This window comes from Eptesicus fuscus, chromosome 21 (genome assembly GCF_027574615.1).
Source record: "Eptesicus fuscus isolate TK198812 chromosome 21, DD_ASM_mEF_20220401, whole genome shotgun sequence".
Taxonomy (NCBI): domain Eukaryota; kingdom Metazoa; phylum Chordata; class Mammalia; order Chiroptera; family Vespertilionidae; genus Eptesicus; species Eptesicus fuscus.
This window is the reverse complement of record NC_072493.1, coordinates 37,962,534-38,034,622: the sequence shown is the minus strand read 5'-3', so window position 1 is coordinate 38,034,622 and position 72,089 is coordinate 37,962,534. Positions and strand designations below refer to the sequence as shown.

Here is a 72,089-nt window from a genome sequence, read left to right as displayed (position 1 = left end):
AGCAGGTCGTATCTTTGATCTGGAAGAAGATTTTATAGAACTCCAAGGAATAACTGAATTCATGAAAATACAGGCAAATAATCAGGATAAGCAAAATTGGTTAGGGGACTAAATGAATTTTAGTTTTGTTTTCCAAATAGAAGGAAACTAAAAAGCAGACATTTTGCATTATTATAGGAACTGATAGTACTCCTAGGAGATAAAGACTTCAAAGACCACAACTTACAACCAGGAGATTTTTGTCCACCGGAAAAGACATCAACTCAAGACTCTCTCCTGCAGTGTTAAAATGGACCTTACCTTACCAGGAACCTAATCACAAATGGACATCTGCCCCGTCTCTGACACTTGCCTTCACCTCAAGGGTGAGAAGCTGCCGACTGTGGAGGTAGACAGCTATCCTAACACGTCAACAAGGCCTGTATGCTCACAGATTGATGCTGCTCAAACCTTATTCTTACGTCACCTAATTGTTATTGATTGAATGTATATAAAATGATTTTTATATTGTTATTATCCTACTTATGGTTTCCTAGTGGAAATAATAGCTGTCTCCTCAGAATCCCCCTCCCACATTAGATATGAAAGATTTAACTTGGGTACCTGCTAATCTTTCCCACCTCCTAGACAATGATATTCTGATTATCAGCTATGATAATGAAATTGTAGAGAATTTTAATTCATCTGGCCAAACACATCATAAGGTACAAGTGACAGTGGATAAAAAAGAAAACATATAATTAAATTAATAAAAAAATTGTGATAATACATGTAAAGGGTTTTCAGTTGGCTAGGATGCTTGTTTCTCTCAGAACTTTCCTGTATAGTATTAGACATTTTCCAAATCAGTATTACTGATTTAATATTGTTGCTTTTGTTCCTGGTATGTAAATGTTATACTAGATGCAGAAAAGCAAAATGTAAGACAAGCGGCAAAAAGACTCAGATCATGGTGGTTCAAAAATTAGAAATGATCCAGAATTTTTTTTTAACAAGGACTCAATCCAGAGGAGTATCTCACTTACATCCCTTCCTGGTTGCCAGAATATGTAAACTGGACAATCAATGGGTCCAGGCTGCCTGTCACTACTGGAGCCAATTCAGCAGAGACAGGGTTGAATCATATACGAGCATTTATTTTAATAATGCTGACAGTATGGGAGAGCAGCAGGTCATCCACAAAAACCTGCTCTGCCCCCCCACCATAAGCCAGATGCTTCTATTGGGTAGAAGGACAAAGATTATATGAGGAAGTAGGCAAAAGGATATGTTAAATGGCAGTTTACAGGTAATGAGGGCTGGAGATTTGCAAAGGCCTGTGGGTATGCAAAGGGCTGGGGGTCTTCAAAGGGATGGCAATAGGCAAAGGGCTGAGGGTTCTTATTTCTGCAACAAAGGTGTTAATCTTTCCATGATAATAGGCAGCTTTCCAAGGAGGACAGTGGATTACATTTCCAGGTGAGCTCCCAGGTCCCACGTGCAACTCCCAGCCAGATTAGAATGTGCCTTCTTTAATCAGAACAAAACAATCATGGTTAACAGAGCATGGTTAACATTTCTTACAATTATAGCTGGTCCCCAATATTGTATTTCCAACCCCATCAAACTCTCATTTAAAAAGGTCTTAAAGTTTAAACTTTGGGAAGGTTGTCAAATATACTTAACCAAAAGATTATATCATAAACTTTTTGTAAATCTAGGTAAAAGAAACACATATTTTATGGTAATAACTTTAAAAGACAATAATCAAATTTAAACCAGTTTTACTATTAAAAATTCTGTTCAGACCACGGGATCCTGCTTGACCCATATAAGTATTTAATTTCTTTAGGCCAACAAAATATCATACCCTAGAATAGTGCCACCTAGGCAGAAAACATACCACATATAACACAGACAAGCACAAATCACAAAGACTATACACATAATTCAAATTACTAATTTTTGCAGAGAAAATGCAAGATTTTTTTTTCTTCATTTGCCCTTGATAATTCTTAACAAGACTGGAAAAGGGGAGGGAAGGTCCTAATTACCAAGCATGAAGATGAGACTCTCAATAAAAGCTTCAAGGTCTGTGACCGAGTGGTGGAAACAAAGTCTTGGCTCCAATTTACTAGTAAGTGTTGGGTGTGGTTGGAGAGGCACCAGGTATTAGACCAGTGGGGTCAGACCAGATCTGGGTTCAGCAACCTCAGTTCTTGAGTTTAGCTAGGAAAGAATTCAGAGTCAAGACTCAAACTATAAGAGAACATTTATTTATAAAATCAGAGAGGTGGAAAAAGTATTCATAGAAGAAACAGGCTCAGGAAACAAGTTATCGTGGCAAAGGAAGGGTCCTTGGAACTTAGCAGTGAGGAAGGTAAAGGTGATGTGCCTGGGGGGAGTGGGAGAGGAATGAGGAAGGCGGAGGTGTGGGTGTGCTCTCAGGAGGGAGAGCTTGATGGGTCCTCCATCCTAAGGGTTTTAAGGGTGATTTTCAGGGAGGTCCCAGGAGAAGATCTCAATAGAATATTCAGCAGCTTTCCAGAATACTCAGCAGTTTTCCAGACCCTTTCAGGGTCTACGTCTCCACGGATTGATTGGCCCTGCACCAGGGCAGGGGGTCATTATGCAGTGCAGCTGGTCCTGAGGGCAGCCACAGCTGTGCACAGTCTGGTTGTGCTACTTCTTCGGGCCTGGGGCTGGAATACAACTGAGGCCTCTAGGGAAGAGAGATCAGGAGATGCAAACCACATGACCAGCAACATACTAGGGGAAGAAAGGTCACCCTGGGGAGGAGGTCCCACCCTACAATTGTCCTTTGCTAGGCACCCAGGGCTTTCTGCCCTGGTGACCTTCTTGTACCTGGTCCTTGCTTTTCTCATGTCTGTCTAACTGCCTACCACACAAGGAATTAAGCAACAGGAGAGAGCCAGGCTGGGTTCTTTTCTTTATAAACTTAAAACTGTCACAAACTTGTATAACCTTCACAACCTTTTACAAACTTTTCTACAATTTTCACAAAACCTTATCCATTCTGAAATAACTATCCTTAGAACAACTCACTTTCTTCCCTTTCAAAAACGAATCTCCATACCTCATGAGGCCTTCTATTACCAAAACACATATAATTTCTTTCCAACTTAATTAGAATTTCTAATTTTTAGAAACCTCAATTCCCAATGATAACCAAAAAGTAAGAAACCAGTATTCCCTAGATGGACTTTTATGAACAAATTTTATAACCTTTATAAACATAGGTTTCTCTATTGGCAGACACACTTTCAAGACACACGTCTATGACAAAGCACTAGACATTTATTAACAGCTCCAAAATTAGTCCACAGCTTCTCTGCAAAAGCCCAAAGCAAGCGAACTCAAGACTTGTTAAGCAATCAATGTCTTAATATTCCATATTATTTCAAAATATCTAGATATTTAATAACTTGATTAAATTTACTAATTTAGAAAGAAATAGCTGAAGTAAGTTAAAATGATTTCCTTAGATGGCTGTCTTTTTTCTTTTGATAAGAATGCCTTCCCCAAAATTTGCATTTTATTTTATTATTTTAAAAAATTATTTATTATTAAAAGTATTACATATGTCCCCCTTTTTTTCCCTATTGACCTCTTCTAGCCCCTACCCCAGGCCTTCACTACCCTGTTGTCTGTGTCCATGGGTTATGCATATATGCATACAAGTTCTTTGGTTGATCTCTTCCGACCCAACTAGCCTCTCTCACCTTCCCTCTGTGATTCAACAGTCTGTTCCATTCTTCTATGTCTCTGTATCTATTTTGTTCATTAGGTTCCACATATGAGTGAGATCATGTGATACTTGTCTTTCTCTGACTGGCATATTTCACTTAGCTTAATACTCTCCAGGTCTCTCCATGTTGTTGCAAATGGCAAAAGTTCTTTCTTTTTTACAGCTGCGTAGTATTCCATTGTGTAAATGTACCACAAGTTTTTAATCCACTCATCTGCTGATGGGCACTTAGGCTGTTTCCAGATCTTAGCTATTGTAGATTTCACTGCTATGAATATAGGGGTGCATATATTCTTTCTGATTAGTGTTTCAGGATTCTTAGGATACATTCCTAAGAGTAGGATCACTGGGTCAAATGGGAGTTCCATTTTTAATTTTTTGAGTAAACTCCATACTGTTTTCCATAATGGCTGTACAGTCTGCATTCCCACCAGCGCTGTACTAGGTTTCCCTTTTCTCCAAAGACTCACCAACACTTGTCCTTTGTTGATGGTAGCGATTCTAACAAGTGTGAGATGATACCTCATTGTCATTTTAATTTGCATCTCTCTGCTGATCAGTGACTTTGAGCATTTTTTCATATGTCTCTTGGCCTTCTGTATGTCCACTTTGGAGTATTGTCTGTTTAGGTCCTTTGCCCATTTTTGTAATTGGATTGTTTGTCTTCCTTTTGTTAAGTTGTATGAGTTCCCTATATATTTTGGAAATTAACCCCTTATTGGGCAAATCATTGGCAAATATGTTCTCCCATGCAGTGGGCTCCCTTTTCATTTTGTTGATGGTTTCTTTTGCTGTTCAGAAGCATTTTATTTTGATGTAGTTCCATTTGTTTATTTTCTCTTTAGTTTCCTTTGCCCTAGGAGATGTATCTGTAGACATATTGCTAAGAAAGATGTCTGAGATTTTGCTGCCTATGGTTTCTTCTAGGATTTTTATTGTTTCATGGCTTACATTTAAGTCTTTTATACATTTTAAGTTTATTCTTGTGTATGGTGTAAGTTGGTGGTCTAGTTTCATTTTTTTGCATGTATCTCTTCAATTTCCCCAACACCATTTATTAAAGAGACTGTCTCTAATCCAATGTATACCCTTACCTCCTTTGTTAAATATTAATTGAGTGTAACGACTTGGGTCTATTTTGGGGTCTCTATTCTGTTCCATTGATCTATATGCCTGTTCTTGTGCCAGTACCAGGCCGTTTTGAGTATAGTGGCTTTGTAGTATAACTTGATATCTGGTATTGTGATTCTTCCAACTTTATTCTTTTTTCTCAAGATTGCTGAGGCTATTTGGTTTTTTTGTTTTGTTTTGTTTTGTTTTTGATTCTATATAAATTTTTGGAGTGTTTGTTCTAGATCTGTGAAATATACTGTTGGTATTTTAATAGGGATTGCATTGAATCTATAGATTGTTTTGGGTAGTATGGACATTTTAATGATGTTGATTCTACCAATCCATGAACATGGTACATTCGTCCACTTGTTTATATCTTCTTCTATCTCTTTTTTCAACATCCTATAGTGTTCCAAGTATCCCATTTAGTTTCTTGGTTAATTTTATTCCTAAGAGTCTTAATTTTTTTGTTGCAATGGTAAATGTGATTTAAAAAAAATTTTTCTTTCTGAGAATTTATTATTGGTATATAAAAATGTCATGGATTTCTGGATGTTAATTTTGTATCCTACTACATTGCCGAGTTCATTTATTAAATCTAGTAGTTTTTTGATGGAATCTTTAGCGTTTTCTATGTACAATATCATGTCATATGCGAATAATGAGAATTTTACTTCCTCCTTTCCAATTTGGGTGCCTTCTTTTTTTTCTTTTTGTCTGATCACTATGGCTGGGACTTCGAGTACTATGTTGAACAAGAGTGGTGAAAGTGGGCATCCCTATCTTGTTCCTGTTCTTAGGGGAAATGTTTTTAGTTTTTGCCCATTGAGTTTGATGTTGGCTATAGGTTTGTCACATATGACTTTTATTATGTTGAGGTCTGATCCGCTTTGTTGAGAGCTTTTATCAAAAAAGGCTGTTGACCCCTATGTTCATATCAACACAATTTACAATAGCTAAGATCTGGAAACAGCCCAAGTGCCAATCAGTATATGAGTGAATAAAAAGCTGTGGTATATTTATACCATGGAATACTATGTAGCCGTAAAAAAAAAAAAAAAAAAAAAAAAAAAAGAAGGCTCTCGAGCACTGTTTATGCCTGGTTTTCTCTAAAGCTGAGATGGCAGCCAAGCACCTCCTCTGTGTAGAGTGTAGTGTTGCTATTAATCACGTGGCATCTTACGAGCTGCACATAAGTGATGCTCATTTATCTGTGGCCTGTTATTCCATGGAAGGCCCAGGAGAACCTCGTTTTGCTGCATTCTTTGAAGACCAAGCTGAGGTGAAGAGGGAACGTGGAAAACAAATCCTAAGATATCTAAGAGGATATGAGTAAAATCTGCTTTCCAGTGATTAAGAGCCCTGAGATAGATAACTGGGGAACCAGCATTCAAGCTCTAGAGTCTGCCCTGGAGCTGGAGAACAAGTTAAGCAAGCTCCTGCTAGACGGAAGACCATAGTTTCTGCCAAGAATAAATCTGATGTCATATGCTTCCTGGATGAACAGAAGAGTAGCATAAACTGCCTGTAGCGCCAGCTTGTATAGCATAAGGAATTAGAAAAACAGGTCCAGGAGGAGGAAGCCCCATTTAGTAAACTGGCAGAAGTGTTAGATAAATAGACCCAACCTCTGAAGGCAACAAAGCAAGTCTTCCCATTGTAGTACGTCCCAAAATCGGCTACTTAAGAATCTTCTCCATTTGACAGAAGACTGCTTTCCTTCATTGGTGTGTGTGCATTATAAATTAAAAAAAAGAAGAAGAAAAAGGATCTCTTATTCTTTGAGACAGCATGGAGGGACCTGGAGAGCATTAAGCTAAGCAAAATAAGCCAGTCAGAGAAAGACAAGTATCACTTGATCTCACTCATATGTGAAATCTAATAAACAAAATAAACTGATGAACAAAGTAGATCCAGCAACAAAGAAGCACAGCACAGACTGTGGAATCTCCGAGGGAAGGTGGGGGAGGGTGGATGGGTGGGAAGTGATTGTCCAAAGAACTTGTGTGCGTGTATATACATAGTATATATGCATAACCCATGGACCCACATAATAGGGTAGTGAAGGCCTGGGGTGGGGGTTGGGGGGAGGCTGGAAGGGGTCAATAGTGGGGGAAAGGGGACATATGTGATACTGTACCTGGACAATCAATGGGCCCGTGCTGCCTATCACTACTTGAACCAATTAAGCAGAGTCAGGGTTGAATCATATGTGAGTGTTTATTCCAGTACTGCTGGCAGTGTGGGAGAGCAGCAGGTCATCCACAAAAATCTGCTCTGCAGCCTCCCATAATCCAGCTGCTTATATTGGGTAGGACAGGATTACGTGGGGAAGCAGGGATTACAGGCATGGGGAAGTAGGAGGCTGGGGTGGAACTCCATTGTATGGACAACAAGGTTGGTAATCTTTCCATCGTAATAGGCTGTTCTTGAATAAGAATGGTTCCATAGTTGATTCCCAGGTCCAAGGTTGACTCCCAGGTCCTGGGAACGTTCAACTGCCAGCCAGGCCAGAATGTCCTTTCTTTAACCAACACAAGGCAATCATGGTTAACAGAGCATGATTAATATTTCCCATAACCGTAGCTAGTCCCCAATGTTCTATTTTTGCCCCTAACAATACTTTCAACAATAAAGATTTAATTTTTTAAAAAGAGTGTTGGATTTTGTTAGATGCTTTTTCTGCATCAATTGATCTGATCATGTGATTTTTGTCTTGCAATCTGTTAATGTGATGTATCACATTGATTGATTTGCGAATATTGTACTAGCCTTGCATCCCTGGAATAAATCCCACTTGGTCATGGTGTATAATCATTTTAATGTATTGCTGGATCCAATTTGCTAATATTTTGTTGAGGATTTTAGCATCTATGTTCATTAAGGATATTGGCCTGTAATTCTCTTTCTTTGTAGCATCTTTATCTGGTTTTGGAACAAAAAAAATTGCATTTTAAAAAGATGACCCAGATGAGAGTTCTCAATGAAATCCACATATTTGCATTTCAAAGGTCTTAGGATTTTGGTTTCATAAAGCCAATTATCTAGTGTTAGGGTGAACTACCCTTCCTCTCTCTTGCTTGGACATGTTTTCCGAAATATATATTGTTATAAGTCTTTCCCATAGCTTGGAGCAGATAGCTGGCACCTGCAGAAGCAAGGTAAGATGAATCCCACTTGTTTGACCGACCTCTGTACTCTCTTCCCTTGACTCCCTGATCAACTCATGCCCTGCCCTCCGCTTGACTGACTCTGCACCCACACCTTGACCCTATATATATATACTGCATACTTCTACCCTATATACAAGAACCTAACCACCCGCTTGGTGCTGACACCGACACACTGGTCTCAGCTCTCTGTGAGAGAATGAAGTAAAATTTCCTAAACTCTCACAACGTCCTTGGCCTGGCTCCTTTCGGCAGGAACACAACATTTTGGTGCTGAAACCTGGATAGCGGAGGGAGCCCTTGGGGACCCCCACTCCTGGCTGCAGGCTTCTCCAGACCACACCGGCCACTCGAATTTCTGGTAAGAGATCCCCTGATTTGCCGGCTTTTGCCTCACCAAAGTCCTCGCACATGGGGCCGGAGCGTCCACTCTTCGGGGACCAGGTCCCTGGCTACCCGGTGTTAGTGGGGTGCCTAACATAGCGGTCAGCCTTCCTCTTCTCTCTGTTGCTTAGTTCAGACTAAGGTTGGGATGCCTTCCCTTCGGACTTCTCACCGCCAGGATAGACTTCTTACTCCCCTCTCCCCTCTCCAGCACACCAACCCATTATGGGGAACCAGCACCCCTTCGGGTTGCCTCTTATGGGATCTTAACCATCTTCACCTCACAGCTGATGTCAGACCCAAATGACTCATTTTCTACTGCAACTTGGCTTGGCCCCAATATGATAATGAGCTCATCTGGCCGGAGACAGCAATGGTCAGAGATTCTCCACGTTCAGGCCTCCTTCCTTCTCCGCAGTCGCCTTTCTCTCTTCAGGACTGCACAGCTTATCACATTCTTCTTTGTTCTCAGCCTCCCTCACGAACCTCCCTTTGACCCAGCCGACCATTCAGCCCCACTACCAACTGGGGGACAGGAAATTATTCTGGCCTGTCAACAAACCTCTAAATTGTAGCACTGTCTGTCGGGCCTCAGAGGGAGGGTAGGGGAGGGTGGAGAGATAAGGGAGAGATCAACCAAAGGACTTGTGTGCATGCATATGAGCCTAACCAGTGGTTAAGGACAACAGGGGGGTGGGGGCATGCGTGGGGAGGAGTGTGGGATGGGAATGGGGGGGATGAGGACAAATATGTGATACCTTAATCAATAAAGAAATTAAAAAAAAATAATACATGAGTACACCAACATTTTAAATAAAATTATTTAAATATAAAAAATAAAAAAATATATAGTGTTCATTATAGGATTATTAGAAAATACAGATAAATTTTAAAAATAAAATAATATCCTACAATAAATAAATAAATTGTAGCACTGTTTGTTCTCCAATTAAGTTGGTTTTCCTAATACTTATAGTCCTTTACCAAGCAAGGGATTTAGGGAAAACTTGTAGAGAGTGTATTGCCACCATCTCAAATGAATTAAAGGGACCTTGCCTCACAGTCGCGGCAAACGGCCTGCCTCTCACAAGGCAGAGCAGCCGCTTTCCCACCCACCGCCTTCCACAGAGCAGTTGCCCGTTGGACTCTCTTTGCTACAAGACTTCAGGCACTTGTTTGCAAAACTGCAAAAACCTACTTAACAGACCTGCCACTATCAGGATCAGAGCTCATTATCAACCAAACCCTAAAATATTCTCTAAGGAAAGTAATAAGTAAAAAGCCTATTAGAGGAATGGTTCAGGTCTGTTAGGGCCCAGCACTCTGGGGATACATTTTACCCAATAGACAGCCTCAGGCATTAGGAAAAAGTTCGCCAAAACTAGCCTTAGGCCCCCAGGCCCCCACTGAGCAATTGGTAGAAATTACCGGCAGTGTTTTTTTTAATAACTAAGACTGGGCAGGGAAAGAGCAAGAAAGCCATGGCATAGGAACAAACGGCTCAGTTTTTAGCCATGTGCCACCGTATGAGGGCCGTGGCCCCTCTGCCACAAGTCCAGCCACTGGCAGAGGGACTGTCCTGGGGACTGGAGGGTCCCCAGAACCAGAACCTGTTAGGGTCACTGAAGGAGGACCGCACGAGGCCAATAATGGTGAGGCATTTATACGATCTTCCACAAACCAGATGGGCTGAGCCCCCAAATGGCGCCAGCACCCGGAGGCAGGGAGTCAGAGATTTTAAAGGACGCTAGGCGGGCTTTTTCTGGGTGGAGAATTCTCTGGGTGGTCTGGATCCTAGGGAAGTCCGGAGGGGAAGAGATAATGGTCTTAGCAAGTGGAATGTGGCCTAAGCAAGAGGGAATGTCAGTTGTGACGTGGCCTAAAGGTCAGTTCCCAGGGGAGGGGGTAGCAATTAAATTATTTGACCAGACCGAACAAGCCTCCCCACACAAAGGCCAGCGCTCCAGTCGGCCCCCACTAACAGCATCACCACTGAAGGGATGGAGCCAGGGGTGGCCCTCAAAGTGACAGCTAAGACAATTACCTTTTTTGTGGACATGGGGGCTGCTTACTCTCTCACCAAGGCCTCTTTCTTCCAAAACCTGTTTGAAACCTGGGGAATGGGCATCCTCAGTGCTACACTTGCACTCTACCCCTCAACTGCAGCCCGAGAATCTCACTTTTAGCCCTGCCTTTCAGAAGCTGCAGGGAGGAATACGGCCCCTCCCCTCCAAGGAAAGAATGTGGTGCTTTTGACTCCCAAGTGGCAGGAGGCTGCAGTCTTGAGAAAGAGGCTTCGGGGCCTGCTCTCCCCCTGCCCTTCCCCCACCCCACCTTTTCTCCAGTCTCCTAATAAAGTTGTCAAGGTCATACTATTCCTGTTACAAGATTTATGAGGGGAATGGCTTGGATAATAATTGGCTTTAAAACCTCATAGAATTGCTGGGTTAAATAATAAAAGTTATTGAACATCTAAATGTTTTAAAATAACATAAAACGCTAAAACATTAATTGCTAGATAAGTCTTAAGTTTGCCTGCATTTTAGCTTTTTAGTACAGGAGATCTATAAAGTGGACTTGGAACCGTTGATGTAATGTCGTGTGCTTTATTGCAGGTGCATTTTCTTGAAAGTAAGAGCATGTTTAAAGTGTGTCCATAAATATCAATCAAAGGAATACTGGTTATTTACTTTTGGTTATCATTGGAAATTGAGGTTTCTAAGAATTAAAAATTCAAATTAAGTGGAAAAAGACATTGTATAGTCATAAGAATAGAAGGCATAAAGTATAATAAAAACACTTTTTTTTTTTTTGCAGGACAAGGATCGAAATTGAGTTATTCTAATGATGGTCATTTCTAAATAGATAAAAAGAGGTTTATACAAATTGTAGAAATGTTTATAAAGGTTGTGAAAGTTTGTAAAAACACCATTCAGGCTCCAGTGCCCTTCCTCCACCGGATTTCTCCCTAGTGGACCCAGAGTTGCTTTCATTACCTGCTCTTGCTCTTTGTGGGTGTGGGGAAATCTGCCTGTCCAGCGGGGAGTAAGTCCTTTCTCAAAAGGCCGCGATGCTGAGACAAAAGGTAAACCTGCCCTCTGGATATGGAGTCACCGGCCCACATGACCATTCCTGGGCGACACCTGGGCTAAGGGTCCGGTGAGTCAGAAGGGTCCCCTTCTCTCCTAGTATTTCTAACAACCCCATTCTTTTCTGGTTGCATCTTAGGTCACCAGGGTTTCTAACTTTTCAGTGAGCCAAAGCAGGCCCCCGCCCCCCCCCCACCACCACCACCACACACACACACCCAGGCTCTCTCCTGTTGCTTAAGCCCTTAGATTTGAGCCTAGACTTCCTTTCTTTATTTCCATCACTCATTCATAGCCCTTAACACTTTCATTGAAAGTCTCAACAGGTCTTTCTGCTTGGTATTTGGGAAATTCTCTCCTTTTTTCTAGCCTCTTTAAAAGTAATCAGAAGCAAATGAAAAACCTTGCGTCTTCTCTACAAAATTAGTTATTTGAATCAAATATATGGTCTTTATGTATTTGTCTATATATTATCTATAATGTGTTTTCTGTCTCTGAATGGCACTACTAGGGTATAATATCTTGTCAGCCTACAGAAAAATTAAATAAGATCCTATGGTCTAGACAAAAATATTTAATATTAAAACTAGTTTAAGTATAATTAACATCTTTTGAAGTTATTATCATAGACTATACATTTTTTTTTACCTAAATTTACAAAAGATTTATAATATAATCTTTTGGTTAAGTATATTTGACTACCTTCACAAGGTTTAAATTTCAAAAGATGCTTGAAACATTATATGGGAAGCTTTGCCAAATAAAAATTAATAATAATGACTATGATTAAATATATACATATGTTAATATTAGAATAAATGTTCTGGAAATTTCAGTCTGCTTAAGGAAGGAACTTACAAAGATTCAGAGCTGAGTTCAAAGAGGAGATTCTCAGAAGTAACAGGAATCCTGTCTGTAACATTGGACAAGCTTAGAGTGATAGTTCCCTGTGGGAGGCATCTGGCAGTAGGACTCCAGACATTTGAGATCTACACATTGGGGCATTTATGAATTGTTACCAGTACTCCATGCACACTTCTAATAAGCTATGTACCATGTTTAAAAATCTTACCTATTGTTTATTCTTTAAATATTAAAATTCTACATCAAATCTAAGAATATAAACTTTATGTCATTTCATAATAATTATTACTTACCAAGAGATTATTATCTTGGAATGTTATATCTTACAGAAAAACAAGGTTTCTTGTCAATTGTTTTACATTCAAGTCTGTAACCATGTCATTTTAAATTTGTCATTTATTCTAGATATAAGGAAGCTTATTTGTTTCCCTAGAACAATTTGGCAAATTATAGCTTCATAAGCAATATGAAAGTATTTATATATTTTTTCCTACTTGATCTCTCCAGAATTTGATAACTCTCAATGAGAGAGTATTATTGTTCTCATGGCAATGTGTTTGTTTGCATAAATCCAATAAGGATCTATTCTCTTTATAAAATCAGGTTCCCATTACGGTTTTATTACCCAAGACTTTGCCTGGAATGCCATATCTGAGAGAGACATATCGGGATACTGGAAGTCACTGAAAGCAGTAAGGAATAAAAGATTAACTTAAAGCCAATAAAATCACCTTGGAGAAATGGCCTGATGCCTTGCTTGTTCACTTGGTTCACAGCAATCTTTCCAGGGAAGGAATGAAGGTTGCTTTCCTGAGAGATGGCAGAAAGAACCTCAAGACATTTTGGGGACCTCAGGAACTTGAGGAATCCACCCAGACCCTTACAGGCAAAGCCGGATGGCAACTGTGTGGCTTGGCTTCTGTGCCCTGAAGGGCTGACTGAAGCTCTATCTGAATATTCCTTGTAAGTAAAATGACAGCACAGTGAATCAGAAAAAGTCTATATAATCAATTGCGATTCTTATTGTGTTTGCCCAATTATAGATATTAACTCCAATACAATTAACTGCCTTCCAAGTTTTGTTCTAAGACTGTGTCTATATGTGCTATACAGACCTCAGCACCTAATAACATCACCAGAGCTATTCTACCTACAGACAATCTATCAAATTGTAATGGCTTGCTTTCTTTCCAGCAAACGTTTTGCATTTAGAAATCTCAACTGGCTTACAATTTGCTATATGGGTTAACCTTTGTGTTGTTCTTTCTATTTTCATAGGGTATATGACTAGGACCTTATTAAATACCTCATTACTGGTTTACCTTGAATTAAACCTATTTCTTATAAGTCCCCACAGGAAGCCCAACCTGAGACCTACTATTGTGAGCCCATTGAGGACCTCAAGCTCCTGATCAAGAAACCAAAACTTCTAACAGATAAATAATGTACTAACTAAACATTGCTATAATTGTCCTCCATTCCTTACAGCACAGCCACCCTCCTGCCACAGCGCTAGCCTTCAGGACTGTCCACTACAAACCTCTCTCCCTGGGTGACTCTCATTCAGACTCTGAGACTCTCAGACCCCTTAACAGCATGGAAGTTACTATAGAAGATGGACCTTCTCCCATGCTCCCCAGTTCTGAGTCCATAATTATGATCACTATGGTTAAAACAAAGAGGGAGGAATGTTAGGGTGAACTACCCTTCCTCTCTCCTGCTTGGACATGTTTTCTGAAATATATATTGTTATAATCCTTTTCCCATAGCTTGGAGTAGATGGCTGGTGCCTACAGAAGCAAGGTAAGATGAATCCCCCTTGTTTGACTAACCTCCGCACTCTCCACTCTTGTCTCCCTTGACCAAGTCGTGCCCTCCTCTCTGCCTGACCAGCTCATGCTCCCACACCCTGACCCTATATTGCATACTTCTACCCTATATAAGAGAACCTAATCACCCCTGCAGGGCTGACGCCGACACCAGGGTCTCAGCTCACCGTGAGATGATGTAATAAAATTTCTTAAACTCTCACAACGTCTCTTGGCCTGGCTCCTTTAGGCATGGACCTAATATCTACCAGTCTCTTGAGCTGAATAGGGGAGGTAAAAGGATTTGGTGGGCTTTTGATTTTCTGGAACCACACCTTTGGCCCTGTAAAGACTGCATTTATAAAACAAGGACATTACTTTCTAAAATTTATCTATTTTTTAAGTTCCTCAACAACTGGGTTGCTACCCAAATATTGGCAAAGGACTGACCGAACCATTCACCCATTTTTGTAATGTTTCTATCTACCTGGGAATATTTTTGTAGTTTATAGACAGCACATAGCTTAGGGCAGTGATGGCGAACCTATGACACGCATGTCAGCACTGACACGCGTAGCCATTTCTGATGACACGCGGCCGCATGCTGAGGATGAAACATTTGCTGCTCCTGAGGATGAAACATTTGCGACTAGAGTCTTGTAGTTAGTTTTTTCCTCAAAGTGACACACTACCCGAGTTATGCTCAGTTTTTTGGCCAAGTTTGACACCCCAAGCTCAAAAGGTTGCCCATCACTGGCTTAGGGTTACCTCTAAGAGCCATGAAGGTTTGGATATATGGAAGCTCTGTCCATTTCCTGTGGGAGTGGTAAAACAGTCTAACTGCAGCATCAGCTAAATAATTTCCTTTTGCCTCCATAGTGGCAACTTTAAAATGTCCTGGAATTTTGATAGTTGCCAATTGTTTTAATTTATGTACGACATCTAAAAATTCTGCAACCTGTTTCCCACTCATTCTGAGCTGCCTTAGAAAATTAAGAAGACTCACTGCTTCCACAACATTCTAAAGTTGTGAGCTACGCCAAAGGCATAGCTACGATCAGTGTAAATATTGGCTACTTAATCTTTGACGATTGACAAGCCTGAATTAGAATAATTAGGCTTGTTGGGCAGACTTTATTCGGGTAAATAAGAACCTTCAATTACGTCCACCAAGAAAGTTATTGTATATCCAGTTCAGTAACATTCCTGCGTATCCTTTAAAGATCCATCTGGAACCGCAAAACCAGCGGTCTGGGCTGCCTGTCACTACTTGAGCCAGTTAAGCAGAGATAGGTTGAATCATATATGAGTGTTTATTCCAATAATGCCGGCCATATGGGAGAGCAGCAGGTCTGTGTTTTCTTTAATTACAACAGAACTATGATGTTTAATAGAGCATGATTAATATTTTTATAATTTTAGTGTTATAGAAGACTGGAGAAAAACCAAGCAAAGCTTAGAGAAATGGAGTTATAAAACTTTATAACGCCAGCAGACTCAGAGGAGGTTGCCTCTCAAATTCTGAGCAAACCAATATGGTGGAAGGCCCTCTTTTATCCCCTTTTTGTGTCTCTGTCCCCCAAATATGGATTATACTTCTAGACCTTTCGCAGGCTTTGCAAAAAGCCCCAGGTGTTGGGGGTCTTGAGACCATACCTAAGGGCCTGGCATGGCACCAGGCTGATAACCCCGCTCCGGGAGCTGTGCCGTGGTTTATGGCCTCTGTGAAATGTGAGCATTTAGGTAACAGGTCTTGCAAGAGCAGTTTGTGGAGAAAGGGGCAATGACTTAATTATAGGTTATCAAGAATGTACACTGGGCTTGCTGGCACAGATTCAGATTGCTAGCCCCACCATATATAAGGGTTACATTGGAATTAGCCTTTTAGCCTTCTCAATAGCTAATCCCCAATATGTATTTCTGCCCCTAACACACCTGTAAATCAATTAAGTTAGCATTACTAAGGCATTTCTTTCTTTCTTTCTTTTTTTTAAAAAATATTTTATTGTTTTTTTACAGAGAGGAAGGGAGAGGGATAGAGAGTTAGAAACATCAATGAGAGAGAAACATCGATCAGCTGCCTACTGCACACCTCCTACTGGGGATGTGCACGCAACCAAGGTACATGCCCTTGACCTGGAATCGAACCTGGGACCCTTGAGTCTGCAGACCAATGCTCTATCCACTGAGCCAAACCGGTTAGGGCATACTAAGGCATTTCCTATAAACCATTCCTAGGAATAAGAATGTGGTCAATAAGCAAGACATAATTGTGGAGGTCTTTATCCTGCAAAGAAAGTAGCGAAGTTGCAAGGTTGAGAATTACATTGAGCTTAAGTGAAATTAATTGCAGAAAGCAAGAGCCAATCAGCTGACAGAAGAGTTGAATGTGATGAGAATTCAGTGTCGATTTAATAGATTGAGGAACATAAACAAAAGAGAGACCATAACTATCTTTTGTTTATTTGTTTGCATAATATGTCTGTAGCAGAAATGGCTGTTATGCAGGGAGGGGTCCTTTTGTCTAGTTTGTCTAGTTGCTGACTATAACAACCTATAGGTATGTAATCTTTATTTTTTCGTTAAAATTTCTATAAATAATGTGTCAGAGAGTGGAAGCTTTAGATAATTCTTTAGAGATTTTGTAGTTTGTTTCTCTTTTTAGTTCCACTAAATTGGATCAGGTCACTTTGATTTTAATAAGACATCTCGAGGGTGGGCCATTAATGAAAAATTTGGAACCCAGTTGTGACAATATTCAGTTCAACCCAGGAATCCTCTAAGCTGCTTTCTTTCTGTTGTTTTTGTTAGAGGAAAAGATAGGATTCCTCTTAGTCTTTCTTGGCTAATTAGTAGCCCATCTTTAATATTAGAAGCCAAGTATTTTATTGGGGTAAACAGAATCAGAGTTTGCTCTTTGGTATCCATGTGCCTTTACAGCTAGATGTTGTAATAGGGATATTGTGTCTTTTGGGAGTCTAGTAATTTTCTAGACTAGAGCATAAAACCAAATCACCCTCATGGGGGATTAGAGTGGAATATCTAGAAAATTTGACATAATTTCAATCAGCTTTTAGTATCTAAGACAAGAGGTGGGACTCTTCACATATCCCTGGGCATTACTGTCCTAGTCAACTTTAATCTTCCAGGTGAAAGCAGAGGTGTCGACTGTCTTTTTCTACTGGAATGCTGAAAAGGCACTACGTAATCTATTACTGGAGAATATTGGCAGTCACAGCAGTGGTTCATAATAAGGTTTGTGGATTTGGAACTATAGGATGTCTGGGGTTAACTAGTTTATTTATAGCTCTGAGATTTTGTACAAATCTCCGTCTTTTTCCATTCAATTTATTTACTGGAAGGATAGGAGAATTACAGGGGCTCATACAAGGAATTATAAGCTCCCCTTTATCATGGTAAGTTTAATTTCTCCTAAACTATTAATAAGAAGGGGAAATGCCTTCTTGTAGTCCTCAGAGCAGCCTTATGCTTATTTCTGATTTTTTTTTTTTCTAAATCCCTTTTCAGTTTCTTATAATCCTTGAAGTGGGTAGACTTCTTCTACAGGAGTTTTCTTGCAAACCTTATTTAGTAATTCTATTGCTTTTGTACTCAGAAACCTCTAGGTATATTAATTGCAATAAATTAGAATAGCCAGGATCACACATTCTAACAGTTAAATTTCTTTGTGAATCCATTAGGTTCCCAGATAAAATCGGGAACAATTGCTTGTTCCTCTGTGGCTGAGACCAACTTTTCTCCAAAGGGAGCTGTTAGAATTCCTTTATGTCCATAGGGAACGGAGGTGGAGGAGACAGAAGGGGAAGGAAGAAGGGAGGGGAAGGGCAAGTCTGAACAAGGAAGCTCTGAGAGCAAAGGATACAGTGGAGGCGGTAGAGAGGAAGAATGAGGTGTAGGCATTTATCACTTCAGAAGAGTTCAGAGACAGTCTCTAAAATTTCTTATTAATTATTTTTTTAAAGAAAATTTGTGCATTTTGGGGGGAACTTTTAATTTCCAAGTCAAGACACATTTCTCATTCATTCATTTATTCATTCAGTTTAATTTTAAAGTCCCCATTTTTTCTCAATTTTTGCATGAAAAAATTAATTTAGGCACCCAAAGACAACTGCATTTTGACCATTTTATTTTATATTTTAAATATATTTTTATTGATTTCAGAGAGGAAGGGAGAGGGAGAGATAGAAACATTGATGATGAGAATCATCGATTGACTGCCTCCTGCATGCCTCACACTGGGGCCAGAGCCAACAATGCAGGCTTTTGCCCTGACCAGGAATAGAACTATGACCTCCTGGTTTATAGGTCGATGCTCAAGCACTGAGCCACACCAGTCAGGTGAATTTTGACCATTTTAAGTTAATATAATTTCTAGTTCAATCTTCCCATTTCTTTTTTTAAAATACTATTTTATTGATTTTTTACAGAGAGGAAGGGAGAAGGATAGAGAGTTAGAAACACCGATGAGAGAAAAACATCATTCAGCTGCCTCCTGCATACCTCCCACTGGGGATGTGCCCGCAACCAAGGTACATGCCCTTGACCGGAATCAAACCTGGGACCCTTCAGTCCGCAGACCGTCGCTCTATCCACTGAGCCAAACCAGTTAGGGCCAATCTTCCTATTTCTATAAATCACTTGCAAATAAAGGCTTCCGCCCAGCCAGCATGGCTCTGTGGTTGAGCATCATCAACCTATGAACCAGGAGGTCACAGTTTGATTCCTGGTCAGGGCACATGCCCAGGTTGCAGGCTGGACCTCCCAGTGGGGGGTGTGCAAGGGGCAGCTGATCAATGATTCTCATCATTTATGTTTCTACCTCTCCCTCCCTTCCTCTCTGAAATCAATAAAAATATTTTTAAAAAATAAAATAAAATGGCCATTAAAAAAAAAAAAGTAAAGGCTCCCTATCAGGAGTATTAATGCGATTTGGGGTCTGGGAGTTCCCGGTCTTGGAAGTACTACTTCCTATGTTAATTTTAGTGGGTTTTGGATATCTGTAGAGTATGAGCAAATTTTCTAGGGATGTTTAGTGGGTCAAAGTGTACTTACTTCTTCCTTTTTGATTCAGCTCTGGTTTCATTTTGTTTTCCTAAGCATTTTTCCCTTTTAATCTAATTTTTCAAATATTTGCAATAAGGATGCTCCTGATGTCCTCCTATTGCCTGCTGTCATTGTTTCCCTTTTTACTCCTAATATTGCTTATTGTGCCCACTCTTATTTTTAAAAATAATTCATCCAGAAGTTTGCTCTTTAAAGAATCATCTCTAGACTTTGTTGGTTCTAGTACTAATTTAATGAGTCAAATTTCAATGCAAAGGAAAGCTGGGCTTCCTACAGACTCCCTTTCACCTGTTGACACCAAAGGGAGGGGCTGTGACCAGGAGCCTGGAGCTGCCTCATGACAGAGTGAGGGGTGGGAAGAGGCTTTCCAGGTGTGCTCTTCCAGGGGTGTGGTCCCAGCCTCTCCTTTTCCCTGAGGGCAAAGGGGTCTCCTAGTGATGGAGATGAGACTTGGAATCAGTCAGCTGGGTGGTGAGCAGGGCTGGTTGCATTACTTCTTTTTTATTTCCGAATAAACTGGTTCTGTGGCTGGTGGGGGTGGGGAGGCTGACGTTGGCTTCTTTGATTCTTGGCCACTGAAGTTCAGCAAAGAATATGTCACTTCATGGATCTGAAAGGGATGAGAAGTGGCCAATTAAATCAGTGTCCCAGGCCAGGCCCTCACCTTGCCTCCTGTGGTTAGGCAGCACCTGCTCTCACCGCATTGAAACTTCTAGCTTTGGAGGATTTTTATTTTCCATTTTCTTTGCATGCTGACATCCTTTGAATGATCATTAGAAGATAGATTATGCAATGGAAGAGGATACAGCAATGAGAATGAACAACTACAAATGCATACCACAATATAGATAGGTCTCATGAAACCATTTTGAATGAAAGAAAAAAACACACATAAAAGGATATACTGTGCTTTTTAATGTAAGAGCATGAACAGCCAAAAATAATCTAGTGCATTTGAAGTCAGGATATGGTTACTCTTTGGAGGGAAGTGACTGGAAGGTTTCATTTTGCAGGGAGATGACATGTTTTGTTTCTTCATTTCAGTGCTCCTTACAAGGGTATGCTCAACTCATGATAATTTATACATTGTTAACATATACATATGCTTTAAGCACTTTTCAACACATATGTGCGCTCTACGGAAAGGCTAAATGAGAGAAGGTCAGTAAAGTTATTATAAAGTGAAGGAACTAAGACCTCAGACCCATTGGAATGGACATTATCCTTTGACAAGAAGAACAGGATCAGATTGAAGGTAGAGGAGGGAGAATGACTCAGTGCCTTCCTTATGTTGGGCACCATGCTGGTGCTTTGCATGTGTTATCTCATTTCATTCCTTCAGCTGCTCTCTGAAGTATGCAGCATTTTGCGTTTACAGATGACAGGGTGAGGATCAGAGGGATTAAGTTACGTGCCCAAGGTCACAGAGGAACTAAGTCACAGCCAGGATGCAAACACAAGATGGGGCTAACTCCAGAGCCCACATTCTTGCCTGAAGTAGGCTCAGGGGAATAGTTAACCAGTAGATCTTGGTTTGTTGCTACATTGAGGAACCTTGATTGAAACTTGATCGCACTTGTGCCTTCAAGAGTACCCCATTCTCTATGGAGTTATATGCATGAGAAAATGAGCCAGTGAAACTGGCTGTGCTTACCTTGTTAGGTGAGTTGTCAGAGAGGCCCTCACCTGGGAGTTGAAAGAAGAGTTAGCAAGCTATGAAAATGCAAAGCTGACTTATAGCTTTACAGGCTTAGTGTTCCTAAGCTGTTGTGATTTCTCGGTGAAGGAGGTGGCAGGTGGCAGGAAGAAGGTGGGATGTGGCCCATGACAACTTCAGGAAATCGCTTCTCTCAGAGTGTGTGGTCCAGACCCAGGGTGTTAGTACCAGCAGGAAGGGGTGGGGTTGAAGGGTGAGGTGGGCAGCATTAGTGACAGGGAGGCCTCAGTCCATTTCTGAATTTTTTTCCCCCCAGTTCACAAGGCGTTGTTTTTGCCCAGTTGTGTTTCTCAAAAACAGGCACCCGTGGCAAGGAGGGGCAGCACCCAGAGCACCCAGAGCACCACAAGACAGGGAAAGTCTCACCAAAGGAGAGTGCCCACACCCGTAATAGAGGAGGAGGGGACGGGGTAAGTGAGGAATGGCTTTGGAAAACATGGCCATCTTACTCAGGCCTGCCAGGTCTGGCTGAGTGAGTCTCTCCCAGGGCTGGGTCTCAGGGGGATCTTTTGTGACTAGAAGGTTGGGAGGACCTATGGCAACCTAAGGTTGGGAAATGGACATCCCCTCTAAAATTTCAGAAGGTACTGAGTCCTTGGGACCAGGTTTCCCTGCTAGGGCAGGGCGCGTGGTGGAACACACCAGCTGTCACTGGTGATGGCTTTACTTACTGTGGTTGGAGGCTGAGGGTTTGTGCTCTGTGAGGTCGCGCTGGTCGCTTGCCCTAAACAAATATCAGAGACTGTGACTGCTATTCCCAAGCATAGGCTCTTTGCTCCTTGAAGTAGGAAGGACTCTGTCAGCTCATTTATCAGAGTCAGCATTGCCTTTCCTGCTAGGGCTCCTCTTCAGTGTACCCACCGTCCCTTCCAGTGAGTACTCCTTTCCTGCTGCCCTGATGTTCACACAGGTCCATCCCATTTTTAAAAATCTTCATCTGATATTTATTAATTTCAGAAAGAGGAAGGGGTGAGGGAGAGGAGAGAGAGAGAGAGAGAGAGAGAGAGAGAGAGAGAGAGAGACCCCATCAGGTGTTAGAACCCTCAACACAGGTTTGTGTCCTGACTGAGAATGTAGCCTGCAACCTTTCTATGGGACCATGTTCCAACCCACCGAGCCACCTGGCCAGGGCACAAAGGTCTATTCTTTATCAGTTGCTTCTGAGCCTATTTCTACCTGGGCACCTTTTGACTTTGTTGATTCTGTTTTCATTCTTCATTTATTGCCCAAAAGGCCTTTTGTTTCAGCTTTAAAATATATATAAATTTGTAGATTTTAGAGAGAGGAAAGGAGAAGAAGAGATGAAAGCATCAATAATGAGAGAAGCATCCATCAGCTGCCTCCTGCAAGTGCTGTTTTGGCAACAGAGCCCGCAACCCTTGCATGTGCCCTGACTGGGAATTGAACTGTGACCTCCTGGTTCATGGGTCAATGCTCAAGCACTGAGCCACACAGGCCAGGCTGGTTTCACGTATTTTTAAGGTTCTCTTCTTGTCCTTCCCCTCTCTTCTCCTCTTTCTATGGTTGGCAGAGCACAAACCTCTCTTTCTCCTGCTCCTCTTTTCGTTTACTGATTTGTTTTCCTTCTTGGACCTTGGATTCCCTGACTCTAGGACCAAGGAACATAATCAGATCTGCCCCATCTAAACCAGAGGGGGTCGGAATACCATGTCCCAAAGAGAGTGGGGTACAGGAAGCTTGAAGACCAGGGAAGAAGAGGCCTCAGGAATCAGTTCTGAGAAGCAGGGGTTTAGAAAGGAGGAGGAGCAGTTCCAGGCCCAGAGACAGAGGGGAAGTCTCCTTCCCTCTCCCAAGCATGGTCATCAGCCTTGGAGGAAGCGGGACAAGAGGGAAGGCCATCATACCCTCCAGTCTTTCTGATATGCAGGAAGCACACCAGGGCTGCTATCAGAGCTACACCAGCCAGGATGCCAATCACGATGCCAGCAATAGCCCCATATGGGAGGCCAGGACTTGGTAGTGTTGGATCATCTGTCATGGATAGAAAAGAGAAGAATGAGTGGAGGGGACGATATTCTACAATGGGGGTGCCCTGAGCATCAACTCTCAACATGAAGTTGTCTCTACTTGTTCCTCCAAGGAAGAAATTTCCCCTGGGAGGGTTTTTGTGCGGTAAATATCCTTGTAATTCTTTCTCTCAATGCATTTCTAGGTTGGTGTCCAAACTTGCCACAATTCCATCCTGGCCTTTCTGCATGGTGATATGTTTGGAGCTGTGGAAATGTGAGAAAGCTGATGGCCATTTTTGTAAGTTATAACTTCCCACCTTTCATGGTTGTGTGTTTTTCTGTACCAGGTGTGACCTCCATGAATATGTGCCAGTCAGGTCTCCTTGGTGAGGACTTAACTGATGGAAGGTGGTGAATGCACCACCTGCTTTGCACAGACATCCCACAGGCTCCAAGCAGGGATCTGCAATAAGCCCAATGCTGTGAGCAATGGTTTTCACCTTGTGGGTAACCTTAGCTCAAGGACTCCCCATCAGTCTTGCAGATACTCTCTTGGAAGGCACTGTAGCCCTGGCGGGTGTTGTTCAGTGGCTGGAGCATTGCTCCCTACACCAAAAGGGCACTGGTTCAATTCCCAGCCAGGACACATGCCAGTGTTCCTGATTGGATCCCAGTGGGGGGTGTCCAAGAGGCAGCTGATAAATAATTCTCTCTCTCGCTCTCCCTTCCTCTCTCTAAAATTAAACACACACAACAACAACAACAACATTAAAAAAAAGATGGCACGAATAACTAGCTGCAGTGATCCTGAGAAAGAAGGACAAAGTAGGTGGGATCTCAATACCAGATATCAAGCTGTATTACAAACCTACTATTCTCAAAACTTCCTGGTACTGGCACAAGAACAGACATATAGATCAATGGAATAGAATTGGGAACCCAGAAATTGACCCAAATCACTATGCGCAATTAATATTTGACAGAGGACTCAAGACAGTCTCTTCAATAAATGATGTTGGGAGAATTAGACAGATACATGCAAAAAAATGAAACTGGATCACCAACTTACACCATACACAAAAATAAACTCAAAATGGATAAAGGACTTAAATGTAAGATGGGTAACCATAAAAATCTTGGAGGAATCCACAGGCAGCAAAATCTCAGATATATGCCGAAGCAATACCTTTAACCAATACTGCTCCTAGGGCAATGCAAACTAAAGAGAAAATAAACAAATGGGACTACATCAAAATAAAAAGCTTCTGCACAGCAAAAGAAACAAAACAACAAGAAAGCCCACTGCATGGGAGAACATATTTGCCAATTTTATCACCAATAAGGGTTTAATCTCCAACATTTACAGGGAACTCAAACAACATAACAAAAGGAAGTTAAACAACGCAGTCAAAAAATGGGCAACGGACCTAAATAGATACTTTTCACAAGAGGACATAGGAAGGCCAAGAGACATATGAAAACATGCTCAAAGTCACTAATCATCAGAGAGATGCAAATCAAAACGACAATGACGTACCATCTCTCACCTGTCAGAATGGCTATCATCAACAAATCAACAAACAACAAGTGCTGGCGAGGATGCGGAGAAAAAGGAACCCTCGTGCACTGCTGGTGGGAATGCAGACTGGTGTAGCCACTGTGGAGAACAGTATGGAGTTTCCTCAAAACACTAAAATTGGAACTCCCATTTGACCCAGTGATCCCATTTCTAGGAATATACCCCAAGAAACTAGAAACACCAATCAGAAAGGATATATACACCCCTATGTTCATAGCAGCACAATTTACAAGAGCTATGCTTTGGAAACAGCCTGATTGCCCATCAACAGATGAGTGGATTAAAAACTGTGGTACATCTACACAATGGAATACTATGCTGCTGTAAAAAGGAAGGCATTCCTACCATTTGCAACAGCATGGATGGTCCTAGAGAGCATTGTGCTAAGTGAAATAAGTCAGTCAGAGAAAGATAATTGTCACATGATCTCACTCATTTGTGGAACATAATGAACAACATAAACTGATGAACAAAAACAGATCCAGAGACAGAGAAGCATAGATGCTCAAACCTTAGAGGGAAGGTAGGAGATGGTGAGGGTAAGGGGGAGGGATCAACCAAAGGACTTGTATGCATTCGTATAAGCCTAACCAATGGACCAGGGGATGAGGGCATGAGCGGGAAAGGAGGGAATGGGGTATAAAGGACTCATATGTAACACCTTCATCAATAAAGAAAGAAAGAAAAAAGATGGCTCTGGAGGTGTTCCCAACATGCTTTAAAATGAGAGCTGCTGGGGATCTAAAGGTATTGTCCACCCTGCTTCCCTCCACTACTTCCAGGCTTGAATTAAAAGAAATTTTAAAACAGGTCTCTTCTTAGGCTTAACCCCCCAAATGACCCTAAAGCTGTCTTGTGCAGGAGAATTCTTTCCTATTCATGTTAGAGCAAAACGTCCTGCGAGCTCCTGGACTGGGAAAGAAGAGTTTCCACGTAAGCAGGGTGGTGGCAAGCCCAGAAGGCGCACTGAGCGTCGGTCGTGGAGATGCTGCTGTTGAGGCAGTCTGTGAACCCCCAGCTCCCTTTCCTAACCCGAAACAGGCATGTGCTCTCCAACCATCCTGAGAGGGGCACGTGTAATTCCTTCAGAAGTAGATGATTCCATCCCAAATAGTCAGCACTAACACCTTTGTTTTGTCCACAGCATTCCCTCCCGGAAAGCAGGGATGCTCGAGGGGACCTAGCAGAGAGATGGTGCATTGGGAGGTGATAGGTTCTCATCTCATAAGCCCTCGGCTCATGGAGAAAGATCACATCTTAGGAAGCCTCTTGGAGCTTCCAAAAGCCCAGGTGGCAGAGTTAAAGGGCGGTCTCCTACTTTCCTCTTGTGAAAGTAATGGGTTGGGCATTACAGATATTCATCCTTGATGATCTTTATGGGCAATTGGGCATGTTCTTTAGGTTAGAGGGATCTTCACTTCCATAGTCACTGAATCCGAAGAGTTTGTGTTCCTTTGACTTTTGCATGAGATCCAGAGATTCTAGGAGGAAAACCCTCACTATCCTAGGCTTATTTTTGTCTACAGATGTTGTCTAGAGTTACTTAAGACCTTAGAAACAGTATGTCCAAATGTTGTATTTCAAAGACCATCTACAACAGAATTCTTTGGGATGTTTTCTAAAAATGCAAACTTCTGGGTCCCACTACAGACATTCTGAGTCAGATCTTTTATGGGCAGAGCCTAGGAATCTGAAATTTTAACAAGCACCCTAAAGATCTCCTGTGCAAACTAAAGCTTAAAAATAATTGTCTGAAAGGGGCTGAATGTCAGGAGTTTTCTTCTTCAGTTTGCCAAGTGAATCTTAAACAGTAATGTTCTATCCTTTAAATGTTCTCTACGTATTCTTATTTAATAATCTTTCATAGTTCCAAAACTTCTCATTCAGATGGCTTGCTGTCTTCCAAGGTTAATTCACAAAGATGGATAAATACAAACAAACATACAAACAAACAAAAAACAACAAAAGATGGCACCACGACATAAATCTTTTCTTTCTCCTACACAATAACAACAACAAAACAATCAGATTAAAAATAGCCAGAGGAACTGAATAGAAATTTCTTCCAAGAAGATATGGAAATGGACAAAAAGCACATGAAAAGATGCTCAGCATCACTAATTCATTAGAGAAATGCAAATCAAAACCACCATGAGATACCACCTCACACCCATTGAGATTTCTTTTACAAAAAAACAAAAACCACCCAGAAAACAATGTGTTGGCAAGGATGGGGAAAAACTGGAACTTCTGTGCATTGCCAGCAGGAGTATTTAATGGTGCAGCCACTATGAAAAACGACATGGCAGTTCCTCAAGAAATTGAACAGAAATTACTATTTGACCCAGTAATTCTACTTCTGGGTAAATACTCAAAAGAATTGAAAGGAGGTATTTGAACAGATATTTGTACATCCTTGTTCATAGCAGCATTATTCAGAACAGACAATAGGTAGGAACAACCTAGAATTCATGGACAGATGAATGATAAATTAAATGTGATGGATACATGCAACGGAATATCATTCCGCCTTAAAAAGGAATGGTTTTGTGATATATGCTACAACATGAAAGAAACTTGAAGACATAATGCTATGTGAAAAAAGCCAGACACAAAAGGACAAATATCACATGATTCCACTGATATGAAGAACCTAGAGTAGTCATATTCATAGAAACAGAAATAGAATGGTGGTTTCCAGGGGTTAGCGTTGGAGGTTGGGGTGCTAATGGGTTTTAGTGGGGTAAGATGAAAAAGTTCCCGATGGATAGTGGTAATGATTGCACAACATTGTGAATGCACTTAATGCCACTGAGGTGTACACTTAAAAGTTACAATGGTAAATTTTATGTATAGTTTTTCACATAAAAAATGAGCATAAAAAAACAAACTTGTGCAAGGTCACAGTGAATGCCAGACCCAGGGTCAGAAACTGAGTTCTTAACCACTTTGCCATTCTGTTTACTGTAATGTCTCCTGATTGACAATCTGCTCCCTGTATCTTCTGTCCATTTGTCACATCATTGGTAGAGCAATCCTCCCAGGGAGATGTAGGATGGGGCAAGGGGTCACTTACATTGTACGTCTAGCTCGAGAGGGTCACTTTTGCTGGAACTGATGGGGTTGAAGACCTCACACTGATAACCCCCAGCGTCCTCCCTCCTGACGGGGTCGATGGTGAGGATGCTGTTGTACCGGGACAGCTTCATCCTGTCCTTGTGAGGTAGAATCTGGTTCTTGAAGAGCCACCGGATGGAGATCCCAGTGTCATATGTGAGGCAGGTCAGGACCACGGTGTCCTTCTGCTCTGTGACTGTGGCATTGCTGGCTCGGAGGGCGGGCTTCCCCACTGGCTCTGTGGAGAACAGAGGAGGTGACTGACTGAGAGTGGGCTCCTTCCTCAGAGATGTCAGCCACTCACAGGCCACAGTGAGCTCTGTAAAGGGTACCAGAGGAGGACTCTGACCTCTGCAGGGTGAGGACCTTTGTTCAGGTGACAGTCTTTAAGGAGTGGGCTATGCCTCCCCTCTTCCCTCCCGATCACCTCAGGATGACCCCTGACCTGTCTCCCTGGACATCTGTAGTATCAGCACCAGGAACCTCTTCTCAGACCGTGTGTCCAGTATCCTCATCATCAGGTGGAATTTTCGATTAATTGACTTTTAAAATATATACATTTTTACTGATTTCAGAGGGGAAGGGACTGGGAAAGAGCGAGATAGAAACATCAATGATGAGAGAGAATCATTGATGGGCCGCCTCCCTCACATCTCCTACTGAGGATCAAGCTCCAGAATGTGTCCTGACCGGGAATCGAACCATTATGCTTTGGTTCACAGGTTAATGGTCGGAGCTCAACCCTTGAACCACATCAGCTGGGCTCCACTCATTGACTTTTGTGTGAGTCTTTCCCATATCTTCCTGTGACTTTCTAAACATTAACCCCCCCCACCCCCCTCTGGTATGGTGGCTACACACAGAGATAGAAAGGCACTTCCTTTTCATTAAATAATTTATTAGAGAAGAGATGGACCAGCCATGACCTTAGGACCTGAAGAAGTTTCAATCTAAAGGATTTCTCAATCTGAATAGGGCTTTCACTTCCTGTCCTGTGGACTGAATACCAGGGAGAAGAGGTCACTGTTTGAACAAAAGGCGGGTACTCTTAGCATCTTCCATAAACTACAAACTGTGGCACTGCTCCTTCTGTCCCAGGAAGGGACTTTGTGGATGAATCTACCTACTTGTCAGGTATCCACCACTCCTCACTGCTCTCCTCAGCAATGTCACATGTGCTCGTGTCACACTGTGTTGTACAGCTGGTGACTTGAGAGTCAGGACACAGCTCAGAGGAGGCTCCCCTGTGGCTCACTCTCTCCCCATTTCCATGCAGCCTGGTCTGAGGGAGGCTGTGGAGTCGGAGGGTGACTCAATGTGGCCAGATTGAGGTCAGACCACCCATGCACCTTCACCACAGACCCTTGTCCCACCACAGAGGGCACAGAGCAGCCAGTCACCAGGTGAGCCTGGAGCAGTGCAGGGAGCAGGGGTCTGTCCTGCTCACCCCTCCTCAGAGGTGGTTTCCTTCTTTAGTTTGGGGAAAAGAGGTGAGCTTGTTCAAAGCCTTGTTTGTTCTCTGTAGCACATGGAGCAGGTAACAGACAAGAGGTGACAGAAGCAAAGTGTTAGTGACAGAAGCAACTTGACCTTGAGGACCTTTGTTTTCTCCTCTGGGAAGTTCCCTCCCTCCACCACTTGACTCTCTCTGGCTGAGAGAACCTCCTCCTCACTTTCCAAGATTTTGCACCCCAGCTCTGCCATGAGAGATCAGAAGAGCAAGGAAGGGGAGTCTACAGAGATGTAGTGGGAGGGCTCAGGGGAAGACTTTGTGATTTGCTTGTGTCCATGGCCACAGGATGGGAGACAGCACCTTCTACGCTCTTTTCTGAAAACCAGACAGCGCTGCACCCCACAGCCTGGTGCTAATAATCCAAGAGGCACTTGCCATAGACTGTGATAGTCTTGACCTTGGTCCTCCAGGGATGAGTGACAGTGTTATGGGTGAGGCAATTATAGTATCCACTATCACCTGCAGTGATGTTGGGGATAAAGTGCTCCTGTGTGGGTTGCTGGGCCTCCCAATGATATACTAAGAATACTCTGTGCAGGTTAGAGACCGAGTGGCAGGAGAGGCTGAGGTTTGCCCCTGGTAGGTAAGGGTCCTCTGAGGGGGAAGTGGTGGTGGGGGGTCAGGGCCATCTGGAGCAAAGAGAACAAAGCCACACATGATGTCATCAGAGGGAAGAGGAAGCTCCTGGTCTTGTAAGGGCCACACTCTCCCTCTGAACTGGTTTTCAGCCTATTTTTTTGTTTGTTTGTTTTTTGTTTTTAGATCCAACTCACACTAACAATCAATTTGAATTACTTAAGTGTTATTAAGAATGCTTGCACAAATTCTCTTTCTGGGGTCTAAAGAAGACTTCCTAACACTAGTGTGACTGTGAAATGAAATGATTTTTCCTTATTGGGGAAAATGTGAAATTTTTTTCATATGTATGCAGCTGTTTGATAGATGCATTTCACAACTTGCAGTAAATGAAACAGCTATTGGGATGCATGTAATATAAGAAATCTCTACCCAAATGCATGTCTCTGCTCCTTGACTTTGCTACTGAAATACAGAGAATGACCTGCCTGCTGACACTTCCTCAGTGATATTGTCTTCTGAGTAGATACCATCACTGCCAAGTGTTTCTGCTCCGAGAGCAGTTATAAAACGAGTTAGAACAACTGCCCTCCTCTGAAGCAATGGCTGTTTATATGCAAAACCCATGGTCTCAGGTTTGCCATGTTGCCTGTGAATAAACTTTGAATCTTTCACAATTTCCTAACCTAAAGCTTGGAATAGAGGAGCCGCCCAAGTGAACAGCCTCTGTTATTATTTGTGTCTGTGAGAGAGGACGCCGTGGGAAGATTCCTGGTGGACTAGGAGCTTCGAGGAACATCTTCTCTTTCCCTCCCTGGGGAGACCATGTTCCTCTTCCTTCCTATGTTCCCCAGGCAGTTGGCTAATGGCCTGTGACCTTGTCCACATACTCCCCATGCATGGTCTCAGGTGAAGGAGCAGTCTCCATCCCTCCCCAGATGTGGCTCCTGGCTGGTGACCACCTCAGGAGCCTTGTGACTTGGGCACCTGGGAAACTGTTGCTGCCAGTCAGCCCTGCCCACAGATCAAACCCAACTGCCCAGAGGCTCCTTAGGTTTCCTGAAGTCAGGAGCCCTGGGCCAGAGGTCTGGGGGAGGAGCCGCCTGGGTTGAACTTCTGAGTGAGGATCCCAGGGTCCTCCAGGCCAGGCCCTGCATGAGCACTGCAGGGAAGTTCTCTGGGTCATGGTAGGGAGGGGAGCAGGGGCCTGGATGAGACTGGTCTCCCTCTGCTGAGTCACTCCCCTCAGAATGGCCCCTCCCTCTGTGGAGAATGTCTGCAGGGCTGGAATCCGGGAAGGGAACTCTGACCTTAGGAAGGTTGTCTCCACTGTGCGTGTCCTGCACTAAATGCCCAAACCCAACCTGGAATGTGAGGCAGAGGGGGATAGAGGCAGAGTGAGTGCAGGGCTGTTAGTCCTGTGTGTGAAATAGAATATGCCCCACCCAACACCCAGACAACAAAGAGCAATCACTCACGGTGTACACGGAGCTGTCCAGTTACTTCTTGGCTCTGACTATCTTTGTCTATGGCTTGTAGGGTGTAGTATCCTGTGTCCTTCAGGGTGACTTTCTGGAACAGCAGGGATCCATTGGGGTACATTGTCTCTCTATGGCTGCTTGCAGACCCGAGGGTAATTGCTTGAGTGTCTGCTGTATATGATACAATTTGAAGGTGGCTTTTCATACTTTCCCCTTTGTACCAGATACAGAGCAATAGATCCCCAGGCAGGTTGTGGACACGGAGAAGCACGTCCTTCCCTTCGGCAGCATCGGGCGGCACTGATTCAATAGTGAGCTGGGCAGTGGTGGGCAGGCTCCAGAGGGTGAGGAGTGAGGCTAGGAGGGAAGAGAGAAGTTGAATATTTGGAGCTCTGTATTGGGATGGAGAGATGAGGCTTTGGGTCCTGAGCAGCAGGTCTGTTCATCTCTCAGCCTTGGTGTGTGTGTGTGTATTTCCTGTGTTCAAGTGCAGCAGCATGGCCACCATGACTTCAGCACATCTGACCTTATTTCCTGCTTGTAAACTCCGAGGTGGCTGCCTGGCTCCTGGCTCCTGAGGTCAGAAATGCTCACAGGCACTGCTCAGACCCCTGTTGACACTAAAGACCCGTGACTCCACTTTCTGACCTGTCCCTGTTCTGTTCTCCTTATGGCACTTGTGGGTACCTGATATCACATCTAGATCTTTCGTTGGTGTATCCTCTCCATAGAAGGTGAGCTCCATGGGGGAAGTGGCTTGTCTGTTCTGCTGTACCCCCAGGGCCTGCAGCAGGCTGAATGCCTGTGGGTGAAAGAATGAGTCCCTGGGTCTTGTACCCGCTGGGTGTATGTGCCCATTTCTGAGGTTGGCAGTAAAGACAACGCTTAGTGCCCCTGGTTCATTTTTTCTTGTGTCACCGTTGATATTATTATCATCAGTTTTCAGAAAGTATTTCAGTGATGAATAACTTGTAAAACTTACCATAATCGAGGTGTTCCTCCCCCTCACCACCTCCAGATCATGGGATTGACCTGCTGCTGAGCCCCCTCCCCCATCTTACTCTGCTCCCCTGTCCTCTCCCCTCAGGTCCAACAAAAGCCCTCTGTTCCCTCTCAGAATGCTGTGCTCCCAGGAGACCACAGCCAGTCTCTGTCTCCCCTCCTCCTGTCCACCCCAAGGATTGTCCCTCCTTACCAGTCAGCAGGAGCCCCTGCCGCGGGGTGCACCCTCTGTGAGGAGGGGCCGAGGGGGACTCCATGGTGTCTGCTGTGTGTTGTGTCCCTCCCTCTGTGAGAAGAGCTTGAGGTTCAGAAACACTCACTCACAGGCCCTGCTCTCCCTACTGGTGGGACCTGCTGAGCCTCCTCTAGGGACAAGATCACTCCCTAGTCACATGGACAAGGGGCGGGGTCTGTTCCCAGGACCCTCCCTCCTCCTCCCTTCCTGGTGCCTTTCCTCTCCCACCTTCCTGGTTACCTTCCATCTAAAACCCAGATTCTGGGAATTGCTGAGACCTCTTTTTCCTCATTAATTCTCCACCCCACCCCCACCCCCATAGGCACATTACCTTTTGAGATAAGCTTGAGTCTTTGGACACCTAAGTGAGGGTGGGGGAATTCCCTAGAGCTCAAGTTAACTGCACAGTAGCGCCCCCTTGAGCCACCCTTATCCCTTCTGTCCTTATGTTTCTGAGCAGGAGCCCTGGGGTGACAGGAGGAACTCTTGTCCCAGGGATGTCACTCCACTGTGCATGGGATCACCTGTGGAAGGTGGTAATGATGGTGATGCCTACAGGACACTGTAGAAATGCTGCTTATCAGCTGCCCAGCTAATGTGGATGCCCGCCAGGCTGAGACCCAGTGAACTGGGGGTGGGGCAGCCCCGCCCCTCTCTTGTGCACAGGAGTGTCGCTGGTCCTGTTCAAAGGAAGATTCTCAGAGCCCTGGCTGAGGAGCCTAGTTGGTTAGGGCTTCCTCCTGATATGCCAAGGCTACCTGTTTGAAGCCAGATCAGGGCACCTGCAAGGATTAACCAATAATTGCATAAATAAGTGGAACAACAAATCGATGTTTCTCTCACCCTCCCTTCCTCTCTAAAATCAATCACTTAAAAAACAGAAAATAAAAAAGCCAAAGACAAATGCAGATTCTGACTCAGCAGGTGTGCAGTGGACCAGAGACTCTGCATCTAACAAGCTCTCAGGGGCGGTGGATCTTACTGGTCTGTGGAACCCTGAGTCTTTCCTCTTTTCTTTTTTTTTTTTTTGTCATTTATCACATATTTATTGAGCTTATACTGCTCTCCTAAGCGCTATAGCTGGGCATACAGCAGTCCATAAAACACAGAAGTGAAAATCCAATGCTTATTAATAAACCCATGAGAGCCTTTCACTTGACATTTTTTTTGTAAACATCTAAATTTGTTTGTTTAAAAATTATGAGAGCATTGGAACACAACTGCAATAGCAAGGCTCATGGAGACCCTGTCACCTGTGAGGATGTCCCCCTCATCCCAGAACTGGCCTCTGCTGTGTCCTGGTCTTGGGTCTGTCAGCACCACTCAGATAGCCCCTCTGGTCCCCTAACCTGGGGAGTTTTCTTCCATTTGTAACACTCAACCCAGCTGGGCACTGAGTCTCCCTGTGTTCTCTAGGAAGGTTGGATTTCCTCCCAGCTGGAAGGCCACAGAGAAGACTCTGGGGATAAAAAGGGGGAAAGCTAGGTGATGACTGAAAGGGGACCTACCTTCTATCTCCAGATGCCAGCAGCTAGGCCTCTACTTCCTGGCCTGGGTGTCTCAGAAGGTCTTACAGTTTCTGGGTGTGAAGGGAGAGGTGTCCAGCATGAACTGGGAATAAAGATGTTGGTGGAAGGTCATGTGGCTGTGGGCTCCCTGGTCCATAAGGGACAATTCCAGAGAGACCCTCTCTCTGTGTCTGTTGGCTGAGACAGTCCATATACAAATGGAGAGGTAGGGAAAGGGAGTCTTTCTGGCAAGTTTGCTCCCCAGGAAGAAGGCAGGAAGGAGGGGGCAGGCAGGGGGATGGCAAATCTTTTGATAAGAACAACGGTCTCCAGTGTGCACAGGAGGATAGTTCATATCCAGAGGGTCCTGTCTGGCCTCGTCCTGGGTTCGCACAGAGGCCTTGGGCCTCAGCTTCTAGACAGATGGGTGAGGAGCCCTGTGGTAAGTCCTACCTCCTTGATGGCCAGACAGGAACCTGGGAGAGCTCAGTTTACTGACCTGGAAGAAGCTGCGGCAGCTGAGGTCTGAGCTGGGGTTGGTGTGATGGGACACAGGCCACTGATGGGTGTGATGCCCTTGGGGTTGGCAAAAGTCGGGGCTGAGGTGTTGAGGAGTGTGGGAGGGCAGGGCTTTGAGGTGCTGTAGCTGGGGACTAGATGGAGATGACTAGTGGCTCCCAATCTTCTTTGAGGGGTCCCAATGTGGATTCTATATGGGAGGAACAGCCATGTTGCCTGTGAATGAACAACAGGATGCAGGGGACTGAGATCTCATGATTCCAAACAATCTCCTTTCCTTGGAGGGCTCCACAGGAGAAGGACAGGAGTCTGGGAGGTTGGCAGCCCTGTCAGTGGGAGTGGGTGAAGGTGTTCCCGTGGTGGTCAGTGCCCCCTGGTGGTGAGATGGTGAGATGCAGTCCCACCAGGTGGAATTAGCTGAGACAGGAGTCTCTAGAGGTGCCTGGTAGGGCTAGACCTTTGGGTGGTTTTGGGGACCTGGCAGGTGGATGTCCTTAGCAGAAAATGGTCCCCAATTCTGGCCACTACTGCAGTCTCAGGTCAGGCCCGAGGCCCTGGAGTTGAGTCCTCAACCAGCTGAGGATTGGAGCCCGGGCTGGTGTGGTTCCTTAAGAGGTGGCCAGCAGACAAGGATCAGGAAGACAGATATCAGGTTATTTCTCATCCTCCCTTACAGGAGTGAAGGCTTCTGTTCAGAGACCCCTCAGGGCACAAGGAAAGGACCACCCCCTTTCTCATCGGGGTCTTCATTGCCAATGGCCTCTGAAGAAGAGCCGTCCTGGTCAAACCTTGGGCTCCTGAGCACTCAGCACGGTCTCCCTGGCACTGAGGTCTGGGTGCTCCTCTGATGGTGGAGGCCCTACATATCTGGGTGCCTGCCCCAAGGACACGGAAGGGCTCCTCTGCACTAGAAGAGTGAGCTTGAGGTTCCACACTCCACTCTTGGTGGAGCAGACCAAACACTCTGTGTCTAGTAACCTTCCCAGCATTGGAGAATAGGGCTAGGGTTGTGGGATCAAAGCCGTGCATTGGGAAGTACCTCCAAGCCTAGGTGGCTGCCACAAGCCTGGAATGGTAGGCACAGGACCCTCACTTCTGCTTTTTTTTTTTTTTAATGAATCTTTATTGTTCAGATTACAATTGTTTCTCCTTTTTCCCCACATATCTCCCCACCACCCAGTTCCCACCCCCCTCTGCCCCTACCTCCCCCCCGCTGTCCTTATCCATAGGTGTATGATTTTTGTCCAGTCTCTTCCCATACTCTCCACACAGACACCCCTTTCCCCCTGAGAATTATCAATCCACTCCCATTCTATGCCTCTGATTCTATTAAGTTCACCAGTTTATTCTGTTCCTCAGATTTTTAATTCACTTGACTTTTAGATTCACTTGTTGATAGATAAGTATTTGTTGTTCATAATTTTTATCTTTCTTCTTCTTTTTCCTCTTTTTAAAGAATACCTTTCAGCATTTCATATAATACTGGTTTGGTGGTGATGAACTCCTTTAGCTTTTTCTTATCTGTGAAGCTCTTTATCTGCCCTTCAATTCTGAATGATAACTTTGCTGGGTAGAGTAGTCTTGGTTGTAGGTTCCTGCTATTCATCACTTTGAATATTTCTTGCCACTCCCGTCTGGCCTGCATGGTTTCTGTTGAGAAATTAGCTGATAATCGTATGGGAGCTCCCTTGTAGGTAACTAACTGTTTTTCTCTTGCTGCTTGTAAGATTCTCTCTTTGTCTTTTGCTCTTGGCATTTTAATTATGATGTGTCTTGGTGTGGTCCTCTTTGGATTCCTTTTGTTTGGGGTTCTGTGCGCTTCCTGGACTTGTAAGTCTATTTCTTTCATCAGGTGGGGGAAGTTTTCGTTCATTATTTCTTCAAATAGGTTTTCAGCATCTTGCTCTCTCTCTTCTTCTGGTACCCCCATAATTCTGATGTTGGTTCGCTTGAAGTTGTCCCAGAGGCTTCTTACACTATCTTCAACTTTCTGAATTCTCTTCTCTTCATGCTTCTCTGGAGGAGTGTCCTTGGCCTCTTTGTATTCCAAATCTTTGAGTTGATTCTTGCAATCCTCTAGTCTGCTTTTGGGTCTCTGTATAATATTTTTTATCTCAGTCAGTGTATGTTTAATTTCTAGTTGGTCCTTTTTCATATCCTCGAGGGTCTCATTGAATTTATCGGCCTTTTCCATGATATTCTTGAAAAACCTTATAACTGTGGTTTTGAACTCTATGTCCAGTCGCTTGTTCTCCTCCATTTCTTTGGTTTGTGATCTGTTTCCTTGCCTTCTCATATTCTCTGCTTCCCTGAGTTGGTAGGGTAGCTTTGTGTACTAGGTGTCCTATTGGTTCAACGGGTCAGCCTCCCAGTTACCTGAGGTGGACACTTTTGGTGTACCCTTGTGTACTGTGTGTCCCCCAGCAGGAGCTACAGCAAGAACTAGTTTTCTCCTCCTTTGCTTGGGCGGTTTTGGAGCAGTCTGACTGGAGCTGTAGTTAATTTTGGTTAAGCTGCCACAGAACAGGCCATTTATATGCAAAAGCCGCTGTGTGGAGCCTGGACGGGTTTGTAGAATGTGCGGGGCGGGGCCTCAGGGCGGGGCGGGGTCTCAGGGCGTCACTAGGCTGGGGCGTGGCCAACGGCAATGGCTGGCGTCAGCCGTCTCTGCCTTTCCCGTTTCAAGTCCCTGCGCCCCGCGCTCCAGCGCAGTAAACAATGATTGCTGGGCGCACCTCTGCAAAAAAGTCACTCTCACTTTCCGACCCGATGGCCGAGAGTCCAGCCTCTCCCCGTAGGTGCCTGGGTCCCCCGAGTGTCCCCAGAAACTGGATTTCAGAGCGATCGGGAGCTTGTCTCCCTGCGGGTTGAAGAAAAACCGCGCGCCCAGTCGCCCGCTGCCAGCCCGATTCGCACGCCTCCGTACCTCAGCTCCCCAGCGTTTGTGCTCCTTTCTTTTCCTAGTTGTAAATCTTCCACTCAGCCAGCTTTCCCGTGGTTCTGGGTGGTAGACGCTCTGTCCCTTAGTTGTACCCTCGAAATTGTTGTGTGAGGCAGCAGATTAGCTGCTTAACTATGCCGCCATCTTGGTTCCTTTTCCACATTTTCCTCACTTCTGCTCTTGACCTTGTCCCTGGAGAAGCAGGTGGTGGTGTGGGAGCCTTGCCAAAGAAAGTCCCAAGAACTTGGATGAGGCCCGACTGGGGTGGGCAGGGGGTTCTGGTGACTGTGGGCTATAGGTTTTTGCTTAGGACACACAAGGCTGGTGCCTTGCAGACAGGGAGACATCAGGGTTCATTAGTACCCCAAAGACTGTCTCAGGTAGTTGGTTCTGGGAGATGGGTCAAGAGCTGCCTCTAGTCTTGTATTTGATATTCAAAGGGAAAAGGGATCATTTCTATTCCGTCATGACAGTTATAGAGAGCCAGCTGCATCAGGATGGTGGGAAGACATATTGACTGAAAGGCAATCCCTTTCTACGTGGTGAACACGAAGATAATGCACTGGAATGCTCTTTTAAGGACAAAGAAACAACCTCATTTTACTACTAACTGTGATGCATAGACGTCTAGTTAATCATTAATGTCCTTTTGGCAGCTGTGCTCTTAAGGAAATGGTGAAAGCCACATTCGTGTTTTATCTGAAAATGTTGATTTTATAGACACTCCTAGGATTTTAAGCTTTCAAAGGTTCAGCTAGATCATCTTCTGTGAACACTAATGCAAGTTCTCTGCCTATTTCTGTTACTCATCCCTGTACACAGAGAGTCACACATTCCCTAAGGGCCAGAAAGCAGCTGACCCCCATAGAAAGAAGAAAGTGTCCAAATGATGGCACTCAAGGGGAGGCCTGCTCAGGGTGGGTGAGGGAGGTTCTCTCAGGACCTGAGGGAGCAGGTGGTGTTGGGCTTTGCCATCAACTTCAGATCAGGACCCAGGAGGTTGGGGTTGGGGGGTGAGGACCTCCCTGACCCCTCCCTACCCTCCTCAGGACACCACTGCAGGGCTGACTGTGGGGAACTCAGACTCCTCTTCTCTTCCTTGCAGTGCAGGACAGGGACTCAGAGCCCCTTCATGTAGATGGACCATGAAGGAGCACAGGTGAGGGAGGGCAGGTGGACGTGAGGAGAGAGCCTTATTCCTGGAGGCGGGAGCTGTGAGATGAGGGCCAGCAGGAGGCACACAGCCTGCTTAGCGGCTGCAGATGCGTCAGTGCGCCAGAGCGTTTCCTCTGCAGAATCCAGCCTTTTCCCTGTGAGCATTCCATTACCTCCCCCTCAGTGCTCCCAGCTGAGGCCTCAGTCCTTCCCCACTCAGTCCTGCATCAACTCTGTCCCCTTCACACTCGGGCAGCCCTGTCTGCCCAACTGCCCAGTCCCCCCAGGGCTGTAGAATGGTCAGTGCTGCCCCTGATCCCATTAGTCTGGAGGCCCAGTCCTGCCTCCCTGGTCAGCTGTGGGACCAGGCTCTCAGGCTCCATGTCCTGATTACCATCACCTGCCAGGAGGTGGCAGCAGCTGAACAAAGGTGAGATGCAGGGACAGTTATCACCCTGTGTGTCTGCAAGTGGACCTGTGGGGCAGGAACTCAGGGAATGACAGAACTTCCTGCTCATTTTGATGTCAGGAGTGTGTGCCTTGGTAATTTAACAGAGAATGCATGGACATTTCCTTGTTTTGGAGGACATGCTTTTGAGTTTGGAATTACATGCTTCCCTGGTTGTCACCATTAACCTCCATCCCACCCACTGCAAATTCAGCACCCTGGTTCAGGGTTGGTGTTGGGATGAGGCAGGGACAGCCAGTCCCAGGGGTCCCTCTGTATTCACTGGGCTGCAGAGAGATGTGTGCTGTGTTGGGAATAGCGCTCCTTCCTGGACAACAGTTCCCAGCTCCCTGGTCCCCATCCCACTCCCTGCCTGCACTGCCCCTTCCCAGCCCCATCTCAGCCCTCAGAGCAGATTCTGAGTTGACTGCCCAGGCACATCATGTGGCCATTCACTCACTTTGTTTGTTCCTGTTGGCTGCCTGGTGCTGTCTATGACCATGAAGGTTCCCTGAGTATTTTGTATGTGTGTGTGTGTGTGTGTGTGTGTGTGTGTGTGTGTGTGCGCGCGCATTTGTGTGATGTACCTCTCCACACCTGTGAATCTCAAGGTAAAGGGATTTGAGAGCCATTCAAAAAATGTTTATTTTATTTTATTTTATTTTTTAAATTTCTTTATTGATTAAGGTGTCACATATTTGTCCTCATCCCCCCATTCCCATCCCACCCCTCTCCCCACGCATGCCCCAATCCCCTGTTGAACTTAACCGTTGGATAGGCTTATATGCATGCATACAGGTCCTTTGGTTGAACTCTCCCCCTCCCCCCACCCTCCCCCTACCCTCCCCTATCATCCCTCTGAGGCCCGATAGTCCGATCGATGCCTCCTTGCTTCTGGTTCTGTTCTTGTTCCTCAGTCTATGTTGTTCATCATTTCCCCTAGATGAGCGAGATCATATGTCACTAGATATATACTAATAAGCACTGAATGTGAGACGAGCAATAATAGTTATGCTGACAGGCAAATGAATCAGTCTGTAGCGAGCTTCCCCCTGGACCAACAGTTCTTTTGAGACTCAATATCAATGTCCAGTAGTTCCTTATGTGTACATGTCAGCACTGACCCCCCAGCTCTGGATGGTGGACAAATGGCGGTAACGGAGGTCCGACTCCCTCTGGTTTGGTCTCGGCCGAACCCAGGGGCACGGCGTCACCCGGACTAAGGGGCACGTGGCCTCACCCATACCCAAGGGGCGCGTGGTCTCACCCGGGCCTGGGACCCAGCCTCACCCGGATGGATCCAGGGGCACACGGCCTCACCCGGACCCAGGCTCTGGCTTCACCCGGACCCAGGGACACTTGGCCTCTCCCAGACCCAGGGCCACTTGGGCTCACCCGGGCCTAGGTGCACGAGGCCTCATCTGGATCCAGGGACACATGGTCGCACCCGGACCCAGGGACGCTTGGCCTCTCCCAGACCCAGGGCCACTTGGGCTCACCCGGACCTAGGTGCACGAGGCCTCATCTGGATCCAGGGACACATGGTCGCACCCGGACCCAGGGACGCTTGGCCTCTCCCAGACCCAGGGCCACTTGGGCTCACCCGGGCCTAGGTGCACGAGGCCTCACCCGGATCCAGGGACACATGGTCTCACCCGGACACAGGGACGCTTGGCCTCTCCCAGACCCAGGGCCACTTGGGCTCACCCGGGCCTAGGTGCACGAGGCCTCATCCGGATCCAGGGACACATGGTCGCACCCGGACCCAGGGACGCTTGGCCTCTCCCAGACCCAGGGCCACTTGGGCTCACCCGGGCCTAGGTGCACGAGGCCTCATCTGGATCCAGGAACACATGGTCTCACCCGGACCCAGGGACGCTTGGCCTCTCCCAGACCCAGGGCCACTTGGGCTCACCCGGACCTAGGTGCACGAGGCCTCATCTGGATCCAGGGACACATGGTCGCACCCGGACCCAGGGACGCTTGGCCTCTCCCAGACCCAGGGCCACTTGGGCTCACCCGGACCTAGGTGCACGAGGCCTCATCTGGATCCAGGGACACATGGTCGCACCCGGACCCAGGGACGCTTGGCCTCTCCCAGACCCAGGGCCACTTGGGCTCACCCGGGCCTAGGTGCACGAGGCCTCACCCGGATCCAGGGACACATGGTCTCACCCGGACACAGGGACGCTTGGCCTCTCCCAGACCCAGGGCCACTTGGGCTCACCCGGACCTAGGTGCATGAGGCCTCATCTGGATCCAGGGACACATGGTCGCACCCGGACCCAGGGACGCTTGGCCTCTCCCAGACCCAGGGCCACTTGGGCTCACCCGGACCTAGGTGCACGAGGCCTCATCCGGATCCAGGGACACATGGTCGCCCCCGGACCCAGGGACGCGTGGCCTCTCCCAGACCCAGGGCCACTTGGGCTCACCCGGGCCTAGGTGCACGAGGCCTCATCTGGATCCAGGGACACATGGTCTCACCCGGACCCAGGGACGCTTGGCCTCTCCCAGACCCAGGGCCACTTGGGCTCACCCGGGCCTAGGTGCACGAGGCCTCACCCGGATCCAGGGACACATGGTCTCACCCGGACACAGGGACGCTTGGCCTCTCCTAGACCCAGGGCCACTTGGGCTCACCCGGGCCTAGGTGCACGAGGCCTCACCCGGATCCAGGGACGCATGGTCTCACCCGGACCCAGGGACACTTGGCCTCTCCCAGACCCAGGGCCACTTGGGCTCACCCGGGCCTAGGTGCACGAGGCCTCATCCGGATCCAGGGACGCATGGTCTCACCCGGACCCAGGGACGCTTGGCCTCTCCCAGACCCAGGGCCACTTGGGCTCACCCGGGCCTAGGTGCACGAGGCCTCACCCGGATCCAGGGACACATGGTCTCACCCGGACCCAGGGACGCTTGGCCTCTCCCAGACCCAGGGCCACTTGGGCTCACCCGGGCCTAGGTGCACGAGGCCTCATCCGGATCCAGGGACGCATGGTCTCACCCGGACCCAGGGACGCTTGGCCTCTCCCAGACCCAGGGCCACTTGGGCTCACCCGGGCCTAGGTGCACGAGGCCTCACCCGGATCCAGGGACACATGGTCTCACCTGGACCCAGGGGCGCTTGGTCTTTTCCAGACCCAGGGGCACGTGGCCTCACCCGGGCCTAGGTGCTCGAGGCCTCACCCGGATCCAGGGACACATGGTCTCACCCGGACCCAGGGACGCTTAGCCTCTCCCAGACCCAGGGCCACTTGGGCTCACCCGGGCCTAGGTGCACGAGGCCTCATCTGGATCCAGGGACACATGGTCTCACCCGGACCCAGGGACGATTGGCCTCTCCCAGACCCAGGGCCACTTGGGCTCACCCGGGCCTAGGTGCACGAGGCCTCACCCGTATCCAGGGACACATGGTCTCACCCGGACACAGGGACGCTTGGCCTCTCCCAGACCCAGGGCCACTTGGGCTCACCCGGGCCTAGGTGCACGAGGCCTCACCCGGATCCAGGGACACATGGTCTCACCCGGACCCAGGGACGCTTGGCCTCTCCCAGACCCAGGGCCACTTGGGCTCACCCGGGCCTAGGTTCACGAGGCCTCACCCGATCCAGGGACACATGGTCTCACCTGGACCCAGGGATGTTTGGCCTCTCCCAGACCCAGGGCCACTTGGGCTCACCCGGGCCTAGATGCGCGAGGCCTCACCTGGATCTATGGACCCCTGGCCTCACTCGGACCCAGGGGAGCGCGGCCTCCCCCAGACCCAGGGGCGCTTGGCACCTCCGCAAGAGTCCCGCCTCTCCCCGCAGGCATCTGGGTCTCCCACGGGTCCCCAGAAGCTGGATTTCAGTGTGATGGAGAGCTAATCTCCCCTAGGTTTGGAACAAAAGCCCCTTTCCCCCGCCACCAACCAGACCCACGCGCCTCCACACCTCATCCCCTCCGATTTCGCTGGTTTCCTCTTCCCTCTTAGCTATAAATCTACCATTCAGCCATCTCTCCTGTAGTTCTGGATGGCAGAGGCTCTGTCCTCCATTCGTGCCCCTGAAATTGCTGTGCGCGGTGGAGTTCGCAGTTCCTTTGTTTAACTTAGCCGCCTTCTTGATTCTCCTCTGTCAAAATGGCTTAAAGGGCTTGAATGTAAGATGAGAACTCCTAAGAATCCTCCAAATCGGTGTTGGCGGCCTCCGGGGCCTCGAGGATCTCACTGCGCAGTTCGGCCAGGTCGGTGGCGCGGATGCGCCCCTCCTGCAGAAAGATGGTCTCTTCCTTCACAGAGAGCCGCTGCGCCGAGTCCGCGGCCGCCGCCACAGCAGCTGCTGCGGCGCCCACGAGCCCATGGCCCCGGCTGCGGTGCTGACTGAGAGGAGCAGCCGCCCGGTCTGGGGAGACGCGAGCAGCAGTCGCCACCCTCACTAGTCCATGTTCCAGTTGTATTTCCGAAACTGCCATGTGAGGCAACACATCAGCCTTCACCTCCGCCGTCATCTTTTTCGAATTCCCCAATTTGTTCTTCTTAATCCCTTGAATTCAGTCAACTCTACTGAGGTCTAGTGGCGCCGGGAGGTGCACGGAGAGGGCGCCCGGGCCTCCGTCCGGTGTGCGGGGCGCGCGGCCCGCGGAACCAGGCGCGCGGGGGCCTCGCGGCGGGGATGGGCGCTGGGCGGCCGCCGGGCTCCGGGCGCCGCTGCCGCCGCGGCGTCCCCAGTGCCCCGGGCCGGGCGGCCTGCGGGGGCGGCGCAGTTGCGAAACTGAGTGAGTATCTACAGTTAAGTCTTGATTGTTGTTGGTGTCACTAGGAGGAATTGTCCTCCAGGCCAATTGTCCATGAGGACCCTCTTTGTCTATATAGGAAGAGTTGCTGTGCAGGAGACATGAGGCTCCTGTGTCTGTGTCCCTCTGTATTCTTTGCAAACACCTCTGAGAGAAACGCGCCCTGGAGTTTCGCCCGCTGCCTGGAACTGGGTTTCAATGTAGTTGGAACTGGGTCTCAGCGCAGTCTGGCGCCTTTGTCTCCTTCCCAGCAGGGCCATTCAGTGGCGCAGGCAACAGTCCCTCCTCTGCGCGCCCTCCCGTGTGCGCCTCTGGAGCCGCCGCTCCTCTGTGCCTCTGCCCCACAGGCCAAATTCATTCCCCCAGCATGTGCCTGGCTTCCCAGGGTTTCGCCCGGAACTGGGGTTCAGTGCAGTCGGAACTGGGGTTCAGCACGGTCCGGAGCCCTTGTCTCCTTCCCGCTAGGGCAGTTCAGTGGCGCAGGCAACAGTCCGTCCTTTGCGCCCCTTCCTGCGCGCGCCTCTGGAGCTCTGCCTTCCGCCGCTCCTCTGTGCCTGCGCCCCACAGCCCAGATTCATTCCCCCAGCCTGCGCCTGGCTTCCCAGGGTTTCGCCCGGAACGGGGTTCAGTGCAGTCGGAGCCGGCGCTCAGCGCAATCCGGAGCCTTTATCTCCTTCCTGCCAGTGAACGCCGGCCAGGCCGTCAGCCGCCCCTTCCTCTCCGGCTCCATCCTCCCCGCAGGCGCGCGTGCTCGTGTCTCCGTCCGTTTCTCCATACCTCAGGCTTTTGCGGCTCCCCCGACTGTCCCCGTGGCCTTCTCCTTCTCCCCAGCTGTGGGCATTTCAGTCCGCCAGCTTTCCTGTGGTTCTGGACGATGACCGTTCTGACCTCTAGTTGTATTTTTGAAATTGTTGTGCCCGGCTGCGGGTTAGGTGTTTAACCTATGGCGCCATCTTGGTTTCCAAAAAAATGTTTATTTTAAATTCAAGGATTCATGGTTAGGTCTTCTACATCTAATTAACAAAGGCTCATGTTGTAGAAGGAATGAATGACTTACCATTTTTGCCTTTTACATTAAAATGGCACACCCACCCATTTGCCTTCCCTTTGCAGGTCTTCCCACTAGAAGGCAGCACAGCCCTCCCCCAGTCCCATTTATCTCAGGCTTGGCCCTAAGCAGTGGTTCTCAACCTTTCTAATGCTTCGACCCTTTAATACAGTTCCTCATGTTATGGTGACCCCAACCATAAAATTATTTTCATTGCTACTTCATAACTGTAATTTTGCTACTGTTATGAATCGTAATGTAAATCTTTGTGTTTTCCGATGGTCTTAGGCGACCCTGGCTGAAGGCTTTAACTCATCAACCTCACAATAAATATCCTAACAACGGTGTTTAGGTCCAGCTGTTTTATTCCAGGTTAGAGATGAGGCAACTGAGGCCCAGGTGGGTGAGAGCCTTTCTGGTGGTCAGACAGCTAATACTCATGGAACCGCGACAGTGACGAGCTTAGTTTAATCCTGGGGTCCTTACCGATGTGCTCTATTCATCCATCTCATCCCCTGCCCGTGAAATATACAAAAGCAAGTGGGATAAGTCGAGGGTCACTCACATTGCACATCCAGCCTGAAGGGGTCACTTTTGCTGGAACTGACGGGGTTGAAGACCTCACACTGATAACCCCCAGCGTCCTCCCTCCTGACGGGATCCATGGTGAGGACGCTGTTGTCCCAGGATAGTTTTATCCTGTCCGTGAGCAGGAGACTCTGGTTCTTGAAGAGCCACCGGCTGGAGATCCCCATGTCATTTGTGAGGCAGGTCAGGACCACAGTGTCCTTCTGCTCTGTGACTGTGGCATTGCTGGCTCGGAGGGCGGGCTTCCCCACTGGCTCTGTGGAGAACAGAGGAGGTGACTGACTGAGAGTGGGCTCCTTCCTCAGAGATGTCAGTCACTCACAGGCCTCAGTGAGCTCTGTAAAGGTCACCAGAGGAGGACCCTGACCTTTGCAGGGTGAGGATCTTTGTTCAGGTGACAGTCTGTAAGGAGAGGGCTATAACCCCCCCTATTACCTCCAGATCACCTCAGGATGACCCCTGACCTGTCTCCCTGGACATCTGTATTATCAGCACCAGGAGCCTCCTCTCAGACCGTGTGTCTAGTCTCTTCATCATTAGGTGTAATTTTCCATCCTTTGGCTTTTTAAAAATATATTTTTACTGATTTGAGAGGGGAAGGGATTGGGACAGAGAGATAGTAACATCAGTGATGAGAGAAAATCCTTGATCTGATGCTTCCCTCAAAACCCCTACGCAGGATGAAGCCCCAGAATGTGTCCTGACATGGAATCAAACCATGACCTCCAGGTTCACAGGTCAATGGTCAGAGTCCAACCCCTGAGCCACATCAGCTGGGCTCCACCCATTGACTTTTCTGTGAGTCTTTCCCAGACCTTCCTGTGACTTTCTAAACACTCACCGCCCCCCCCCTCTGGTATGGTGGCTACACACAGAGATGGAAAGGCATTTCCTTTTCGTTAAATAATTTATTAGAGAAGAGAATGGCCCAGCCATGACCTTAGGACCTGGAGAAGTTTCAATCTAAAGGATTTCTCAGTCTGAATAGGGCTTTCACTTCCTGGCCTGTGGATGGAATTATCACAAAGAAGGAAATCTCTAGAGAGAAGTAGTCACAGTTTGGACAAAAGGCGGGTACTCTTAGCTCCCTCTGTAAACTACAAACTGTGGCACTGCTCCTTCTGTCCCATGAAGGGTCTTCCTGGATGAATCTACCTACATAAGTGTTATCCAGAATGCACCACTGCTCACTGCTTTCCTCAGCAATGTCACATGCGCTTGTGTCACACAGTGTTGTACAGCTGGTGACTTCAGAGCCAGGACACAGCTCAGAGGGCTCCCCTATGGCTCACTTTCTCCCCATTTCCATGCAGCCTGGTCTGAGGGAGGCCATGGTGTTGGTGGGTGACTCAAAATGGCCAGATTGAGGACAGGCCGCCCAAGCACCTTCAACACAGACCCCTGTCCCACCACAGAGGGCACAGAGCAGCCAGTCACCAGGTGAGCCTGGAGCCGCGCAGGGAGCAGGGGTCTGTCCTGCTCACCCCTCCTCAGAGGTGGTGTCCTCCTTTAGTTTGGGGAAAAGAGGTGAGCTTGCTCAAAGCCTTGTATGTTCCTGTAGCACATGGAGCAGGTAACAGACAAGAGGTGACAGAAGGAAAGTGTTAGTGACAGAAGCAGCAACTTGACCTTGAGGATCTTTGTTTTTCCCTCTGGGAAACCCCCTCCCTCCACCACTTCACACTTTCTGGGGCTGAGAGAACCCCCTCCTCACTTTCCAAGGCCGGACCCCAGCTCTGCCATGAGAGATCAGAAGAGCAAGGGAGGGGAGTCTACAGAGATGTAGTGGGAGGGCTCAGGGGAAGACTTCGTGATTTGCTTGTGTCCATGGCCACAGGATGGGAGACAGCACCCTCCAGGCTCTGTTCTGAAAACCAGACAGACCTGCACCCCACAGCCTGGTGCCGATGGTCCTAGAGGCACTTACCAGAGACTGTGATAGTCTTGACCGTGGTCCTATAGGGATGAGTGACAGAGTTATGGGTAAGGCAGATGCAGGATCCACTATCACCTGCAGTGATGCTCGGATAAAGAGTTCCTGTGTGGGTTGCTGGGGCCTACCATTGATAAGCCAAGAATACTGTTTATGAGGGTTAGAGCCTGAGGTTTGCCCTAGGCAGGTAAATGGACTCTGCAGGGGAAGTGGTGGTGGTGGAGGGAGAGAGGGGTCCGGGCCATTTGGAGCAATGAAAACAAACCACACGTGATGTAATCTGAGGGAAGGGGAAGGTCTTGGTCTCTATAAGGGCCACACTATCCCTCTGAGCTGGTTTTCAGCCCTTTTTTGTTCGTTTTGTTTTTAGATCCAATTCAATTCACAATAACAATCTATTTGAATTACATAAGTGTTATCCAGAATGCTTGCCCAAATTCTCTTTCTGGGGTCTAAAGAAGACTTTCTAACACTAGTGTGAATGTGAAATGAAATGATTTTTTCTTATCGGAGTAAACATGAAACTTTCAAACTGTTACTATGGAACAATTTGCACTATGTGTATGGAGCTTTTTGATAGATGCATTTCACAACTTGCAGTAAATGAAACAGCTATTGGGATGCATGTAACGTAAGAAATCTCTTCCCAAATGCATGTTTCTGCTCCTTGACTTTGCTACCGAAATACAGAGAATGACCTGCCTGCTGACACTTCCTCAGTGATATTGTCTTCCTAGTAGATACCATCACTGCCAAGTGTTTCTGCTCCGAGAGCAGTTATAAAACGAGTTAGAACAACTGCCCTCCTCTGAAGCAATGGCTGTTTATGTGCAAAACCCTCTATGTCCCACACACGATTTTCCCTACCCCTCCAAACAAAAAGATGAAGGTGCTGGTGGTCAAATTTAGCTATCCTAAAACTTCCACCTCTCAGTATATATATAAAAATTTATCTTTACTAATGAAAGTATTATAGAGGCTTGCCCTAGGCAGGTCAATGGACTCTGAAGGGGAAGTGGTGGTGGTGGAGGGAGGCAATATCAATATCTACTAGGAAGGCAGTTATCACTGAGGAAGTGTCCCTTGTTTCCCATTGACCCCCTCTACCCCACACCAACCCCACTGTCAGCCTGGTTTTAAAAGCCCCAACCATAACCCTCTGTGTTTACTGAGCCTGAGTGTGAGACATTAACCTGTTTGTCCCAACCTCAAGGCCTCCCTGACTTTGCCTGGACAGGAACTCATGGCCACCTTGGGTGTTCAGAGTGTGGGTCTGTGTACGTGGACCTGAGAGGGACGGAAGTGGCCTGGCCCAGGCAGGGACAGAGGTTACTCACAGAGAACATTCAGGGTGAATGGGTCACTGCGGGTGGTACTCACAAGGTTGCGGGTTTCACACTCATAGGGTCCTGTGTGTTGTCTTGGGGCAGGGAGTAAAGGGAGAGTCCTGTTGTCCTTGGACAGCTGCAGCCTGGCACTGTCTGGGAGATGAACTGTTGATAAACATCAGGTAGGTGGTGTCCCGAGAGTCAGGTTCACCCTTAACACAACAGGGTACTTGCGCTCCTCAAGTCGGAATTGTTGCTTGTGATGCTGGGTTTGGGGAAATCCTCTGTGCAAGTAACAGAGCACTGCTCTGTGTGGTACCTTGGATTCCTCCAAAGGCTTCTTTCATCAGAGTTGACATCTCTTACCTCTCAGCCAACCCGATTCTTTAAAAGAATAAGGCAGGTCTGTGCATCACAGGAGAAACAAATGCACCAGGAGCTGAGTGCTCAGAAGATGTAAGGCCGCCGGCTCTATGTCTGGGAGAAAAAGCACAGGCTTTTTCAGATGTCAGACAACTATCAGGGTTTGATCACAGAGAGACACAGGATTGGGATTCAGAGACCACCCGGCACCTGTCCTGGCTCCTCACTGACCAGCTGACTGCCTGGCTGACCTTGGGTCTCACCTGGAATGTGCAGGTGCTGAGTCTCCTCCAGCTACACAGACCTACATTGCCGGGTGGAGATGTGTTTTCACTGAAGCCACACATTCCAGGGTTCACCCAGAGATGAGTAATGATGGGCCACCCCATAGTCCTTAGACCCCGAGAGGACTGGGCAGTGCGGCCTGGAATTGGGTGTCTGAGCAGAAGCAATACATGGGAGACTAGAAGGAAGTCTGGCTGTCAGTTCAGTGCCCAGGCTGCAGGGCCACGAGGTGGGACCATCTGCCCAGGAGTTCACTGGTGACTGACATGAGACAGTGGCCCCAGAAAGGGTAGTGTAGAGTCCAGGAATGATTTAGAAGAGAGTGAAGGACAGGGGGAGCAGGCTGGTGGTGGCAGCAGAGCTAAGCTCTCTTCCCTTGTTTTTTAATGTTTTTTCTACCACTGCAGAGAGCAGGGATCCTTCCTGAACACTCAGACAATAGCACGTACAGAAGGGGGCTTGTGGAGGTGGGGGAGCATGAACTTGCTGAAAATATGGCCCTCATGGACCATTTGTGTTCGGCAGTTATGAGATAGATTTTGAGTTAAGCTGTGAAAGAATATGTGAAATCATGATTCATGCCCTGAATATCTAAGACCAGTTTTTGCAGGAATCTCTGTCTAGAGAGCATGAAGGTCATGGACCAAGTTCTGCCATCCAATCAGGTCACACTGTGACAAAGGAAGAAGCCATAGTGGGTTTCAAATGAGGGACTCCCTGGGATGGAGAGGAGAGTCCTGCTAAGAGAACAGAAGTGATCTGGGGGCGAGTCCAGCTGTCTCTGCTGTATAAAGGGAGGGATGACACCAAATTGGTAGAAAGGACATGTGCCATGTTAGTAAAGTTAGGGAGAAGGTCCCTCCCTGTTTCTATGGACAGTCAGGCAGAGGGGGAGGAGCTCCCACATGGCATGTGGCAGGTGCTCTTTCTTGTCTTTCTAACTCAAGAAAAACTGGAGTTTAGTCAGATTCGTTCAAATTGGGCAGCGTCTAAGAGAAAGGAGAGTGGCTGGTGGATCTCAACATCTGAGAGGATCCCACCCTGTGGTCATGGTGTCATCATGAGGACCCATGTATGTGAAACAGGCAGTGAATCAGTCACATGGTGCAGGGTCACCAGGCCCACCTTGGAAAGGTCTCGGGAGCCACTGGGAGGAATGGGAGCCTCAAGCAGGATGACAATGTGAGTCACGAGTCAGGGGTGAAGAGCATAATAAGGCCCTTGGTGTGGAGGAGAGGCCTTGGCATGACTCACATTGGTCAGTCAGTCTGTGTGATTCTGATTGAGTGACTGTATCTTCCTGTAACTCGGTTTTCCCTGAGTGAAACAGGATAAATGGTAAATGGTCTCAGGTTTGCCATGTTGCCTGTGAATGAACCTTGAATCTTCCACAATTTCCTAACCTAAAGCTTGGAATAGAGGACCTGACCAAGTTAACAGCCTCTGTTATTATTAGTGTCCGTGAGAGACAATGCTGTGGGCAGATCCCTGGTGGACTAGGAGCTTCGAGAAACATCTTCTCTTTTCCTCCCTGGGGAGACCATGTTCCTCTTCCTTCCTGTCCCCCAGGCAGTTGGCTAATGGCCTGTGACTTTGTCCACATACTCCCCACGCATGGTCTCAGGTGAAAGAGCAGGCTCCGTCCCTCCCCAGCTGTGGCTCCTGAGGCTGAGCCCTGGCTGGTGACCACCTCAGGAGCCTTGGGACTTGGGCACCTGGGAAAAGGTTGCTTCCAGTTAGCCTGCCCACAGATCAAACCCAACCTCCCAGAGGCTCCTTGGGTTTCCTGGAGTCAGGAGCCCTGGGACAGAGGTTTGGGGGAGGGATGGGGGAAGGAGCTGCCAGGGTTCCTGTGTAAGGATCCCAGGATTCCCCAGGCCAGGCCCTGTATGAGCCCTGCAGGCTTGTTCTCTGGGTCATGGCCATGGGAGGGGCCCAGTGGTCTGGTTGAGACTGGTCTCCCTCTGCTGAGTCTCCTTCTGGTGAGTAATTCCCATCAGACTTCTCTCTGTGGAGAATGTCTGCAGGGCTGGAATCCTAGAAGGGAACTCTGACCTTAGGAAGCTTGTCTCCACTGTGCGTGTCCTGCACCAAATGCCCAAACCCAACCTGGAATGTGAGGCAGAGGGGGATGGAGACAGAGTGAGTGCAGGGCTGTCAGTCCTGTGTGTGAAGAAGAATATACCCAACCCGGCACCCAGAGGTCAGAGAGCAATCACTCACGGTGTACACGGAGCTGTCCAGTTACTTGTTTGCTCTTATAAATTTTCTCTATGGCCAGTAGGGTGTAGTATCCTGTGTCCTTCAGGGTGATGTTCTGGAACAGCAAGGATCCATTGGGGTACATTGTCTCTCGATGGCTGTATACAGGCCCGAGGGTAATTGTTTGAGTGTCTGTTACATATGATACAATTTGAAGGTCACTGTCTATTATTTCCCCTTTGTACCAGATAAAGCCTTCGAGATTCCCAAGCAGGTTGTGGACAAGGAGAAGCACGTCCTTCCCTTCGGCAGCATCGGGCGGCACTGATTCAATAGTGAGCTGGGCAGTGGTGGGCAGGCTCCAGAGGGTGAGGAGTGAGGCTAGGAGGGAAGAGAGAAATTGATCAATATTTGGAGCTCTGTATTGGGATGGAGAGATGAGGCCCTGGGCCCTGAGCAGGTCTGTTCATCTCTCAGCCTTGGTGTGTGTGTGTGTGTGTGTGTGTGTGTGTGTGTGTGTGTGTGTGTGTCCTGTGGTCAAGTGCATCAGCATGGTTACCAATACTTTTGCACCTCTGACCTTATATCTTGTTTGAAAACTCCCAGGTGCCAGCTTGGCTGCCTGGCTCCTGGCTCCTGGCTCCTGGCTCCTTAGGTCCAGAAATGCTCACAGGCACTGCTCAGACCCTTGATGACACTAAAGACCCTGTGTGTCCACTTTCTGACCTGTCCCTGTTCTCTTTTCCTCATGGCACTTCTTGGTACCTGTCCCAAGTAGATCCCGGAAAAGACCTGGAGTGTTTATCTAAGACTTAGATTTATTCTAAGGCATCCTTTTTGATAAACTTTAACCGTGCAGGAGTTAGAACATTTAAGTAGTTGCTGATGAAGAGACTGCTCTATGTCAGCAGGACGGAGGGCAGGCTTAGGACCAAAAAGACCAAAGGCTTTAATTTTAATTGTAAGTATATGCAAAATAATTCAATTAACTGCTGGAGGGGTTACAACTCATGAAACATATGCAGTTGCAAATCATATAGCTTTTTTATTACTCACCCAAATTCCTGAGCTGTGGGTACAAGTTTAGTTAGGGATTCCCATGGTGCTGTCCCCTGGGGTCCAGCAGCTGAGCTGGTCTGGTCCAGATGCAGGGGGCCGGTGTTCCTCACCTGAGAGCTTGGTGGCCTTGCATTGTCTGGTAGGGAGAGGTGGGTGGAGCCGCATTGCTTGTCTGACAGACAAAGGGTCAGGCCTTTTAGCTGTCTTGACAGGCAAGCATCATGAGCTGGTTGGGGTCCATATTTAAAGCTTGTTCCTACTTGTAGCAGCTCAGGTGGCTATCAATGATTTATGTCAATGCACATATAGTATGTTAATCTCAAACAGGCAAGGGGCTAAAGAGAGTATGTCACTCACGCAAATGTTTATATTGACAAGTCACTCTGCATCAGTTCAAATCCTTATCTCTGGAGTACACATGCTTCAAGGCAGTGGGAAATGTGTCTTTAATATTACACTTTAAGTTTTAAGGAAAGTTAACTCAAACATTTTAAAACTTTTCTAACATTCTTTAAGTATTTTTAAACATTTCTATATTTTACTACAACAGTACCTGACATCACATCTAGATCTTTCCTTGTCTATCTCCTCTCCATAGAAGGTGAGCTCCATGGGGGAAGGGGCTGGTCTGCTCTGTTGTACCCCCAGGGCCTGCAGCAGGCGGAAGTGCCTGTGGGTGAATGAATGAGTCCCTAGGTCCTGTACTCCCTGGGGTGCATGTGCCCATTTCTGAGGTTGGTGGTAAAGACAATGCTTAGTGCCCCTGGTTCATTTTTTCTTGTGTCACCCTGACACAAATTAATATAATTATTATCAGTTTTCAGAAAGAATTTCAGTGATGAGTAACTTGTAAAACTTACCATAATTGAGGTTTTCCTCCCCCTCACCACCTCCAGATCATGGGATTGACCTGCTGCTGAGCCCCCTCCCCCATCCTACTCTGCTCCACTGTCCTCTCCCTCAGGTCCAACAGAAGCCCTCTGTCCCTTCTCAGAGTGCTGAGCTCCCCAGAATACCCCCGCTAGTCTCTGTATCCCCCTTTCTTATCCACCCCCAGGATTTGTTCCCTCCTTACCAGATAGCAGGAGAGCCTGCTGGGGAATGCACCCTCTGTGTGCAGGGACTGAGGGGGACTCCATGGTGTCTGCTGTCTGTTGTATCCCTCCCTTTGTAAGAAGAACTTGAGATCCAGAAACACTCACAGGCACTGCTCTCCTGACTGGTGGGACCTGCTGAGCCTCCTCTAGGGAAAAGATCACTTCCCTGGTCGCATGGGCAGGGGACTGGGTCCGTGCCCAGGACCTGCCCTTGTCTTCCCCTCCTTTCTGCCTCCCCTCTCGCACCTTCCTGGTTACCTTCCATCCAAGCAGTACAGCTGGGCATACAGCTGTCCACAAACCACAGAATTGAAAATCCAATGTTTATTAATAAATCCACGAGAGCCTTTCACATAGGAGAAGATGCTCAGTATCACTACTCATCAGAAAAAATGCAAACTAAAACCACAATGAGATGTCACCTCCACCTGTTAGATGGCTATCATTAGTAAATCAACAAATAACAAATGTTGGCCAGCTTGTGGGGGAAGAGGCAACCCTTGTGCACTGCCGGTGAGATAGCAAATTGGTGCAACCCCTATGGAAAACAGTGCGGAGGTTCCGCAAAAAATTAAAAATAGAGCTACTCTATGACCCAGCAACCCCACTTTTGGGTGTTTATCCTAAGAATTCCAAAACACCAACTTAAAAAAAAATATGCATTCCTAAGTTCCTTGCAACATTATTCACAGAAGCCAATATATTGAACCAACCTAGGTGTCCACAAGAGATGATTGGATAAAGGTGAGGTGGCACATATACTCAAAGGAATATTTCTTGGTCATAAAAATGAAATCATACTATTTGCAAAAACATGGCTGGACCAAGAAGTTATAATGCTAGGTGAAATAAGTCAGACAAAGACCAATACCAATTGATTTTACTTATATGTGGGATCTGATGAATGAAATAAATGAACAAATAAAATTAAAAAAAAACAGATTTATAAATACAGAGAACAAACTGATGGTTGCCAGATTTCAGGGGAGGGGTATTGAGGGGCTAAGTGAAAAAGGTGAAGGAATAAAAGAACGAATTTGTAGTTACAAAATAGTCATGGGGATGTAAAGCACAGCATAGGGAATGTGACAACCTATTGAGAAGATATTCAACAATGACACATCTACCAATGTCACCTCAATAAACTAAATAAAACACACACACATATGTACACAAGCAAAAGATAGCTATGAGGGGTGATGGATATGCTAATTGCCTTGAGCGTGATGATTATTTATCAATGTATATCAAATCATCAAGTTGTATTCCTTAAAGGTATACAATTTTTATTGTCAATGATACCTTAATAAAGCTGGGGGAGGGAGAAAAAATAATGATACATGTGGTAAAGTGTTAATATCCAAAATATATAAGGAATGCATACAACTTAACACCAAAAAGAAATAGGATGTCAGGAGTAACTTGCATTTTACCTGTATGTTTCTTCCCATCCCACCTCCTTGCTTCCTGCCATGAAGTAGTTGCTTGGATTTTTATATACTGTGATCACATATCTATATCATAAAAGGCCTGTGGTTGTGAAGCAGTAATGTGTCACGACCAACGATTGGACTCATCAGGAGGTGCATTGATTGACCTCCAAGCCAACTGGCTGTGATGACCAGCTGTGTCTATACTGGAAGATCTGTTGCACACGAGACACCCTTGTGGGGCATGACTTGCTTCAGTGGGGCTTTGGTCCTCACTGAGTCTGCCCCTTGAGTGTGTCTCTTATGGATGTGAAGAGTTGTAATCTGGTATGGTCTCACTCTGACCATTGGGTGCTCTGGCTCTTGGATCTCCAAGGAGGTGCAAGGTAAGCCACTGTCTGGGGCCACCCAGCAGGAGCTACAGAGACATCTGCAGATTCCTCCTCTTTTATGGGGTTTGGAAGTGCCCAGAGGAGATCCAGCAGTGAAGCAAGGCCAGTAGGGCCTTGGGCTTTCTTTTGGAAACTCTTGTGCTTGCTGACCCAGGTGCAGTTTGACAGGTTTTAGGTGAAAGAACAGGCTATTCATATGCAAAAGCCACTGCACACAGCTTGGGTGGGGTGGGGTCTCTGGGAATAACCAGGGCATGGGCAACAACAATGGCTGAACTGGAACCTGAGAAGTTCCAGTTCTCGGTATTCGATGCCCATGTGCAGGAACAATGATCGCTGAGAGCACCTCTAAGAGAAAGCCACCCTCGTGTTCCTATCCTGATGCCAGACAGTCCAGTTTCTCACTGTATGTGCCTGGGTCCCCCAGAATCTCGCCTGGAACTGGAGTTCAGAGCAAGTGGGAGCTTGTATCTCCCTCCCGATTAAAAAGCATAGCATATCCAGGTGCCAGCACTTTCCGCGCCTCTGCATCTCTTACCAGTCTCAATGCACCTTCTTTACCTCTCTAGTTGTGGAACTTCCACTCAGCCAGCTTTCCCATGGTTCTGGGTGGTAGTTGTTCTGCCATTTAGTTGTGGTATTGATGTGGTTGTGAGAGGCAGCAAGTACAGGCGCTTACCTATGCTGCCATCTTGGTTCTCCCAGTAATTTCAAAGTTACTTCCACAACAATCTGCTTACATACCATCCAATAGGGCAGTTGGAGGAAGGTATAAAAGCATAGAAGTTGAATACATTTCTTTAAACCCAATATATTCCCTCTCACTCCGCTCCCAGTGTCCCATCCCCCTTCCTCTGAGGCCAACAAGTCCTAAACCTCAGACTCCTGAGCCTCTAGTCACAAATGCCCCCACATTTGTTTGGCTACCTCTTTTAGGGTTCCATTTCCCCCCACACACACACACACACACCATGTCTGCCACTCTCACACCAACCCATGTTCTGTTTTCTTCCTTTTTTCTTTAAGTGCTTTGCTGTCTTTTCTCCCCATATGATCCAGTGCACACTCCACTATGGACTCCCCAAATAAACTGGTTGTTCCCAGGATCAAGGGCACTCATCTGAGTATTCAAGAATCTTATTCTTTCTTCCTAAAAGCCATCCTGCCTGTCAAGACCACACGCAGGTCTGGAAGAATTGCTTCCTCTTCCTCCCCAACCCTTACCTCCAGCTCCAGTGACTGTCCTCCTAGGGTGGACCTGCACCCCCACTCCCCACCCAATCCCCATGGAGTTGGGAGTCCTCAGTCTCTCCTGAACACTTGCTCCCCTCCCTGGGACTCCCAATACTCTGCAGGACTAACGCCTTTGTTCTGTAAACACCCATGGCCTCAGGCAGCAAAGTCTCAGGGAAGAGTAAGCCAGCAAAGATTTTACATGCAGAGCCTATGTGTTTGGTGGCTGTAGAAAGAGTAGGGGGTTGCTAAAGACTGCTGGGGGGATCCAGGGGAGCTGCTCTATTAGTTCCCTTGGCTCTGGGCCCAGCAGCTGGAGGGGGAGGAGTTACCGCCGCTCTTTGGCATGAGAACTTACCATCATGGCTGTGACCTGAAATCTTTAGGAAGCCAGGGGGTTCTGGCCCAAAGCACCCTGGAGAAAGAGGGTAGTGTGGAGCCCACCACAGTGGTGGGGCCTCCCTTGGGACTTTAGGACCCTCTGTGGACCCTGAAATACTTTCATTCTCAGGACTCAGAGACTCAGTGAGGCCTGCTCCTAATGGTATCCACTGCCTCACAAAGCACTTAGTCCTCAGTCTACATAGACCCCAAACCCAACCCACTGGTTGAATGTAGGCCATGGCCCCCCAGCAGGTCTAGGACCCCTAGAAATGGAGAGGACCCTGATCAGAGTGAGGCATCTTCAGAAGGAGTTAGGAGTGGGCCAGGAACTTTCAAGAGAGAATGAGGCTGGGCACCAGAAGGATAAAAAACCTCCGTTTCTTTCCATTCCACCTGCTTGCAACAGTCAGGGAACCCCTGGGATCCTGAAGAGTCTTACTCTGGTGGAGGAGACAGCTCTTCTAACATCTTCCCTGTCCCCTGCCCCGCTTTGTACCTCTCCAGTTTTAGGGGAATATGTAGAGTTGGAAGAGGAATATGATGATGAGGAACCCAAGTTCCCCAGTGATTTTTCACATGTGCCTGCTGGTAAGATAACTCCACCCCGTAGACAGCAGAGACAGCGGTACCATGTTTCAGCCCAAGACAATACTTGGGAGGGTGGATGCAGGGATCCCAGGTTCCCTGGTAGACATGGGCTGGGTTGGAAATGAAGTCAAACAGATAAGGGCAGAGGCTTGGGATGATGGGGAGCAGAAGAAGTGTGTCAGCTCGGACAAGCAGGCTTCTGGTGGCTGATCAAACTGCTGGATTTGGTGGGAGAGTATGGGGAAACTTGTGGCCATCTCAACTATGCATACAGGCAGCTGAAAGGCAGTGATCTGGACCTTTTTTGAGTCTGGGCAGGAGTCTGAGCAGGGCGATTGGGTGCCTGGGCCCCGGTAATGTTCCAGTTTCTGAAACAGGGATTTTGCTATGGGGCAGGGCTGTTCATCCGTTTTCTTAGGCTACTGGGTGCTTTGCTGCTCCTGGCCCGGGGCCTCTTGTTGGTCTGTCTGCAGTTGTGCTGGCAGTTTCTTGTGAGACGGGGTGACCAGTGAGGCTGGACGGGTAAAGCCACCTGGCTCTTCTCTTGGCTGGATCCTCCCACCTTGCAGCGTTGTCTGATTGTGCTGAGAGATAGCAGGCCATGGGCAGCAGATGGTAAGAAAGGTTCAATGGGGTTGGCTGGAGTTGTCTTGGGTCAAACAGAGGACTAACAGATAAGAGAATGCACCTGTAGCTAGTGGTCACTGCTGCCAGCCCGAAGAGGAAGTGACTCAATTCTTGACCATGGCTGGGGTTCCTGAAGATGAGCTAAACCCTTTCTATGTGTCGGGGGTTGAAGCCACAGCATCAGATGTTGAAATGAAGAAGGTGTATAGGCAATTGGCAGTGATGGTTCGTCCTGACAAAAATCATCATCCCTGGGCTGAGGAGGCCTTCAAGGTTTTGCGGGCAGCTTGGGACATTGCCAGCAATCCTGAAAGGCAGAAGGAATATGAGATAAAAGGAATGGCAGAGAATGAGCTGAGCTGGTCAGTGAATGTGTTTCTGTCCAAGCTGCAGGATGACCTCAAAGAACCAATGAATACTATGATGTGCAGCTGCTGCCAGGGAAAGCATAGGAGGTTTGAAATGGACCGGGAACCTAAGAGTGCCAGATACTGTGCTGAGTGTAATAGACTGTGTCCTGCTGAAGAAGGAAACTTTGGGGCAGAGTAAAGGATGTTGGGCCTCAAGACCACCTACTTTGCACTGATGGATGGAAAGTTGTATGACATCACAGAGTGGGCTCCATGTCAGCAAGTGGGAATCTCCCCAGATACTCATAGATTCCCCTACCACGTTTCATTTGGTTCTCGGATACCAGGCACCCATGGGCGACAGAGAGCCACTTCAGATGCCACTCCTGCTGACCTTCAGGATTTCTAGAGCCCAATCTTTCAAGAACCCCCAGGACAGATGTCCAATGGGACATTGCAGCTCCTCATCCTGGCCCTGAGCCACTGCAGCTTCGAAGCCCAACAGCACAGCACCCAAGGGAGAAGCCAAACCCAAGAGGCGGAAGAAAGTGAGGAGGCCCTTCCAACGTTGTTTTCTTCTTTCCTCAAATCAATGTCAGGGCGTCCAAATGGCTGTGCACAGCACAGGATGGAGTTTGATTTGTTTATTTGAAAATATTTTTTAAAAGGCAACTTTTAAGCTCAAATTGTTCATTCAGTCGGAAGTCCCAGAACCACTCTCCCTCCTCCACCAGTACCCAGGAACTGAATCTTGTCTTCTGACAATACCAAATAAATAGGGGGTGGCTAGAGCAAAAGTCCTAGGGCATGGACCTGGGCTGGACAATAGCTCCCAGAGGAGTATGGGAACTGGGTATTTCCCTAGGGTCTGTATGCCTTTGTCTTGTCTTTTTCTTCTACAGCAACATCTTCTGTAAGATGTTGAGGATCAGAGTGACTGAGATCCTCAACATTCCCCTCTTTTTAAACTATGAGTCTATCTTATTTCTTGACCCTCCTGAAAACACTAGTTAGCCCAATATACTAGTTAAAAGACAGTACAAGAAAGCAGTAACCCTAATTATAGGAGACAGAGTTCAGAGAATGGGAACTCTGAATTTTTCTACTGACAGCCACCTTGTTGCTTGTTGCTTGTTGCTGCAGGGATGGCCAAACTAATAATTTTTAAAAATCATATTCATGCCCTCTGCCCTTGGGTGAGGGAGAAGGATAAAGGGGCTCCTGGCAACCCCCTTATGATCCAAGGGCTGGTTTTTTTTTTTAAGTTTGTTCATATTTGTATGTACATTACTATTTAAAGCCAGGGGATTATTTCTCTATAAATATTTAACTGGGGGGCAGGGGGAGGGGAAAGGAAAAAAATTTTAAAAAAAGACTTACTTCTGCAAATTCATGTGCCTGATGCATGCAACCCCCCAATCCCCCTCTCCAGATCCTACCAGCCACAAAGCATCTGGCATCGAATATGCATTTTGTTGTTGTTGTTAATCCTTAGCTGAGGATATTTTTCCATTGATTTTTAGATACAGTGGTAGGGAGGAGGCGAGACACTGAGAGAACAACACCCAATGGGGGTTGTGTTTCTTCCACATACCCTGCCATATTGCCCCTACGGTGTCCCTGAGTGTTACAGTTCCACCTGAAAATTTCATAAAGCTGAGAGTAGAGAGGCCTTATCCTCTGCCTACTTTAGTCCCAGCCAGTTTGGCTGAGTGGATAGAGCATTGGCTTGAGGACTGAACGTTGCGGGGTTTGATTTGGTCAAAGGTGCATACCTGGGTTGCAGGCTCTATTCCCAGCACTGGTTTAGGTTTAGGAGACAATCAATTGATGTGTCTCTGTTACATGGATGTTTTCTCTCAGTGTCTCCCCTCCTCCCTACCACTGTCTAAAAATCAATGGAAAAATACTTGGTATGTGTCCCTTGCAGTGCTAGTATTAGGATCTCATTTAAATCCTCACAAGACTATTTTGCAAGGCAGAAACTGGTCTTTAGAGGTTAAATTTTTTTGACCACAGATGAATCTCTCTTACCTCCCCTGCAGATCTCTTTTCCTGCTGAGGGAATTTTGAGACATTTGAAGACCTGAGCCACTTCCCTCTGCGCAGTAGTTGTTTCCTTTTCTAAATTGGTAAATAAGGAGGAAAGAGGAAGAATGCTAGTGTAATTCCTCTCTCTGGCCATAAAAGGGGCAGCAGATACAACTAAATTATAGAACAATCTTGTCATTTGATGCCTTCAAATTGTGTGTGTGTGTGTGCGTGTGTGTGTGTGTGTGTGTGTGAGAGAGAGAGAGAGAGAGAGAGAGAGAGAGAGAGAGAGAGAGAGAGAGAGGTCTTGCGCGTGGGCGTGCACACGTGTACATTGTCATGGGGAATATAAAAGGGAGCGTCTCTGCACTGAACTATGTTTTTGTGTGATCTCAATTTAATTCATTCCACTGTCTTACGTTGTGGGGAAGCCGACATCAAGGGTACTTTTACCAGTACTTCAGGTTAAATATTTTCTGTGCTTTACCTGAATCTTTCTGACTACAACCTTATTAAATAGATATTGTCACTTCTCTAATTCCACTGTAAAGGTGAAGAAACAGGCTTACCTACCTGGGGACCCAGAGTCCCCTTTGTTAATAGCTTGGGTGAGATCTGAAGCACAGGTGCCTGCAATTGGCCTCAGAAGTGGCACTGGCGTGGAGACTTTAATTACTATGGACAGGTTTTGGAAGGGGGTTGAGAGGCCGAAGAAGGTCATGGTAAGTGCACTAGGTCTGTGTGAAGACCAGGGAGCCTGTGGCAAGAGGCTGTTAGGTAGCAAAGAGAAGGTTTTGCGGGCAAGTTTTTATCAGTGGGCTTCACACATCTTGTGCCTCTGACCAGTTGTTCTAGTTGAAAATTTTAGAGGGCTGAGCTGAGATCTTGGTGGGACTGGGCGTATTTCCCTTAATCCCACTAGCCAGGTGCTGAGGACATCAATAGAAATTGGAAAGTCCACGGTGGTGGTATCCTTAGTTGTTCCAAATGGATGGTCCCAATCATGAGATCAGAGATGGGACATATTACTTATTCACAAAAGATTATATGTAATATAAATATTGGATATGGAGTGACTTAATGAACCCCGAAAACATACCACTTCACTGAAGAAATAGGATATTAGACTGGGAGTGTGGTGATTCTGATCAAGATGGTGGAGTCGGTAAACACTGTGCTCACCTCCTCCCATGACCACATCACAATGACAAGTAAATTATTGGACAATCAACCTGGAGGACCATCTGAAGAATAGCCATACAGAAATCCTGTAATTAAGAATATAAAGAAGAAGCCATGTCGAGATTGGTAGGAGGGGTGGAGACACAACATGTGCTGGCCCCACAATGTGAGGTGATAGAGAATTGGGAGGGATATATCAGCTGCAGAGGTCACCCTGGAGGAGTGAGGGGTCTGAGCTCCACATGGGGCTCGCCAGGCTGGAGCACCAGGGCCAGAAAGAGGAGCTCCCACAATATCTAACTGTGCAAATCAGTGGGGATTCTGTCTGGCTAAGTGAAATGGGAGGCTGCCAGAAATCCAGGAGTCCTCTTAAGGGGCCTGTGCATAGACTCAGTCACTTGTAGGCTTTCACACTGGGCTGCAGTGAAGGGACAGTGGCATAGAGGTGAGGGATGCCAGAGACATATAGGAAGAAACTGAGTTCTGTGTCTTCAAGGTGAAGGCTGTAGGGACAACTACCGTTGTCCTTATGGGTTGAACCCATCTACCACACACCAGGCAGATAGATACCATCTTCCAAATCTGAAGCTGAATTAGCCTGGTAAACTTCACTCCATCCACCTAATGGCTCCCTGAAAACCTGTCTCACCCAATTCCTGTACTTCTTGAGCCTCTTTCAGAGGCTGAGTCTTACAGGCAGTCAACAGGTGGCAGCAGGACTTGGGGTGCCCTGTGCCCAGTGCCAGTACTGGTGGCAGCCAGCCTAAGATTGTGGCGTGGCCTCTCAGACATGCCTCCAGTTCCAGGATGGGCAGGTAGCAACTATGGATCACTTTGTAGCCTCTACCAGGTAGCCTGGGCCAGTCACTGGCAGCGGCTGACATTGGCCTGCACTAGAGCCCTTGCACAAGACCTTAATACCAACACATTCATACCACAAGTGGCACATAGAAAGGGTGGTCTTAGTAGGCACCAGAGCCAACAGGGACAAAGCCAACTCTGGGGGTCATCCCCCACAGAGCAGTTTGTATGCTGTGTTCATGGACAATCCTCATAGCCAGTCAACTTAAAGGTCAATCCCACCCACGAATGTACCCACTGTGATCAAGGCTTGGCTACAATAGGAGGGCACACACTACACACACAAAGGACACTCTGGAGCACTTCGTTCAGATGTACAAGGAGACGGTGTCTCTTGGACCCACTGGACACCTACTACATAAAGCCACCCTGTTAATACTGGTATACATAGCAGATTTACCCACTGTATAGGAACAAACACAGAGAGGCCACCAAAATGAGGAGACAAAAAAACATGTTCCGAATGAAAGAACAGGAGAGATCTCTAGAAAAACTAGACAAAACAGAGGCCAGCAAGCTATCAGACACAGAATGCAAAACAATGTTATAAGGATATGCAAGGAACTTAGTGAGAACTTCAACAAAGAGATAGTAAACATAAAAAAGAACCAGTCAGAAACAAATAACAATAACTGAAATGGAGACAACACTAGAAGGAATTAATAGCAGATATGATGAAACTGAGGATCAGATTACTGATTTGAAAGCCAAGTTAGCACAAAATACCCAATCAGACACAAAAAAGAAAAAAGAATAAAAAATAATGAGGATAGTTTAAGGGACCTCTTAGACATCATCAGGTGTAACACCATTCACATTATAGGAGTACCAGAAAGAAAAGAGAGAGCACAAGGGATTGAGAACCTATTCGAAAAAAATAATGACTGAAAACTTCCTTAACCTGGCAAAGGGAATAGATATTCAAATCCAGGAAGTACAGAAAGTCCCAAGCTGAGGCACTCAAAGAGGTCCACACCAAGACATCTCATAATTAAAAGGTCAAATGTTAAACACAAAGAAAGGACCTTAAAAGCAGCAAGACAAAGGCAGACTATCAGCTGATTTCTTGACAGAAGGTATTGCCATGATATAATCAAAGTGATGACAAGCAAAACCTAAAGCAAAGACTATTCTACCCAGCAAGGCTATTATTTAAAACTAGAGGCCTGGTGCACTAAATTCATGCACAGAGGGGGGGTGTCCCTCAGCCCAGCCTGCACCCTCTCCAATCTGGGACCCCTTGTGGGATCGGGCCTAAATGGGAAGTCGGACATCCCTCTCACAGTCCAGGACTGCTGGCTCCCAACTGCTCGCCTCCCTGCCTTCCTGATTGCACCTAACCGCTTCTGCCTGCCAGCATGATCACCCCCTAACCACTCCGCTGCCAGCCTGATTGATGCCTATCTGCTCCCCTGGAAGCCTGTTTGCCCCCAACTTCCCTCCTCTGCTGGCCTGGTCACCCCTAACTGCCCTCCCCTGCAGGGTTGATCACCTCCAACAGCCCTCCCTTGCAGGCCTGGTCCCTCTCAACTGCCCTCCCTTGCAGGCCTGGTGCCTCCCAACTGCCCTCCCCTGCTGGCCATCTTGTGGTGGCCATCTTGTGTCCACATGGGGGCAGGATCTTTGACCACAAGGGGGCAGCCGTATTGTGTGTTGGAGTGATGGTCAATCTGCATATTACTCTTTTATTAGATAGGACTAGAGACCCTGTGTACGGATTTGTGCACCAATGGGGTCTCTTGGCCTGACCTGCCAGGATCAGTGGACCTCCGCACATACACCACAAATGTCCACACATTCCCCTCTCACTCCTTTACTCACAAACACTCTCTTCCTCACCACTGTCCTGCTGGCCACCATGTTTGAATCCTCTAGGATATACTATCTTGTTGGCGTATAGAAAATTAAATAAGATTCAATGGTCCAGTCAAAATATTTACTATTAAAACTGGTTTAAGTAAATTAATATCTTTTAAAGTTATTACCATATGGCTATACATTGTTTTTACCTAAATTTACAAAAGATTTATAATATAATCTTTTGAGTAAGTATATTTGACAAACTTCCCAAAGTTTAAATTTCAAAAGATGCTTAAAACATTACATGGGAATCTTTGCCAAATAAAAAGCCTATCTAATAAAAAAATAATATGCAAATTGACTGTCATTCTAATACACAAGATGGCCGCCCCCATGAGGTCAAAGATGGTGGTCCCATGTGGACACAAGATGGCCGGCAGGGGAGGGCACTTGTGGGGGATGAAGCCAGTAGGGGAGGGCAGTTGGGAGGGACCAGGCCTTCAAGGGAAGGCAGTTGGGGGCGATCAGGCCTACAGTGGAGGGCACTTGGAGGGGACCAGGCCTGCAGGAAGGGCAGTTGCGGGGACCAGGCCTGCAGGGGGGCCAGTTGGGGGAACCAGGCCTGCAGGAGAGGGTAGTTGGGGGTGACCAGGCAAGCCGGGGAGGGCAGTTAGGGGTGATTAGGCTTGCAGGAGAGGTCAGTTGGGGACAACCAGGCTGGCAAGGGAGGGCATTTAAGGGTGATCAGGCAAACAGGGGATGGCAGTTGGGGGTGACCAGGCCTGCAGGGGAGGGCAGTTAGGGGTGACCAGGCTGGCAGGGGAGGGCAGTTAAGAGCAATCGTGCCAGCAAGGGAGCAGTTAGGCATCGATCAGGCTAGCAGGGGAGTGGTTAGGGGGTGATGAGGCTGGCAGGCAGAAGCAGTTAGGAGAAATTAGGCAGGCAGGCGAGGGGTTGGGAGCCAGCAGTCCTGGATTGTGAGAGGGATGTCCGACTGCCCGTTTAGGCCTGATCTCACCAGAATTGGGCCTAAACGGGCAGTCAAACATCCCTCGAGGGGTCCCAGATTGGAGAGGGTGCAGGCTGGGTTGAGGGACACACCCCCTACCCCTCCACCACACAAATTTTGTGCACTGGGCCTGTAGTTAATAATAATAACTATGTTTATATACATATAGTAATATTACAATTAATGTTCTGGAAATTTCAGTCTGCTCTAGGAAGGAACTTACAAAGATTCAGAGCTGAATTCAAAGAGGAGATTCTTAGCAGTAACAGGTATTCTGTCGGTGACACTGGACAAACCTTATAGGGTTGCTGAAGGAGGAAAGCATGAGGCCAAAATGGGTAAAGAATGATAAGTTTATTATTACATTTGCTAGCAGAAGGGCTGACGCCAAAACAGCATCAGCAGCACAGAGGAGGGGGAACGAGTTATTTTTGTCCCGCAGGGTTTTAAAAAAGTCCCGATTTTTGGAAAGAATGCACCACAAGCTAGGGAACGGCGGGAGAACGGGAAGGGAATATACGGTTTTCGGTGGCCATGTGGCTATTTAGCCAGGATATGAGTTTTATATTATTTTTTTAAATTTTATAATGTTAAACTTTAATAATAACAAATAATTGTTGAGAACTGATTATTGAGAACTGCTTATCAAAGTTCGCATTGTTGATCAGTTGTTAGAATTCGACCACCATTGTTTGGACTTAATGAACAATGGCATTTTTTGGGATTGGCAACGACGAAAACATTTTGTAACTGTCTCTCAGACGATACACATCGTACTGCGTGCTAGTAAGCTAGTTAAACAAGTGTAAGGTGACCAGATGTCCCGCTTTTGGCGGGACAGTCCCGCTTTTGAACCATTTGTCCTGCGTCCCGTGGCGTTTAAAAAGACGCCCCTCTCCCCCCCTCCCCCGCCCCGGTCAATGGTGTCCCGCTTTACCAATGTTAAAATCTGGTCACCTTAGAAAAGACCCATCAGGGGGATGTAATGGAGTGCAAGAATGTGCCCAACATTATAGGGAGGGGCGAGGGACTCAAGCAGAGCATAATGGAGTGTAAGAATGTGCCTAACATTCCAGCCTTTTTTTTTTTTTTTTTCCTTTTTTCCTGTAAGCTGGGGTTCCTGCAAGCTGGGGTTCCTGCAAGCTGGGGTTGATGAGGGATGCCAATCTCGTTCTTCTGTAGCTTCCTCATGCTTAGGTGGAGTGTCGAGATGTCCCTAATTACTTGGTGTTTGAGGGAGGGGATGATGTCTAGTGTACGTCTGGAATAGCATCATTGCCCCTATGGATCTATTGGTAATTGCCTGAAATCGGTTTGGGAGGAAGGAGGAGAGAGTTCTTAGGATGCACAGACCAAAGATGAGTGCCAGGAAGAGCATTAAAAGGGGTGAAAATGCTGGCCTTGGGATCTAAAAGTTCAGTGAGGGGTCCCTTCACTGTGTCATAGAAGGGCTTTGGGAGAGGACTGAAGTTGGGAACCCAGAGGTGAAAGAACTTAGTGAGCCCAAGAAAGGAGAGTATTTCTAGTTTAGAGGAGGAGACAGCATAAGGCATTTATGGTCCAATCCAAGGTAATGGCTCAGCTTTGTGGGGTGAGAGTGAAAGGGAGGTAGCTGACTGTGGTTTGGGACAATTGGGCTTTATGAGGGGATGAGTGGAAGCCCAGGTCAGGCACCTACATAGAGTGAGAAAAGAGTGGACAAAGTGGGTGTCTAGTAAGATGCAGTGTAGAGGAGAGGTGGCTAATGGCTGTGACATTAGTTTGTCAACCCCATAATAGAGAATGAGGAGGGGACAAGGGTCCCAGCGAATTTGGGGATGGCAAAATACGTGGCCCCAGTGTGAATGAAAGAAGAGATGGGCTTACCTGCCAGCACAATCATTACCCAGTGATGTAAGTCTGTGGGGTCTTGTCAGGGCCTGGGCAGCTTCAATCTTCTGGGGACTCCAAACCGGATCCAGAGGGTGGTCTTGCTAGACTGGCCAAGGTGAGAACTGGGGGATCGCATTACAGTCCGATTTCCAGTGGCCATCCCTTCCAGTGGAAGGACCAGGCAGGGGTCTCAGGTTTGGGCAGGACTTGGTCCAGTGTCCATCCTTGCTGCATTTGAAGCATGGGCCCGGAGGAGGCTTAGCCCTTGACTTACCCTTGGTTGGAGGACGGGCACTTCGTTTGTGGTTCGTGAGAGTGGTGGCTAGGAGCGGGAAGGCCTCTTTCTGGGCATCAGCCTTGGCCTGATCTCCCCCCCCCCTTTTTTTTTTTTTTTTGGATTTGGGTTTCCTTGTCTCTATTATTAAATACTCTAAAGGCCAGGTTAATGAGGTGTTTATGGGGATTTGTGGACCCGTGTATATTTTTTGAAGTTTGTGGCATATGTTGGGGGCTGATAGGGATATAAGATGGAATCAGAAGAAGGGTTTCCTCTGGGGAGGTGGGGCCCACGGTGGTAACTTTCTGTAAGGCCTCTGTGAGGTGGGAAAGGAAGAGAGCTGGGTTTTCATCAGGGCCCTGAGTGATTTCCTTAAGTTTGTCATAGTTGACTGCCTTATAGGCAGCCGTTTTGTTTAGAACACAGAAATAGTTGTGTGTGTGTGGGAGGGAGGGGGGTCAGGAGGAGGATGGGAGATGCAGGCCTTAATGCTTGTCATCTGCTTGGATTCAAAAACACCACATTCTTTCTTTACGAGGGGAGGGGCTGTATTCCTCCCTGTAGTTTCTGAAAGGCATGACTAAAAGTAAGATTCCTGAGGCTGCTGTTAAAGGTGCAGAATGAAAGGATAGCATTGAGGATGCCTATTTACCACAGGGATCAAACGAGGCTTTGGAAGCAAGAGGCCTTGGTAAGAGGGTAAGCAGCCCCTGTTTAAGAAACATTGAATTCTTACCTGTCGCATTGAGGGCTACCTTTGGCTCCATCCCTTTAATGGTGATGCTCTTAGAGGAATCTGACCGGAGTGCTGGGCCCCATCCGCTGAAGGCCAGTGTGTGGGTAGACTCTGGTCCTGGGCACCTTCCAGTCCCTCTTCCAGTGGCTAAACTTGTGGCAGAGGGGGCACAGCCCTTGAGGAAGAGCCATCAGGACTTCCCACTGGATGTCATCAGGACCTGAGCCCTGTGCCCTGTCCATTCCAGCTACATCATCCCCCGCAAATTCTGGGTGAGGGAGGGGGCCGAGAAGGAGCAACTCATCAGGAGCTTCAAGGCTCAGACCAGCCGGATCTGATGCTGGTACTTGGCGCGGTGGGAATGGCTGCTGCCCCTTCAAGTCTGACTGCATTGACCTGCACCAGCTCCCGGACAAGGCCTGGTCCTGGGCTCCTCCCTGCCCAGACAGCACACAGCCAGCCTCCGGGAGTGAGGTGCTGGGCCCAACAGGCTGCTGGAGGACAGGAGGGCTTCCTTCCCTCTCTCTGTCTTAGGTGTTAAAAACACTGAAAGTTACATCTGTTAATTGCTCACTGGGGTCTGGGGTGCTAAGCCTAGTTTTTGTCATTTTGTCTAATGCCTGAGACAGCCTCTTGGATCAAATGTATTCCAAAAATTTTGGGCCCTTAACTCACCCAAATAATTTCTTTTTCATGTTATTTTTTTTTTTTTAATGTATTACTTTCCTTAGAGATAAGATGCTCAGGTTTGGGTGATAATGAGCTCCACTCCTTTTAGTGGCAGGACGGTTAGCCAAGTGCCTTCCAAGAAAGGGTTAAACAGCTGCTGCTCCCTGGAAAGAGTGGGGTGGAGGATGGAGGAAAGCAGCTGTTCTGCCTTTCTGAGAGGCAGGCAGTTCGCAGGGACTGTGAGGAAAGTTTTCCTTAAATCCCTATCTTGGTAAGAGGGCTATAAGCAATAGCAAAACAAATTTAATTGAAGACCAGATTTAATTGTAATCTCTACAATTTAGAGATTCCTTTATAGACTAGTGTTGATATTGGGGAAGAAAATCAATCTCTCTTTTTCAAGTATGACTTTCAGATTTTTCTAATTATTTAAAAGTCAAATCTTGTTGTTTTCTATTTGACAGAGAAGAGAGGAGATTATAGGAGAATGGTGCTATGGCTAAGAGAGAGCAGTAGGTGTTGGGACTAAATGATCAGCTGGGTCAAAGAAAGGTTCATCAGGAAGGGACTACATCGAGGAAGGTTTAGAATGAAGAAGAATTTGGTCAGTGGTGCAGTCCTGACAGTGAGAAGGGTGACTGCAGAGAAGGAAGAAGGCCTGGACATAGGGGATCTTGGACCATTTCTCACTGCGTGACAAGAATTGTTTAAGTCCCGGAGAATATTAAAATTGAAAGTTCCATTCTCAGGCCAGTGTGAATCCTTGTCTAATTTATATAGTGGATAAGCCTCTTGGCTGGAACTCCATGGAAAGGATGAAGGAGACATCCCAGAGAGTGTTTTATTTTTTGCGAGGAGGGGGCAGGAGACAGAAAAAGAATACCTCATGGTGTAAATTAGAAAGATGAGGTACGCAACAGGGGGAGACCCGGGGAGCAAGACTAGAAGGCGGGTGTCCCTATTGTCTAGTCAGGCTTGGAGGCAGGAAGAGAGTCTAATCCACATGGCAGGTGTCCCTGCAACAAGGAAAACTGTGGGACCTGGTCTAGGGGCTGAGGCCGGACTGGACAGGACTTCTGGCATAGCACTAAGTCTTTTGTCTGAGATGGAAAATCAGAAATCCAGAAGGGTGATTCAATTGTTTCTTATCAGAGATGACATGAGCCGGTGTTGAGTGGAGGGTCAGCAGTGGGAAGGTGAGGTTTCCAGTACAATGTCCTCCTTTGCTGATTCAGGAAAGACGGTAAAGCAGGAAGGACTAATCTAGGTCGGCAATCAAGTCACCCGAGTAGGATTCAGAGATAAGCCCAGGACAAGCTGCCGCTGCTTCCTGTTCTCCGAGTAGCAAACTCAGGGTGACCAAAGCCTGACTTATGGCTCCCCTTCCAGTGGAACCCTCCTGAGTTTTAGCACCAAATGTTAGGGTCACCAAACGGAACCCACCAGCCAAGAGGGGTAAAGAATTATAAACTTACTAGTGGCCCAGTGCGTGGATTAGTGCACATTGAAAATAAATTAATTAGAGGGTGGTTGGTGGGGTGGGACTGAGCGAGACAGCCAGACATGCGTTGGAGCCAACCTCTGGTCTATCCCTGGCTGGCCGCACCTGGGGCAGCGCCACGGCTCAAAGGGTATCTGTGGAGTCCCTTGGACTGGCCTGTGGGGGTCAGGCCGAAACCAGCTCTCCAACATCTCCTAAGAACCACCGCTGCCAAGTCTTTGTAGCTTGACAGCTCCTGCATTGAGTATCTGTCCCCTGGTGATCAGGGCGCATCATAACTACAGGCCAATCGGATGGTAGCATACCCTTTTATATAGACTTGAGGCCCAGTGCACGAAACTGTGCTCGGGGGTTTGGGGGCTCCCTCAGCCCGGCCTGCACCCTCTCCAATCCGGGACCCCTCTGGAGATGTCCGTCTGCTGGTTAGGCCCGATTCCTGTGAGGGATCGGTTCTAAAGAGGCAGTCGGACATCCCTCTTGCAATGCAGGACCGCTGGCTCTTTACTGCTCACCTGCCTGCCTGCCTGCCTGATCACCCCTAACCGCCTCTGCCTGCCAGCCTGATTGCCCCTTAACTGCTCCCCTGCTGGCCTGATTGCCCCCAAACTGCCCTCCCATGCTGGTCTGATCGCCCCTAACCACCTCTGTCTGGGCCCCCACTACCGTAGCTTTGTCCTGAAGGACATCCAGAAGAATAAAAGGGTAATTAGCACATTACCCTTTTATTAGTATAAATTTTAATACCTGCTAACAGAAGTGCTGAAGCCAAAAGGGCATGAGCAGCACAGAGTGGGGGGGGGGGGGGGGGGGGGCGGGTGGGATATTTTGTCTCTTGTAAAGGTCAGTCAGAGTAATCAGTGGGACCCAGTGCAGATGGGAGCCAGGTGTAGTTGGTCACTGGAAACTAGGTGAGGCAGTTTACTGGAAATGGAAGGCCATTAATCCTGAAACCTGCAGTGAGAATAACTGTAAAATCACTGGGAGGGGCAAAAGTCCCCCAGGGGCATAATGGAGCCCAAGAATGTACATAACATTTCAGGGAGGGGCTAAGGCCCAAGCCCAGCATAATGGAGTGCAAGAATGTGCATAACAAAGCCTAGAGTAACAGTTCCCTATTAGAGGCATCTGGCAGTAGTACTGCAGACTTGAAATCCACCCATTGGTGCATTTATGAAATCTTTTCAGTACTCGTGCACCCACACCCTGACCCTATATTGCATACTTCTACCCTATATAAGTGAACCTCACCACCCCCTAGGGGCTGACACCTACACACTGCTCTCTGCTCACTATGAGACAATGTAATGAAATTTCTTAAATCTCACAATGTCTCTTGGCCTGCCTCTTTCAGGCGTGGACCTAACATCTACCAGACTCTTGAGCTGAATAGGGGAGGTAAAAGGATTTGGTGGGCTTTTGATGTTCTGGAACCACACCTTTGGCCCT

The 72,089-nt window shown here is 47.1% G+C and overlaps 2 pseudogenes; one reads left to right on the top strand and one right to left on the bottom strand.

Moving 5' to 3' along the window:
* Window positions 1-19,751: 19,751 nt before the first annotated feature.
* LOC103284690 (carcinoembryonic antigen-related cell adhesion molecule 1-like) lies at window positions 19,752-53,743 on the bottom strand (annotated as a pseudogene).
* Window positions 53,744-55,790: 2,047 nt separating this feature from the next.
* Window positions 55,791-68,811, top strand: LOC103284691 (dnaJ homolog subfamily C member 14-like; annotated as a pseudogene).
* The last annotated feature ends 3,278 nt before the right edge of the window (window positions 68,812-72,089 follow it).